Source organism: Cynocephalus volans, chromosome 4, assembly GCF_027409185.1.
Source record: "Cynocephalus volans isolate mCynVol1 chromosome 4, mCynVol1.pri, whole genome shotgun sequence".
Taxonomy (NCBI): domain Eukaryota; kingdom Metazoa; phylum Chordata; class Mammalia; order Dermoptera; family Cynocephalidae; genus Cynocephalus; species Cynocephalus volans.
Genome location: NC_084463.1, coordinates 168,993,367 through 169,043,868, shown reverse-complemented (window position 1 = coordinate 169,043,868; position 50,502 = coordinate 168,993,367). Strand labels below are relative to the sequence as shown.

General features: G+C 40.0%; 2 long non-coding RNA genes across 2 annotated transcripts; both read left to right on the top strand.

Annotated features, from left to right (window-relative positions):
* Positions 1 to 16,625: 16,625 nt before the first annotated feature.
* Positions 16,626 to 35,222, top strand: LOC134377296 (uncharacterized). The gene is made up of 3 exons (XR_010023438.1): positions 16,626 to 17,078; positions 28,509 to 28,631; positions 35,140 to 35,222. It is a non-coding gene; the product is annotated as an uncharacterized LOC134377296 (long non-coding RNA).
* Positions 35,223 to 35,250: 28 nt separating this feature from the next.
* Positions 35,251 to 50,090, top strand: LOC134377297 (uncharacterized). The gene is made up of 4 exons (XR_010023439.1): positions 35,251 to 35,290; positions 37,940 to 38,004; positions 49,490 to 49,603; positions 49,961 to 50,090. It is a non-coding gene; the product is annotated as an uncharacterized LOC134377297 (long non-coding RNA).
* Positions 50,091 to 50,502: the final 412 nt, after the last annotated feature.

Sequence of the window (50,502 nt, the reverse complement as noted above, 5' to 3'; positions counted from 1 at the left end):
CCTCCAATATGAGATTTCCCCCAGTTCACCAAGTCCACCTCAGGAGGAGGCGGACGCACTCTGCACAGCCAGGAGACAACAGCAGCCCATCTGGGGTCGAGGACATGGACACGACTCCTCCTTCCGTGGCTGTAATCTTCACATCTCCCCAATCCTCCAATATGAGATTTCCCCCAGTTCACCAAGTCCACCTCAGGAGGAGGCGGACGCACTCTGCACAGCCAGGAGACAACAGCAGCCCATCTGGGGTCGAGGACATGGACACGACTCCTCCTTCCGTGGCTGTAATTTTCACATCTCCCCAATCCTCCAGTATGAGATTTCCCCCAGTTCACCAAGTCCACCTCAGGAGGAGGCGGACGCACTCTGCACAGCCAGGAGACAACAGCAGCCCATCTGCGGTCGAGGACATGGACACGACTCCTCCTTCCGTGGCTGTAATCTTCACATCTCCCCAATCCTCCAATATGAGATTTCCCCCAGTTCACCAAGTCCACCTCAGGAGGAGGCGGACGCACTCTGCACAGCCAGGAGACAACAGCAGCCCATCTGGGGTCGAGGACATGGACACGACTCCTCCTTCCGTGGCTGTAATCTTCACATCTCCCCAATCCTCCAATATGAGATTTCCCCCAGTTCACCAAGTCCACCTCAGGAGGAGGCGGACGCACTCTGCACAGCCAGGAGACAACAGCAGCCCATCTGCGGTCGAGGACATGGACACGACTCCTCCTTCCGTTGCTGTAATCTTCACATCTCCCCAATCCTCCAATATGAGATTTCCCCCAGTTCACCAAGTCCACCTCAGGAGGAGGCAGACGCACTCTGCACAGCCAGGAGACAACAGCAGCCCATCTGGGGTCGAGGACATGGACACGACCCCTCCTTCCATGACTGTAGTCTGCAGATCTCCCGCACCCTCCATTATGAGCTTTCCCTAAGTTTACCAAGTCCACGTCATGAGGAGCTAAAGAGATTTAGCTAACACAAAGCAAAGGAAACAGTAAGTGTTGCTTTCCATTAATTCTGGAGATGGAAAAGTTAGGACTCGACAACCTTAAGGTAGTCTAAGACCATTATATCTGCATTTTGGTCATGGGGATGTTCATCAAGGCTGCCTTTCTCTGTCATTCCAAAAAATGTCTATAATATATAATTATGCTTATTGAAACAGAAAACGGACATTTCAGGAATTAGAAGTAATTCGGCTTGATTTTCCCACAAATTTTGCCTATAAAATGAAGATAGTTGATCTGGACGGTATCAGCTATAAAAAAAAAAGGTTGTTTAGATCTTAATTTTCATGGTGAGAGAAATGGGCTTCTTTCAGCTCTGCAACCTCCTATATATCTCTGTCCAACCTCTGTTTTGTGTTTGGAAAGAATCGAGTAGATGTTTAAAAGCAACATAAATAAATAACAAATGATACGTGACATATTTTGTGACTTATGAGAATGTGGAATGAAATGGGATCTAGCACAAATGTTTGTTTTATTTCAGTGTTTTACTGAAGAGGACAATGTCCAAGGTACCAGAAAACAAGAATTTCCCGATCCTATTGGGACCTGAACTCCCCTCACACCTTCAGTAAATCACCCTCAGGTGCAACTCTTTTCTCGTACCTGGTATGTATCTTACTCAGTTTTTAGATAAGGGCCTCTGATAAGTACCAAGTAGGGGCCACACTAAAAGATTTGGGGGAGGGTCTCAGACAGGCCAGTGTCAAATGAGGTCCAATTTAAGGGGTGCCCCAGCATACTGAGCTCACTAAGGAGTTATTGCTAAATTTTGCTTTATTTCTTGCTGGGATAATTAGGGTTTGGAGAAGGAAAAACAGGTGAGGAAATTTGGGAGGGAACCGAGAGCCTGAACTTCAGTTGTAGAAACCAGCACCTTGAATAATGACCACGAGAGCCCCAGGATGCTTCTGCTCACGGCCCCTCATGTGCGAGAACAGGCCGGTGAGGACAAGGGACCCCGGGCTCTCGTGCTCCCCGCGCTGGGCCAGGGTGGCTCCCCCTGCTCACCTCTGCCCCCGCCTCTGCTGCCTGGACCTAAAGGCCTACACAGTCAGCGCCTGTCGCCGCTGACCTCATGCCCTCGTCGCCTCTCACCGACTGTACCCTGGTCACTGGGACGCCCGGCCAAGCTCAGGCTCCCGCTGGTCAGGGCGGTCCTCTGAGGACCCCAACTTTGTTCGCTCCCGAGCTCGGCTTCGAGCAGGCCATGGCCCTGGGGACAGGGACGGTCCCCACGTAGCCCCTGGGTGCCTGAGCCAGGTCCCTGCTCCTGCTCCAGCTCCAACACCGAGGAGACTGCACAGCCCGTGCCAAGGCTGGACGAGCTCTGGCCGGTCCGGACCCCGCAGTCCCGAACAGTCCCCACACGCAATGTCATCAGGTGCCAGACACCAGAAGTCCCCAGGCATTGGAAAGTCCGCCTGGGGACTGTGGCGGGACCACGACCTTTGCCCTCGGCGCTTCCACCTGACGCCCCGCGCTGTGTGCAGGCGCCCTCCCTGTTTGAAGGCGTGTTTGAAGTAGGATCAGACACTGCAAGTGGGGAGTCACAAACGATTCGTGGCCTCTTCCTTTCTCATTCCAGTGAATGGAATGTCACCCCTTTCCTATGTGTGTAACATCTATTTCCAAGGCTGATATACTCCTTAGTTTGTCAAGAACTTCACTTGCAATGGCTTGATCATAAATCATTTAATGTCAATTGATAGTGAAGGAAATTGACTTTAAAGTCTGGCGGCCCTGTGTTTGCAGGTGTGGATGAAGCGGCCACCACTGACGTTCTAACTAAGAGAAACGACGCTCAGCGTCAACAGATCAAAGCTCATACCTCCAGGAGAAAGGAAAGGCGGGTTCGAGCGGTCACTGCAGGTATTTAATTGCAGTTGTATTTGAGTTTAAACACGGATTCTGAAGTGTAGTTACCTAGTTCTTGATCTAACCACGGTTGTTCCATTGTTTCCAAGACCGGGGTTGCAGTTTTTATCCACTTTGTTGCAATTGAATCGATTTTATCAAATGCACTGGTTTTGTACATCGGTCATCTTTGTAAGAAAAGGAGCCAAAATGCCGGGTACTGTTCAGGCTTTATTAAAGGAGGAAACACCTGCCGGGCAGCGCTCACAATGGCGGGGCAGGGGCTAGGAGGAGGACAAAACGTTTATATGGGTTGGTGGGCGCCAAAAACGCAGACGTGGAGGGGGCGGGAGTGCTGGTGTGTGGGACCAGGGCGACTGCTGCTGCGGGCCTGGTGGGCAGCGGTGACGGAGTCAAGACGGAGGTACCTCTAGGCGGGAGGGGGAGGGTCCTTTGGGAAACCACGAGGTAAAGGTTTTCTTTGTTTGAAGAAACCACGAGGTTAGAGTAAAAGACTGGTGGCCATATTGCACTCAATCCTATCCAAGGTGATGTGACCGCGTCCAAGAAGGGCCAGTCGCATCCGTGATGACGTCGGTGACGCAACCGTATCCAAGACGGCGCAGGACACGTCCAAGATCTCTCATTCTTACTGTAAGTTCCTTGCATATGTGATGTTCTGAACACAAATCTTTATTCTGAACATCAAGATTACTATTAGTAGTAAGAAATATGTTCTGATTCAAATGTGTCTTCTGTTAAAATTCAGTTTGAGCTGTTTAATGCCTCAATGTAAAATTTATGTAAAACTTTACTTTAAAAGCAAGCTTTATATCTTGTATATCAAATATAGATTTTTTTCCTTTTTTCTTTTAAGCGGTGCAATTAGAAAACTATATGATGGCCATGTCTGATTGTAGTGCTTTTTGAGCAGTGAAAACTGCAAAGGTTGGAAACATTATTGATACATTACTTTTAAAGTATTTTTACTGCTGTTTTCTGCTAACACACAGCCCCTATGTTTTGCACTTTGTGATTTCTCCCCTGTATAAAAGATTAAGAATCCTATCCTTTAAGACGTTATCAAAGAATTCAGTAAATTTTATTCCAATTCCTCTGGGTCTAAAATATGAAGATAACATTCCTAAATATCTTGTATGCTTCTCTATGTGAAAGGAAGTCAACTCTAAAAGATGATTGGGTTCAAAGATAAGTAGTAAGATAACCTAAAGATCAGGAATACCACCATTGTATAACCATTTAAAAGCCCTTATGCTAATCTCTTTTCTACAGCCCCTGGGTGAAGCTCTGAAGAAAGCCCTTACTGGTCACCTTGAGGAAGTTGCCTTGGCTCTACTAAAAACTCCAGCTCAGTGTGATGCTGATGAACTCTGTGCTGCCGTGAAGGTAAACCATCCGATTTAAGCAAAACTCCCTTCCTCAAGAGAATGTATAGGGCAAGTCTGGATATGCTATTGTACTTTAAACATCTAGTACAGTGCTTGTCAACCAGTGGTAATTCAATGAATGAACAAATCAATAATTCAATGAATAAATTAATATATACTTGAAAAAAAGTGTTGGTGCTAACACCCTCACTGTGATGTTATTGCATGAGTCATATATCTGCAGTTTTATTTTTATTTTTTATTTTTTATTTATTTATTTATTTATTTTTTAAAGATGACCGGTAAGGGGATCTTAACCCTTGACTTGGTGTGGTCAGCACCACGCTCACCCAGTGAGCGAACCGGCCATCCGTATATGGGATCCGAACCCGGGGCCTTGGTGTTATTAGCACCGCACTCTCCCGAGTGAGCCACGGGCCGGCCCATATATCTGCAGTTTTAAAAATATCTTTACATCCAAGTATTGGCTACAAACCCATTTTGTTTTAGAGCAATATAATAAATAGATCTTATTGTCATTATTAAATATTGTGAGAAAAATGTACTGATTCAAACAAATTTGGGACACAAAAACTAGTTGATGTTCTAGAATGAAGATTTTTCTACATTTCGCCTTTTCTTCTCTTTCAGTGCAGGGCCTTGGAACTGATGAAGACACTCTGATTGAAATTTTAGCATCAACAAATAACAGAGAAATCAGGGAAATTAACAGAGTCTACAGAGAGGGTAAGTTGTAATGTCCAACAGTACAAGTGCCTTAGTTGGAAAGGAAGTTTGATGTACTTTCTTAAAATTGAATGTGGCTGTTAATTATGGAGGCTTTAGAAACTTTACATTTTAAAATATTTCTTATTGTTTGGCACATGTCTATTGAATGCACACACTGTGATCAGGACACGTTCAAGTTTCTAGGATGCTGACAGGGGAAACAATATCCCAGACCTCATCAAGCTTGCACTTTAACAGAAAATGTACTTATAGGAAAAATGGCCACATATTATTGCAATGGAAAGCTCAATTCAGAGCATTGAATTTAAATAATTTTCTAAAAACATTTTCTATTATTCTGAGATTTATTTTATAACATTTTATAGAAACTTTTTATTGTTTTTATAACAAAAAATCTCTAAACAATATATCCTTCACTTGTCCATGAAGAGGTAAAGAATAATTTTATAATTTTCTGTTGAAAACCTTAACTTTACCGTTATGAACATAAATGATTCAATTACTCTTTATCCCTAGATAAATTCATGGGGATGAAAGACTAGCCATGGCTCATTTTATTTTGTCAATGAAACATCTCATTTAAACGATATGCTCAGCACTAAAAGAGGATAGCTGCAAATTTTTTACTATTTTCTTTCCCTAGTTTCCCTGAGTCTCTGGCTTTTTTGTTTCCCCACCCTAACATGTGGCTCTATAGAGGATCTTCCTGCTTGATTCTCACACCAAGAATAGAGAACACAACAGCTCTTGTATATGATTTTCAGAGCAATTTAATAAAGGAATCAAAAATAAGGAAGTTTTAACCTCATTTTCTAAAATTTTGTCTCACGGCCAGCGTTTTTCTTAGATTCCATATATCAGTGATAATCAAAACAGGCATTATTACTACTTTTTTGTTTGATAAAACATAGTTTACAGAGGTAATTATCCATATTTCTCCATTATATCCAAGATATACTCCAGTGATACCTTATTAAATTGCCCTCTTTCCCAGTCAATCACAAATTTAGTTAATTTTTTGCTATTACAGCATTATTTTGTATAGTTCAGTAGGGGTGTCTAGACAACGAGTTTTATATACACACACATATAATTAGACTATATTTTATAATAGAATTTATAACTTTTAAAGTAAATAAATAGTTTGTGTTCCAACAATTACTCTGTCTTATCCATTTATGTAACTTTCTATTCATCCTATTGCTCAAATTTTGCCATGCTGTATTTTAGAATTAATTATTTGATAAGATGCACTTACTCAACTTATTCTTATTAGCAAAAGCTTTATGACTGTAGCTTTTCATTCACAATATTATCCAAATTGCTTCCACTGCCTATGGGAAATAAATGTGATGATCCAAAATTTCACCTCCTCTAATTTCTCTATTTTTATTAAAAGATGATAATATTTGGAAGTGTCCCAAAAGTCATAGTACATTATGGCATTGTAAATTATAAGCCAATATAGAGATGCCAGATATTATCATATTATTATCATTGTTAACAGTAGTTTACTGCAAAATCTATCTTTCTTATTTCTCAGAACTGAAAAGAGATCTAGCCAAAGACATCAGCTCAGACACCTCTGGAGATTTTCAGAAGGCTTTGCTTTCTCTTGCTAAGGTATAACTCAGATACTTCAGGAAATGCCTCTTCTTTTATGAAGAGTCAAATTTTAGGTTTGTGCTTTCTCACTTTCTCTAGAAATGAGTAACTAACTCTTTTTTTTTGTTTATTTCCTTCTTACTAATATTATTTTTAATTGACACATTGTAATTATGTATATATGTATATGAGGAACAATGTGGAAGGATTAAATCAATCTAATTAACATATCCATCATTTTTTGTGGTGGGACATCTGAAATGTACTTTCTTAAGTTACTTTGAAATATACAACGCATTATTATTGACTATAGTCACCCTGCTGTGCAACAGATCTCGACACTTATTTCTCTGGCGTGTCTGAAACTTTGCACCATTTGGCCAACAACTCCCCGTTTCTGCCCTCCGTTCCCACCCTCTTACCCCCATCATTGTGCGCTCCACTTCTGTAAGTTCAGCTTTTTTTAGATTCCACATATAGGTGAGATTGTGAAGTGTTTGTTTTCCTGTGTCTGGATAATTTCACTTAGCATAAGGTCCCTCAAGTTTATGCATGTTGTCTCAAATGACAAGATTTCCTTAGCTCTCTTTTTTCTCAAAGAATATTATTTATCTGGTTTTAAGAGAATGAAGTAAGCCATGTGATTGCATGTTACAGAAGAGCTCTAATGGGATTGTTTTTTCAGGGTGACTGATGTGAGGATCTCAGTGTAATGAAGACTTGGCTGATACAGACGCCAGGGTGAGCAAGCAGTTATGAAATGCTGCTGGAGTCATTCCCCCTGCCTTAGGTGGGCTTCCCACCAGATGCCTTTCATTTGAAAGGAAATATAAGATCCTCCCAGAGGTCAATGGCTCCTTAATGTTCATTCCCTGAATAAGGGACACCTTCCAAGAGAAAAAAATGTAGTCTTTAACTTTTCAATATTCGTAAAGCCCGAGAGGATTAAAAGACCACAGTGAGAATTTGAGTTTTCATTCCAAAGTAATTGTTTTGTTGAGAAAACTCTGAATTTTCATTTTACCAGGTATAAAAATGGGAAAAGTAATTTTTTATTAAGGGAAGTGAAAAGAGTAAGCACATCTAACATTGTTTTAACAGTGAACGTTGGAATGGATTGTAGATGTTAGTTTCTATTGTAAAACTATTGTAGGATTAATGTAATAATATATACTTTCGAATATATGGTTTTATAGAGTGAGATTGCTGGTTATTTATGTACCAATCCATTGGCAACATTTGAAAAATGCCATTTTAATAAAGCCTGGATTTCTGTTTTAAAAAAACAACTCCTATTTGTATTATGCCTTCCTTGTGGAATTGTATTCACTGTATAAATTCACCACAATGAGTCAATAAGGATAGAAACTTACTTATCTGCCACCACCTCCTTCAATATACCAGGACATTATTTTGCACATAATAGGCACTCATTAACTTTTTGTTGAATAAAGGCATACATATCACATCAGTTTGCTTGAACAGTCCAAAATAACTTTTTAGGTCCTTTGGAAGTTTCATTATTTTAATAGAAATTTTGCAAGCACCTTAAAAAATAAGAGTTAGCATTTGAATAATTGCCCACAATAAAAAGTTGTTCTTATTTGCTGGTGACATTTCTGAATTTACTTTCCATTTTAAGACTATCATTTATGGAGGCTCCACGGATTAGTGTGATCCAGGAGGATGGTAATTAACATTTCAAAGTTAACAGAGAGTGTGCTCCTGACAATAGGGCAGGGATTAGCTTTTTTCACTTACAAAAGGGAAAAATCAGTAGTGTAGTAAGGGTAAATTTTTACAGCTTTTAAATTACAGAGTCAGAATTTGAATTGAGAAATTCTAACATCAAAATGCAAGATCGAGGTTATGGTTGAATTATTGATTTATAAGTACCATTTGCTAACAATTACTTTGGACAATAAAGAGTAAAAAATCTTTTTTAGAGAGTTCCTTAGAGTTATCTTGATATGGAGCATAATCTTAAAGCAAATTAATTCAACAAGCACTTATTCTGCAAACTCGTGTGTGTCTTAGTGTTTACAAGAGATAGAGATATCCCTTTAGAGACAGTGTGGACGATACTTGACAAACAATATAAGGTCCCTATCTTTAAAGAACATGCAGTCTCAGTGTTGCCTACTCTGATTGTATTGGGCACAAAACAGCTGCCTGGGAAATCTTTAAGGAGACCTAACATTCCAGAATTCCGTGAGAAAAGGACAACTGTACTTGGAGCTTCCCCCTCCCTTCTGAAACTCCCCTGTAAAATGCCTTTGCTTGTAGCAAACTTCGGAGCACTTTCCAACTCTCTTGGTTAGTGTTTCCCGTGTGGTAGTGGATTGAATTATGTCTCCCCATAACTCCCTGAAGCTTGAATTGTGTCCCCCAAGTTGTATTACAAACTTGGCTCCCACCGTGACTGTCAAGAGGGTGGGAAATCCAATTATGGTAATTGAAAGGTGGGACCTTGAAGAGGTGACTAGATTGTAGGCCCATGCCACAGTGAATGGATTAAAAATGGTGGTCATGGGCATGGTTTGGAGGGCTTTAAAAGGAGATAGAATGAGCAGGTTAGTCTCTCTCTCTGCTCCATCATTTTCTACTATGTGAGACTTCTGCATTGCTGTAAAGCTGCCACCAAAGAAGGCCCTCACCGTAAGTGTTCCTGGGACTTTGGACTTCCTAGCTTCTGAAACTGTAAGCAATGCATTTCACTTTCTTTATAAATTATCAAGTTGCAAGTATTTTGTTATAAGCAACAGAAATTGACTAATACATGGGTCTGTCCTCACATTTGGCTCCCAATAAACTTCTGTAAAAATCTTTTGCCTCAAGCCTTAATTTCAGTTGACAAATTTCTCTAATAAAAGGATAATTTTTCAGAGCTTCTGTGTCTGCAGTTTCTCAAGATAAGCAGCTCAAATCAATCAGTATGTCAAAGTAGCATATTTTAGGGTGGCATATTCTGGTCTACTACCATCATATTTTGGGGTGGTGTGTCCTGAGCCCCATCACTGCTATCATAGGAGAGTGCTTAAGCCAGAACTGCTAAGCCACATCCTTCAGGAATTTGTGATATGCAGAAATTATGAGAGATAATAAAATGCCCATTATTTCATGCCAGTAGGTTTGGTGTTGTTTATTACGAAGCCGCATGACCCTCAAGGAAGTGCTGAGCTTTGGGTCTGTAGAGCTAAGGAGCAGACTCTGGACAATGGCACCTCCTAAAGTTCTTGGGTAACCAGAGGACTGTCCTCGGTTACATTTATATTTCCTTTCTTTTAACTCTTAAAACAGATAATCGGTAAACCAACATATGGGACAATAAGCAATCTCACCAGTAATTTATGATTATTTCATTATAGGGGTTTTGTTATAGTGGTCTCAGCCATGAACCTTGCAATGGGTGAGAAAAAAATATTACTTTTTCTCCCTTACAGAACAAAGATACTGGTATCTTTCACCTAATAGTCTCGCACCTTAGGATAAACTGTAAGAACCTATTTGCACAAAGATATTTATTGAAGCAATATTTATAAATTGGAAACAAAACACTAACAATTGGGGAATGATTAAGTAAATATGGAACATACTGCTGTGGACTGAGTGTCCCCCCTCCCCCACCAAACTCGTTGAAGCTTAAATTGTGTCTCCTAAAGTTCCAGGTATTGGAAACTTGGTCCCCACCGTAACTGTTGAGGATGGGAAATTCTATTATGGTAATTGAAAGGTGGGGACTTAAAGAGGTGATTGCATTGTAGGACCATGCCACAGTGAATGGATTAATAACAGTAGTCATGGGCATGGTTCTGAGGACTTGAAAATGAGAGAATGTGAGAGTCTCTCTCTGCTCCACTTTCTTGCAATGTGATGCCCTGTGTCGCTGAAGCCACCACCAAAGAAGACCCTCACTAGATCTGGTCCCTGGACTTTGGACTTCCCAGCCTCAGAAACCGTAAGCAATAAATTTTGTTTTATTACAAAGTACCCAGTTCCAAGTATTTTGTTATAAGCAACAGAAACAGACTAATACACATACCTTGAGGGAATGGTATGCGGCCATTTAAAATACTATAAATCCATATCATCACTGACATAAAATATTAAGTAAAAATGTAGAATAATGGAGTATATACATGAGAATAAAAAAAATCTAAAAATTTTGGGTTGGACAGTTAGCTCACTTGGTAGAGTGTGGTGCTGATAACACCAGGGTCAAGGTTATAGATCCCAGTTCCAGCCAACTGCAAAAAAAAAAAAAATCTAAAAATATCGACATATGTGAACAGACTGGAAGACATAATATAAAAAAAAAAATCAATAATTGTTTCAGGGTGGTAGGATTAGGGATATTTGTCTTATATACTTATTTCAAAATAGGGGGGTGGGGAGAGATTGGGTAAGGGACATAAGAATAATTACGATTTATAATGAATACACTAATAATATTGATTTGATCAACACATGTGGTACACAGGTGATAGTAGTCAAGGTTGTACCCCCAAAATATGTGTAATCAATTACACTTCAATAAAAACAAAAACAAAAACAAAAAAAACAAGAGTTGACTATGAAATTTTTTTTTTAAAGAGCCAAAGTGAGTATCTTTTATTTCTACATAAAAGTAATAATACGGACTAGTCACTCAACATTCTGAAGGGTGTTACAGGTAATGGATGTACAAAGACAGGAGGGATAAATATGAAATTTTTAAAATGCCTGCAAATTAGCTAATCTGAGCCCACTGCAGTACTTTTCTAGCTAGGTTGGAAAGCTAAAAATGACGATTTTCTTCCCTGGTAATGGTTAGGAAAAAAAACCCCAAATGACAATTTTCTGACTCCCTTATCGCTCAGGTTCTGCATGTGACCTAGGTGTCATCAAGCACAATGACCCCATAGGCGTAGCAGGTGGCAGCCACACACCAAGGCTGGCTTTCTTGGTGAGCACAGAGGTGGAGGTGTCTGGTTGTTCTGGGCAGCTGAGGTGGTTTCCTGTGTCCATTTCTCACATGATAGGTATTTGGTGGTGGCAGTGACAGCAGCAGCAGCAGCAACAGTGATTTTCCCTAGAACAGTTCCACAGTCTGGCTGGGTGTTTCTCCTGGCCCCAGTGTTCTTGGCTGCAAGGTGTCCATTTCTGGTTTTCTGGGTCTCCGAGAAGATTGATGAACTACCTAAATCCCTACAAGTGAGCTAGTGTTTGCATTTAAACCAGCTAGAGTGGATTCTGTTGTCTGTGATTGAGAACTCTCACCAACAGTGTTTGATGACAAAGTTAGTTTTTAAAAGCAATCTTTTTTGGTGTCCTGATAGTAAAGGAAAAAAACTGGCAGTATATTTCCCTATTCAGAAACACAAGGCGGTTTCCCTCTTACACTCTAGAGCAAACTTCTATAGTATCACACATAGGGAGTTGGGGGTACCGGGAGCCTAAACAGCTCAGGCAGATGAACAGTGGAGTCCCTGGTCCCAGTTTGTGTCTAATCTCCAGCTACTGGTAAGATTCCACATAGTCTGGTCAACTTTTGAGGTGGGCCTTCCTGGATCCTGATTGTATTAGGGCCCGTGGAACCTCCTGAGCAAGAAGCCACCCTAAGGGCAGTGGACATGAGGTACACAAGCTTGGACAGCAACAAAGACTTCCCAGGAGGTGTGGAACAATTCGGGTCTAGTTTAGTTGGTGGGTGCCACTTAAGATTTATCTCTGGCTTGCACCATGGGGTGTTCCAACAATGTGAAGAACTTGGGGACCATCAGAAGCTGTGAGGTTATAAAAGTGGAGAAAAGAGCCTATCTTAACAAAATTTCATTTATTTATTTTCATTTATTCACTGAACAGTAAATGAAACCTGCTATGTGAATGATACTGTTCTAAGTGCAGGGGACAAGCAGTTCTTTGCTTTCATGAAGCTTATGGAAGAAACATGTTGAACCAATAATTACCCACACATTAATGTTTCAATGATGAGTTCTATGAAGTCAATATGGAGTACCCATTCTAGTGGTAGATCAGGAAGTCTTTCCAGGGGAAGGGGCAAATCAGCAGAGGCTTAAAGAATGAACAGAAGCAGGTGGAACAAAGAATAAAGGAAAGTATCTCAGAAGGTGGAACAACTGTTGGCAAAGGGATGTGTGCACAAGAGAAACCGTGAGAGAAAGCCAGTGTGAGGCAGAAGCCTAGGGAGCAAAGGGCAGAGACACCAGGTGAGGCTGGAGAGGCAGATGGGATGAGACTGCTCAGGGTCTTGCAGACCCTGTGAAAAATCTGATCTCAATGCTAAGTAGGGTGAGAAAGAAATAAAGAAAATAAAGTAGAGGAGAGTCATCAGATTTGAATTTTAAGCAGATCTCTCTAGTTACAATATGGTAGCACACTATGTGATGCCACACATATTCCGCAGCTGTTGATGTGCCAAATCTACCTACATGACATTCATTCATTCCACAAATACTTATTGGGACTCATAAATACTATGTTCATGTTTTTCAAACCGTAGATTGAGAGTCACTAGAGGATTGTGAAATCAACTTGGGGAATTGCCAGAAATAATTTTAAAAATGAAATAAAATAAAAGGGAATAGAAAGTAAAAGTGTCAGAGAGCATCACATATAAGTAACATTAGGTATTATTTCTTTCCAAATTAATTTTGTCCTATTGATGTTAGAGGTAGGGTCCAGGGGCCTCATAGTCACCCTCAACCCCGCGCCCATACTTTTATCAGGTTCTTGACTCTGCCACAGGAAAGAATGCAAAAGCAGAGTCACAGTAGAAAACGAGAACAGGTTTAACATAATGAATAAGAGATACAGATTTCACAGAGAGAGTGTGGCCTAGCTCCAGAGACTGAGCTGGGCCCACACCAAGTTTAATACACACGTAAGAACTACATTCTTATTCAGTACAGAGTGCAGGCTGGCCCAAAAGAATGAGCAGCTCCTTGCTGAAAGTAAATCTGATATAAAAAGAAATACAAACTCCACAAGCAGAGTGCCAGCAGGCTCCAGGAGAGTGAGTAGCAACCCCACCTTCTGCTGGGGTTCAGCTTTTATAGTTTTGCTACCTAATGAATATTCAATGAAGGGGGTGGTTCCCAGTTATGTAACATTAGTCTTGCACATGCTCAGTTGGTCTCTTCCTCGAGCACGTTCATTGGTCACACCCTACAGCATGCACCAGTCATATTCAGGAATATTGTGCTCTCTAGCATCTCTAGCAGGTCATTCAACCACCAGGGTTACATAAACCTTCTCTACTGAGCATGCCCAGGCACTGGATTGGCATAAGCCAGCCTCTTGTGGTCTCATTTTCCCCCTGTTGGTGCTGAAAATAGGTCTAACTGGCAACAGTAGCTTTCTTCTAGGGGAAGGCCTAGTGGAGAGGACCTTGGGGAGTGGCTTGAAACTCAGAGGTGTGTCCTGAAACCTGAGCCCAGGGAAACTGAGCATCTCCTATAACACTATGAGTTAGGGCAAAACATTATTGAGATCTGCATTCTGAATAGTAAATGATGTAACATGCTTAGCACAGTGCCTGCCAACACATTACATTTATTGAGCACTTGGCTCAGTAAACAAATGGCCTTGATGTAGGCATGGTCCCTATATATGAGTTAAAAAAAATAACATAGGTTGGGTGGGCAGTTCTGCTCTGGGCTGGCTTGATAGATGTCTGTGGTCAGCCGGTGGCTCTGCCTGCCCTGGTTGCTCTAGGATGGCCTCATTCACATGCCTAGCAGGGCAATGGAGATTACCTGACATTTATCATACAGCATGCTTCCCCAGGATCATTCACAAGGAAGTGGTTGCATACTCCCAAGAACAGCAAGAGCAGGCAAGCCCCAATGCATGGACACTTTTCAAGGTTTTGCTTGTATCATGTTTGCTAATGTTTCATTGGCCAAAGCAAGTCACAGGGACAGATTCAGATTCAAGGGGTGGAGCTGCAAAGATACATTGCAAACAAGAACGGAGAAAAACTACCACCATTTTTGTAAACGACCTTATTCCTTATAGTGGATTGAATTATGTCCCCCTCAAACTCATTGAAGCTTGAATTGTGTTCCCCAAGCTTTACATATCAGAAATTTATCCCCCCTGTGATTGTTAAGAGGGTGGTAAATCCTATTATGGTAATTGAAAGGTGGAGCCTTGAACAGGTGATTGTATTGTAGGGCCCTGCAGTGGTGAATGGATTAAAAATGGTGGTCAGGGGCGTGGTTCTGAGGGCTTTAAAAGGAAAGGAGAGTCTATCTCTCTCTCTGCTCTCTCTGCTTCCGCCATCTTGCATTGTGAGACCCCGGGGTCACTGCTGCCACCACCAGATGGACGTTGGACTTCCCAGCCTCAGAAACTGTAAGCAAAAAATTTCATTTTCTTTATAAACTACCCAGTTCCAAGTATTTTGTTATAAGCAGTGAAAACAAATTAATACACTCCTTAAAGGGAAATGTGGCACCAACTGTTGAAAATAAGCTGTTCAAGCTACAAATGAGAAATCACCTTAGGTTTTTTACCAAATAATGGTCATCACATTATCCCACACTGTCATTGAAATAGGCTAAATCTATCACAGATTTCAGAAACTTTTCTGATTGCAGGAATTTTTTAAAAAAATAAGCAGTTACATTTCTTAGATGGTTGCAACATAAATTAGTAATTCAAGATAATTTTCATACAGTATTACATTCTATTATTTAAAAAAATTTTATTCTAATTACAAAGGTAATACACGGCCAATGCATAAAAACTGAAAAACATGAAAGGAAGGGAAAAATTAAATCATTCCTAAGTCCACTGTTAATATTTTTGTAAAAATTCCTTGCAATATCTTTTCCATATTTTTTAATAAAAATATCAAATGGCATATGGTGTTTTAAAACTTTTCACTTACAAAAAGACTTTTTTTTTTTTTTAATCAAAAAATGTTTCTAACACCAAGATCAAGGTTTTGGATCCCCTTGCTGATCAGCCACCAAAACCAAAACAGACAAACAAAATTTTTCAATAACTCAAATTTTGAGGGCGGAATAGTTTTCTATCAATTTGCTTCAGCTCCTGGTATTGGCAATGCAAGTAATTTCTATTTTTATTCTTTATAACCAGTGTTGTGATGGTTTGATATCGAGGTAGTAAAAAATTTATGGTTTTGATAATTTTACGAAATTCTTTATCTTTAAAAAATGTAATAATTTAGGATTATATTTTCCACTGGGAATGTGGATTGGTGCTGAAAAACAGGAAATTTAAAGCCAATCCGTTGAAACAAGCAAACAACAAAATGAGTATGAAAGGTGAAAAAAGTAAAAAAAAAAAAAAAAAAAAAAAACTGGCAGTATCTTGTAAAGTGCTACACCCACATACCAGGAAATCCCCTCCAAAGTCTATATAAAAGGAACATTCGAGACATCTGCATCAGGAGACGGGTACAGAGAACTCCTCAAAAGCAACGTTTCAAACAGGAAAGAAGGAACGAAAACCCGGAAATCTCCGTGACCTCGCTCCTCCGCCCTGTCCTTCTTTTCCCGGTGACTTTGTACTGGGCCGGCCCCGCCCCCGCCACCAGGGCGCACGCGCTGGCGCTCGCGACCGCGCCCACCCTCGCCACGGCCGCGCGATCCATGGACGGGGCCGCGCACGCCTCCCGCCAGGAAACAACAGGCCACTCGCGGGGGCGCGCCTCGGTGATGCCCGCCCCGCCCTCAGGGAGGCCCCGCCCGCGAGTCCCGGGGGGCGTGGCCCGCGTCCGGAGCCGAGGCGGGAGCGGGGTCTTCGCGGAGCCTGGGTGGGAGGAACGGCTGCGAGGGCAGGGGAGGGAACTGCACTGATTCTCTCTCTGCTGAGGACTAGGCGGTGGTTCAGATGAGCCCCGCACACTAGGATTCCGATCCGAGCGCGGCCCCCTCGGAAATCGCCGCCGCCTTCCTCGGCTCAGCCTCCGTGGACTACAACCCCCAGCAGGCACCGCGGCGCAGCGCTGACTTGCGCAGTAGCGTCCGTTGTAAAGCGCCGTGACAACAGGGCGAGGGTGGCTTGGAGTTAGGCGGGGGCGGAGAGCGGTCCCCTGCGCCGCGTCTGTCCCTTTTTGCTGCACCCCGCTCCCCACCTTCTCCATCAGTTCCTCCTCTGTAAGCCGCTGCACCTGCAGTCCTCGCCTGCCTGGTCTCTTCCGAGGGATACATGCGCTGCCCCTGCTTGTCTCCGGGGTGACGGAAAGGGGCGCCGGCGAGTGTGCTGGGGAGAACGGCTCCAACTCTGGGGAGCCGGCGGGGCTGCCTGGAGGGGCTCTCTCCTGCCCGGGACTTGAAACAACTTAGAGCGGGAGTAGCGAGGCGAAGGGTTGCTCTCCTTTGCACCCTCCACTCCGTCACTGGGAACCTCGTCAGGCGTTCTTAACGGGAAATCTGCGCAAAGAGCGTTCGCAGTGAGGTGGGGCAGGTTGCACCTGCCTTGGCATCAGGTAAGAAAGTGTCAGGAGTTAAACTTCGGGTGCATGAATTGCCCTTTCTGTGTTTTGTGTGCAAGACTCTGATGCCATGCAATGGTTTTGGGGATCTAAGGTGATAGGTGTTTTTAGGAAGGATGTTTGCATTAGGACACACTGCCCAATCATGAGCACAAAGTGTGCGAGATCCTGGGAACATCTTCTAGAAAAGGGTGACAAAAACGTTTGAGGATTCCACTGAGGAATGCCTGTCACGTGGTGAATGAACATTCTCCTGTGACACTTGAACAGGTCTGTTAGCAAATGGTCAGAGCAGTTCTCAGCCTATGACTGATGTAGGGTGCAGGTACTAATACCCCCTAATCTTCCTTGCAGTAGGATTATTGCTTCTCTTTTCTACGTTGCAGACCACAGCAGTTTAGGTGAACTGAGCTGATTTTATCAGCACCTCCTCCTCCCAGTCAAGTCCTGCAATTGACTTGAATATTCTGGAAAACATTAAGGTTTTTGGGGGTATCTCACTTTTATTTTAAAAATCTCACGTATTACATGTACACACACACATGACTTGAAAGATGCTAGAGGGAAAACTATGGCTCTTAGCTGATTTTCAGCCAACATTCAGAAGGAAATATTTTCTAACATAGTAGCAATATGTAAAGAGAATAATTGCTGGGAAATTTTATTTTTTGGTGAATAAACTGAATTTTTAATTTAGAAGAATTAAGAAAAAGAAACTTTGTTTTGAAAATAATTTACAAGTTATTTGTGAGGGTTTAAGGGATTTTTCACTATGTGCAATTTCTGTGCTTAAATTACAACTATACACTTAACGTTTATGGTACAACTTCTGGATGGAAATATTCATTGACGGGAAAAAATTCAGTAATATATAATAATTTAAAAAGTTTTATTGATGTACATATCAAGTCTTATCCCTCTAAATATTTTCAAATATTTTTTGAAATTATTGGAACACATGAAGTTATTGTAAAACATCCCTGCTGATTAATAACATTTCCATTGAAGATTACTATCAGCCTTTTGTGCGGCTCATTTAAAATTTCAGTCCAGAGGGCATTTGTTGTTTCATCTTACTCAGAGCACACTATCACTGCCACCACCACCACCATTGTTACTACTCTTACTACTACTAGGTTACTACTGACATTTATTGAATGCTTACTTTGGGTTTGTGCTGTTTTATCCTGGCACCCACCCCCCGCCCCAAGAACAATTGGGAGACTAGAGGACGAGAGATTTGTCTAAGGTCATACAGATGGAACATGGGGTCAGAAAATGAAGCCAGGTTTGTCTGACTCCAGCTCTTGTGCTTTTCTGACTTTAGTGTCTTTTACTGAAAATCCCAACGCTGAGCCCTTGTAATATTGCCTTCAAAACCAATATTCTTACAACTCTATGTGCATTTATCATCTTTCCCGAACTTCTGCCTTCAAAGCCACACATTCCTCCCGCAGGGTTTTCTGGGGTTATCATGGCTCCAGCCATGCTGTTCACCCTTCCGTATTGCAGCACTAGGTCAATGTGGTGTTAAAACATCCATCTCTTAAAAGAAACCTAAATCTCAGGAAACTTGGTTTGGAAGATAACACATATATAAATAAATTTTAAAAAGGAAGTGTCAAGAAGTAAGTGTGGAAGAGAATTTCTGGAGTTTGGGGTGATAAAGATATCTTCCATTTATTATTCTAATAAGGCATTAGAAACTAATCTTTTGTGCCTATTTATAGGGAAGCACCTGTTAAAACCTTTAAAGTATTGTTTTCTAGTCATCCTTTAACTATTTAAATGTATGAATACTTTTCTGCAGTTTGAGCTTGTGGTGATTAGAATTCATATGAACAGAGCTATTGCTTTTATAGTCTACATGGGGTGGCTGCATAGATCATTTGTTTAGGGTTCTGGAGTAGACAGCCTGGGTTTAGGTGCCACATCCACCAGTATTATTGCGATCATTTGGACAGGCTTCTTAACCTCTCTGTATTCAGGGATACCCGAATAATGGTACCTGTGATTTACTTTGTAGTTCTGTTATGAAGATTGAAAGAGAATACTTGCAAAATATTTAGAACTGCCTGGGATTTATTTTTTTGTTTGGAATACTTTTTATTTGTTTTTGTAAGCCAAAAGCCAGGTTACAGAACTGAAAAATGTCCTATTACTATTGTTCCTTACCTTGCTTCTTCCTAACCTGTCAGTATTGGACCTCCCCCACTGAACTGCTTGCTTTAATATCTCAGCATCAAGGGCTACATCTTTCTCAACTTGGAATACAAATTAGTGTTTTATTTAAGTCTTAATTTATGGCCATTTTTTCTTTTTCTCGAAAGGGCCGAATTTATTTTGCTAACATTCTGCATTTAATTTGCTAACCTATTGTTCTTCTTATGTAGGATAAATGTGGCCAAAATACATAAGCGTCCTCCTTTTAAAAAAGTGAAAAAATTTTTATTTTATTATTTTTTATTATGGGAAAATTTTAAATGTAAACAAAATTATAAAGAAGAGTAAAACAAACCCCATGTATTCATGAGTATTTACTCTCTTTAGAAAAATAACAGCTTTATTGAAATAACTCACATACTATACAATTCATCCATTTAACATATAAAATTCGTTTTTTGTGTGTATTCACAGATATGTGCATCCATCACCATGTTCAATTTAGAATACTTTTATCTTCCCCCAAAGAGACTTCACACCCTTTAGCGCTCACCCTCGAACTCTTTTACCCATCCCCACTTCCCCCACTTCTAATCTACTTTCTCTCTCTATGGATTTGCCTGTTCTGGACATTTCATATAAATGAAATCAGATATGTGGTCTTTAAGTGGCTTAATTAGGATAGTGTTTTTAAGGTTCATTCATATTGTAGCATATATCAGTATTTCATTCTTTCCTTTTTTTATGGCCAAATAACATTCTATTTTATGGATATACCACCTTTTATTTATATATTAATCAGTTGATGGGCATTTGTTTCTACATTTTGGCTAATATTAATAATGCCACTGTATCAGTCTGTTTTTGTGTTGCTACAACAGAGTACTTGTGTCGGGGTAATTTATAAAGAAAAGAGGTTTATTTGGCTTACAATTCTGGGACAGCTGCATTTGGTGTGGACCTCAGGTTGTTTCTACTCACAGCAGAAAACTGCAGACAGCCAGCGGGTCCAAGCAGATCACAGGGTGAGAGGGCGTGCTTGACAGGGTCTTTAGCACTTAAACATAGAATTAACGTGTGATCCAGCAATTCCACCCCAAGGCATTATCTAAGAGAAATGAAAACATATGTTCGCCCCACGGCATTATCTAAGAGAAATGAGAACATAAGAGAAATGAAAAATTATATGTGAATATTTGTAGTGGCTGATAGAGTTTGGATGTGTTGTTCTCCTAAAACTTGTGTGGAAACCTAATCCCTAATGTGGCAGTGCTGGGAGCTGTTTGAGTCATGGGGGTGGATCCCTCGTGAATGGATTAATGTTTATTGCATTGAATCTGTAGAGTGATTTGGGAAGTATTGCCATCTTAAGAACAATAAGTCTTCAGATCCATAAACATGGGATGATTTCCCTTTTATTTAGAACTTCTTTAATTTCTTTCAGCAATGTTTTATAGTTTTTTCAATGTTTTATCGAGTGTAAGTTTTACACTTTTTTTTTTGCGGCTGGCAGGTATGGAGATGTGAACCATAGACCTTGGTGTTATGAGCACAGCACTCTAACCAAAGTGAGCTAACTGACTAGCCCTAGTTTTACACTTCTTTTGTTAGATTTATTTCTAAGTATTTTATTCTTTTGAGTGTTATTGTAAATGGAATTGTTTTCTTAATTTCATTTTAGGATTATTCATTGCAAGTGTGTAGAAATACAATTGATTTCTGTATGTTTTTCTTGTATCCTCCAACTTTGCAGAACTCAGTTATTAGCTCTAATAGGTTTTTAGTGAATTCCTTAGGATTTTCTATATGCAAGATCATTTCATTTGTGAGTAAAGACAGTTTTATTTTTTCTTTTCCTATCCAATCTAGAAGCTTTTGTTTATTTTTTTCTTTTCTAATTGTCCTAGTTAGAATTTCCAGTACAGTGTTCAATAGAAGTGGCGAATGTACACATCCTTGTTCTGTGCCTGATCTTAGGGGGAAAGCATCTAGTTAATCACCATTAAGCATGATGTAAACTGTGGATTTTGTGTAGATAGATATCTTTTATCAGTTCGAGTAACTTTCCTTCTATTCCAAGTGTGTTGAGTGTTTGTATAATGGAAGAGTTGGATTTTGTCAAATTCTTTTTCTGAGTCGATTGAGATGATGAGGTGGTTTTTCATTTTTATTTTATTGATACAGTATATTACATTGATTCATTTTTGGATGTTAAACCACCTTGCATTCTTGGGGTAAATCCATTTGGTCATGGCATATAATTCTTTTTGTATGAATATTTTATTGGATTCAATTTGCCAATAGTATTTTGTTGAGGATTTTTGCATCTGTATTCATAAGAGATATTGGTTTATAGTTTTCTTGTGATGTCTTTGGTTTTGGCTCAGGTAACATTAGCCTCATAGAATGAGTTGGAAAGTGTTCCCTTCTTTTATTTTTTGGAGCAGTTTATGAAGAATTGGTAGTTTGGTAGAATTCACCAGTGAATCCATCTGGGTTTGGCCTTTTCTTTGTGGATAGTTTTTTGATTACTAATTCAGTCTCTTCATTTGTTGAGGTCTGTTTAGATTTACTGTTTCTTGTTGAGTCAGCAACAGATACCTGGGCTAGAGTGAGAAGTGCTGATATCCTGCCCCTCGGGGGAAGATATTTCTCTGGCTGGGAGCTGGAGGAAGAGGGTGCACTCTCTTCTTGGCTATCCCAGTCTGCAGTGGAGTTTCCATTTTGCTGAGCTGGGAGTAAGTAGAGAGAGGGTATGAGTATTAGTTGAAATACCATGGACTCTTGCTGTTCTTTTTTTGGGGGGGTTCAAATACTAGCTTTGTTATCTACCTATTTTTTTTTTTAAATCTGCAAAGCTGTATTTTTATTTTTTTTTAAGTTTATTTGTTTATATATATATTTTTTACATTCTATGATGTTGTGGAGCAGTTGGGGGAGAAGGGGGAGAGGGGAGGGGAAAGAGGAATGAAATAGGGTGGGAAGGAGGAAGGAGGAGGGGCAGGGTTGAGGCCTGTGGCACCCCCTTCATTGCTGCAGGGGATGCCAGGGGGCATCCAGCAGTGGCTTGGTCATTGCTGGGCTGGGTGCAGATGTCAGGGGGATGTGGCTGAAGCCCTCACCCCCCACTGCCCCAGTTTGGGAACCTGGGGTGCTTCTTGTGGCAGCTCAGTGGTTGTTGCTGGGCTGGTGCGGCTGTCGGGGGGAGTGGCTGAGGCCCTTGGCCCCCCCACTGCCCCAGTTCAGGAGCCTGGAGCTCTTACTGTGGTGACTTGGTGGTGTCGCTGGGCTGGTTGTGGGTGTCGGGGGGTGTGGCTGAGGTCCTCAGCCCTTCCCACTCGCTGCTTGGTAACCCATGGGACTTCTGGTCCTTCTAGGTTTTATAGGTGTTCTTTGATGATGTGAGATCTTTACTAGTTAATATCAAACTTTGCCTCTGGTGTGTGGGTATTTTGTTTTATCTTTCAGTCTGTGTTGGATTATTTGCTGTTCCCACCACTTAAACTCTGCACTGGAACTAATTTGTAGTCCTTTGCTTACTTCTAAAATGGGGGAACTTCCTGTGGGGACCAGTACTTGAGCTCTCTGGTTAATCTTAAATTGCTGCTTTGCTACTGATTCCCTGGGGAAGGCTTTTTGTGCAGCTCAAGTTTTAATGGTTGACTTTATAGGTACTTCTGGGTCTCATGAGATCTGGTACACCTGGGTTGTGTAGAAACTCTGGTCTGGGCCTGAGTCTTTTGAGCAAACAGCATCTGCTGTGGTTCTGTATTCCTGACAAGTCTCCCCTGAGTGGTCTTGCACTGATTGGGGGGCAGAACAGCTGTCCTTACTGTGCCCCAGTGTTCCCCCAGTGAGTCTGTCTCCCCCACCTCCTGTGCTCCAAACATGTCCCATGGGATGGGCCATGTGCCAGATCCTTGTGATGACTCACCAGCATCTGAGTGGCTCCTTTTTTTCAGTTGTTGTGGCTCCGTGCTCCTATGTGGGTCCACAGGAACCCTGTTAGTGGTCTTGCTGGCCTGGGGGTTCCCAAGGCCCTCTTCTCTTCTGCAGCCTCCAAGCAACTTCATCTGAAGGGCACAGCTGCAGCTTTTGCCACCTCCTGCTCTGTGTGCTCATCAGGGCCAGCCTTGAAGCAGCCAGGGCTCTAAATGGTTGGAATGCTTCTTTCTCTCATCGTGGCTTCTCCTGCCTTCATGTACTCTGTAGGTCTCTCCTCCTCTTCCCCTGATCTCTAGCAGTCCAGCTTGGCTGTCATTGCTTTTTGATAGGTGTAAATTGGTTGATTGTGGGAGAGGGTGGCACTGGATACCGTCTATTCCACCATCTTGACTGGAAGCCAAAGTTTTTTTAAAAAAATAAATTTTGCCATGTGAATTTAAAATATATGATATGACTTCTGTGGATTGTGTATTGGGTTATTTTCTCTAAATCTCAGTTTCCCAACCTTCAGTGATGGAGTGCTTATTGTCAGGTAGCCAGGTGAAGATCTATCTTCTAATCAAATCTTTAGTGTTCTTCTCAAGGTGCCACTTTTGATAGCACAACAGATATAAAGCCAGAGTCAGGGATTCAGGTGTACAAGATTAATTGAGTATTTATTATCAGGAAAACGATTCTGGGATAACTGCATCTGGTGTGGGCCGCAGGCTGCTTCTACTCATGGCATAAAGCAGCAGGCAGCCGGAGGGTACAAGCAGATCACGTGGTGACAGGAAGCAAGAGAGCTATTGCTGTTCTTATAGAAGATTTTTTTGAATAAATGTCTTCATTTGCTATATGCCCTTAAGGCCATTTTCAGAGACTTTATATGGTTGTTTTTAAAAATAATTTTCACCTGTTTCACTGGGGAGCAGGTACATGGAATTTCTCACGTGTTATGCCGAAAGTGGACCCTTCTGAAAGTTTAAATTGCAAAACATACTAGTTATTATTTAACTTAGATTTCCATTAGATATCAAGGTACTCTAGTGTTTGTAAGGCTATTCAAGATTAAGTAAAAAACGGATTATATACATGCTTATTAGGAACACAACTGCTGTGTGCAAAGAGAAAATTTTTGTAGGTGTGTTTGCTTGGTTTGAGCCAAAGAATTAAGCCTTTTGTGCATAAGCAGGGATGTTCAGCAACCATACATCATTCAGACTCACTATCAGATCCATCTTTGAAGCCAAAGTAGAAAGGAACTTTCCTTTGAAATCTGTTGTACTGCTGCCTAAGTTGCTTTTTAAAATCCACCAATTTTTAGCAAAGGAAATTAATGGTATGGCAACTTTGCATAGATGAGAGTTTGTGGTTTCTTCATTTCTTGGGAGTGGGCAGTGCATCTTCCTCTGCTTCTGCCTCTGAAACTGGAGAGAGAGGCACTTGGGAAACATACGGTGGCTACTGATCATCAGCCCCAATTTTTGTTTTTTCTGTTGTTCTTTAACTCTTTAAAAATGTAAGTCCTTATTGATCAATAAATTATTGCCAGCAATGATACATGATACCACTTGGGACATGGGGGAACCAACATACAGGATTATGATGTAATGGAATTTATGAAATTCTGCTATGCATTACCTTATGTCTTGCCCTGGTATGAAAGTCAGCGTTAGTGTTGGTCTGAAATAATTAAGGTAGTTGTGGAAGACCCATTTGTTGGACCTGGGTTTAAAATTAGCCCTCCCTCAACACTCTTTTTGAAAATTAAAACAAAACAAAAATACCTCTACTGACACATGCTTTTTCAATTTTTCAGATATTAGTTGCAGGGCATTGGCAGCTTGAGACAAAGTTCTAGAGATTATACAAGCAAGGTTCTGCCATTAGCTGAGTGATTTAGGGGAATCATATAACTTCTGTGGGCTTCTCCTATAAAGTGGGAGGACTGGGTGAATGATGGATAACTTCCAGCTGCTTAAGTTCTTTGATTTGAAAAATAATTCTCTTTTCAAGCCCTGGAAAGGCAACTAGTGGCAGGAAAAAGAAGGGAGGGCTGGCCAAGCTCCGTTGGTTAGAGCATGGTGCTGATAAGACCGAGGTCAGAGGTTCAGATCCCTAGGATTCCTGTACCAGCCAACTGCCAAAAAGAAAAAAAAAAAAAATTGCCATAAGCAGGGGAGGTGGGGAAAGGTAGAACTCCACTGTAAGAAAATACCCACTTATGCCTTTACGTATTAGTTAAATCAGTGCTTCTCAAGCTTTAAGGTGTGAGTGAATCACCTGGGGATATTGTTTGAGGAGGCCAAGATTTTACCAAGCTTTTGTGTGATGCCGATACTGCTCGTCCAGGGATTTTACCTTGAATAGCAAGGCACTAAACTGTCTGGGAAAAGAGGGCTTTCAGGAACTAGCAAAGTGGTAGGTGAGTAAGGAGAAAGGGATAGTGCAGGAGAGAAACAAGAAGGATTTAAATGTTGCCTGTATTATTTTGTCAACAGAAATAGATCTTCAATTTTGTGTTAGAAGTCCATGAGAAATTAGTGTTTGGTGTAGACATTTCTATTTATAGACAATGTTGGAAAGTTAGCTTTTCACATTGGAGAATTTATTTCCTATATTTTAACAAGCTGAAAAAATTTGTTCACTAGCAAAGGTTTTCAAGGCCGTTTTCACGTGGCAGCTGTTTTCACTTGATATAGTCATGTGTGTTTATAATTCAAACTCCAGCTATGTCTCTTGTGGCCACTTATCTAAGGTGTACAAAAATCTCTTCAAGACCCTAATTTCAGTTCTTTCGGATGTACATCCAGAAGTGGAATTTCTGGATCATATGATGTTTCTATTTTTAATTTTTTGAGGAACCTCCATACTGTTTTCCATAGTGCTTGCACCATTTTACATTCCCATCAACAATGCACAAGGGTTTCAATTTTTCTGCATCCTTGTCAACACTTGTTATTTTCTGTTTTGTTGATAGTAGCCGTTCTAATGAATGTGAGGCATTACCTCATTGTAGCTTTGATTTCCATTTCCCTGATGATTAGTGGTACTGAGCATCTTTTTGTGTATTTGCTAGCCATTTGTATATTTTCTTTGGAGAAATGTCTGTTCATTTCCCTTGCCCATTTTTAAATCAGGTTGTTTGCTTTTTTATTTTTGAATTGTAGGAATTTTTTATATATTCTGGATATTAACTCCTTGTCAGATATATGATTTGAAAATATTTTCTCCAATTCTGGACGTTGCTTCTACTGCATTCTTACTTAATTCTCACAACACCACTCTTATCTTTATTTTGTAGATGAGGAAGCTGAAGTGTAGAGAGGTTCAGTAACTTACAGTAACCTGCTCCTAGTTGCATGGTTAGTATGTGGTGAAACAGGAATTCAAACTCACACAGGCTGCCTCCAGTCTACACTTTTTACCACCACATTATTCTCAGCCAATTTCTTGGCCAACTTTAAATGAACACAAATGGTCTTGGTTTCTATGATCAGCTTATGTGGGAGGCCTATTTTAAGAAGCAGATTGATCTACATTTAAAAAAGTACAGTTGATCCTCATTATTTGAGATTCTGTATTTGCGAATTTGCCTACTCGCTAAAATTTATTTGTGACCCCCAAATCAGGGCTTGTGATGCTTTTGCAGTCACTCATGGTCATGTGCAAAGCAGCAAAAAATTTGAGTCTCCTGATGCACATGTTCTCAGCTGTCATAAAACAGTGACTCTCTGCTTTCCTGTTTCAGCTCTCCTACTGTAAACGAGTGTCTTTTCATGGTCTACAGTACTTTATGCCACATTTTTGTGCTGATGGGGTAATTTCAGTGTTTAAAATGGCCCTAAAATGTACTGCTGAAGGGCTGTCTCATGTTTCTAAGTACAAGAAGGCTGTAATAGACTGGAGAAAATACAGATGGTCCCTGACTTACGACGGTCCGAAGATTTTTCAGCTTTACGAAAGTGATGCGTATTCAGCAGAAACCATACTTCGAATTTTGAATTTTGATCTTTTCCCAGGTGTATTAAATGCATTTTCAACTTATGGTATTTTTAACTTATGATGGGTTTATTGAGAAGTAATCCTATTGTAAGTCGAGGAGCAGACGTGTGTGCAATTAGATAAGCTCTCTTCAGACAGAATTATAGCACTGTTGGCCCTGAGTTCAGTGGTCATGAATCAACAATAAATAAGGTGTCCTTAAACTGAAACACACATAAAACAACATCAGGTGTTGATTGGTTGACAAAACGTGACTAGAGGCTTGCAGGAACCTAAACCTGTGTTTTGCCTATGAGCAATGGCTTAGTATTTGCTAATTCAGTATTTGTGGTGACCTTATAGAAAACTTTTGCGAATAAGAATTGACTGCATACCCAAACTACTATTTAAATCAGCGTAGCATGAAGGAAAGCCTCATTTATATTAGATAAATGAACTGTTTTAGAGTCCCGGGGTATGCGATGCTGTGTTGTAATGTGCTTTCACATCCACCATATTAGTAACTCAGTGGTAGGTAGGGCTGGTAGATGCTCACTGTAGATGAGAAATCAAAGTACAGAGAGGTTCTGTGGGTTGCCTGAGGACACACAGGGAGTTAGTGGTATAAATGAACCTGTGCCCCAGTTTTCCTGGTTCTTTTTTGGTGTGATTTTCCCTCTTCCATCTTGCCTTTCTACAGTGTGAATGGCGAGAGGGATTGGATGCTTTCTGAGTACTCGTAATGTGCCTATTCTGGGTTCAGTCGTTTGACCCATTTGATCTCATTTGTTCTTCTAGGCTATTCGTTGTAATGGGAGATACTGAAGTCTCTGTGAAGACCAAACTATGAAAAGAAGTTAGGTATTTCGCTGAAGACTTATGTGCTAAATAGTGTTGGTAGATTTGAATCTTGCTTCCGAAGAATGTCTTCTTTTTTTTTGTTACTTTTGTGCCATTTACTCCTAAATGTCTCAGAAGAGAGAATTAGCCCAACAAAGATGTATAATTTCTCAGCCCAACAAGATTGCAAAATATCTGATTAATGTTTCTTACTGTTTGGATTTGTGGTTTCATATTTGTGTTCAAAATACAAAAAATTAAAAAAGTTTTGGCAAAAAAATTAAAGGTTTCTGTTTTGGCAGCTGTCTCATACAGGGATCCAAACCCTTGACCCTGGTGTTTATAACACTGTGTTCTAAGGAACTGAACTAACTGGCCAGAACCCCAAATTAAATTTAATACAGAAATGTTCTTCTCAAAGGTGTCCAAGTTTAATTTGCTATGCCTTAAGAGAGAATTAATTTGTGGTGTGAAGTGGATTTTTATTATAAATAAATGTTTTCTTTTTAGAGTGAAAGAAAATGTCTTTGTTTAAAGCCCGTGATTGGTGGTCTACTGTTCTGGGAGAAAAAGAAGAATTTGATCAAGGCTGTTTGTGTTTGGCTGATGTTGACAATAGTGGAAATGGCCAAGGTAAGCAACTTATGACCATGCACCTTGGAACTAAGCTTTAAAGAGATCAAATAAAACAACTTGCCTTTGTAAATATGAGGATACTTCAGAAAGTTCATGGAAAAGTAGAATTAAAAGGTAATATGAATCTTTCCATGAACTTTTTGAAGACCCCTCATATGTACTTTGTAGAACTTAATTGCACTGTCATAATTATGCCCTAATTTTGAAAGTAGTTTTTCTTATAAGTATTATTTAGGTAGCAAGCTGATAAATATAGTTTTTTTGTTGTTTATGTTGTTCTGATTTGTGTTGGTTCTGTCATATTACTTGCTGGAATTCATAAAAAATTACATGGCATCATTCATTTGTTTTCTTTTGTTGCAAAATTAGGTCTTGTAGGGTAATTTGTCAAAATTTTGAATTCATTGATGAGAAAAAAATTTTTTTTGGATCTGAAAGTCATTCATGTCATAATGAAATTATGCTAGCTCTATTAGTAGAAAATAATTATTAAATCATTGCTTTCATTATTATAATACTGAAATCCACATATTATCTTATTCCTGTATTATTTACTCCTCTTTGCACCTTCATATTTTTTAAATGGTCTTTAAAACAGGTTAGTTTCATATCATTGCTATTTGAAATTTGTATTTGGCTTAAATAATTTATAGTCATGAACTTTTTTTTTGCAATCCAAATAGTCATTGTCCTCTTAAAAGAAAACATAACCATTCTTTTGTTCAGCGTATATAAATCATTTTTCTTTAACCGATTTCTCTTGCCTATAATAAAAACAGTAGGATCTATGGAAAACAGTGTAAGGGGAAAATTACATTATCAAAGAAGAAGAGTGGAAGGTACTAAACTGCACTGAACACCTTCTGAATTGTTTCTAAGGAAAATCTGGGTCCTTCACTCCCATGTATAGGAGACAGGAAGGCCTTTGATTCAGAGGGTGTCTTTGGTAGGTTCCTTAACCTGGATTAACCCTGGCTCAGCCCAAGTGTTTGTTAAAGCTTATGATTCCCCTATTATTTGGCAACATAAGAGAGTCATGCCACAAAAATACCTGCCAGAGAGATCAATTTCAAATCCATTTCTGCCCAAATTATCTAAAGCTCAGCTTGGTTGGAAACTGTACTTACTGATTTTCTGAATAACATACTGTTCAGTCATCCATTTCTATTGTAGTTCCTCACTGGGGTGCCTGTGAGCAGCTTCCTCTGTTTTCCCAAGTATGCTCTACAAAAGTCATTACGTGTGTGTGTCCCACATAGATAAAAACACTGTTCATTACTTCCCAAAGCCTGGTCACCTGTGTTATTTCCTGGGGCAATTATTACTTATAAAGATTTTCTATCCCAGACATACAAGATCCTATGAGACTGTATTGTGGGGTGGTATCTGTGAGCTTAGGTATCTGCGTTTTTATTTTTGTTTCTAAATGAACCATTTTTTCTTTCTTTTTTTGTTTGGCAGCTGGCCAGTATGGGGAACTGAACCTTTGACCTTAGTGTTAATGTCTAGTGTGCAGAACAGAGATAGAGATTTGGGAGTGAGCAGTTTGCTGGTTGAATTTTAAGCCCTGAGAATGGATGAAAATGAACAGGGAGAGAAGTTGGAATAAGAGGGGAGGAAGTGTAGGACTGTAAGTTGGAGACTGTGAGCATTAAAGGGGGAAGTTTGGGAAGAGAAGCCATTGAAAGATTCTAAGAAGGGCAGGCAGAGAGGCAGGAAAACAAGCTGGGCTGGTACTTGGGAGGCAAGATATAGTGATAGGAGGACTAAACGTCTCCACGCCATTTAGCAGCAAGCAGTTCATTCGTGTCCTTGATGCGAGTGGATGAGTGGGCACAGTGGTAACAAGAGGTAGATTTGCAGTCAGTGAAGGAGTGGGAGGTGAAGAGATTGAGTTTTTATGGCGCTTTAAAGAAACTTAGCTGTAAAGGGAAAAAGGGAAGATGATGATTTGGGGACAGTGTAGAGTCAAGGGAAGTGGAAAAATTCAGTTTGTAGTAGGATAGAAGATATAATTGATAGAGCAGGGATCCAGAGAAGACAGTCACAGAGGGGATCTGGTGCACAGGTGGAAGGGTTAACCTTGAAGAGGCATGGGAACTTTTGTTCAGCTTGATGAGGGCAAGAAGGTGAGAATAGATACAGATGTAGAGAGGTTTGCAGGTCAAGTTGGGAAGCTGAGACAGTATTGTCCGTGGAACCTTACCAGAGGTGACCAGAGGGTTCCAGGAGGATAGTAGGGACCTTGAAATTGTTTCAGGGGAAGCTGACTTGACATACAGGAGAAGGGTTCCTTGCTAATCTTGAGAGTCCAGTTGAAATTGGACACCATGTGTTTGAAGTGGTATCTGCTTTCCTAATTCTCTCAACTTAAGATTCAGACACTTGAGAGAGATGGTGAGAATGAGGGAGGGGAGAGAGAACCTGAATAATCCAGTTTAGCTTACATTTCAACCTGTGTGCCGGAGGGAGAGTTTATTACTAGAATTGGAGCAGAAAACACATGAGACTAACTGAAAAATAGCTTCTGCATTTATCGTTTAGCTACTCGATATTTATATTGCACATAGGGCAACTATCCCTTGTACAACTGCACATACATGTGTTCTTAACTTATCTGCAATGGGAGAAAACCATGTATACCTGCTTCTTGAGAAGCAGTTTCAGGCAGCCCCTGCCCTTCAAATTGAGGATGTCTAGGTGACGTCCCTTTCTCTTGTTATTCTGTCATGATCCTGTTCCAATATTCTGCTGCCTCACATACATAAGTGGTATGTACAGTGTCCATAACTATATAACAGTTGAGGGAAAGAAGAGAGAAGGAAAATTTAAAATGTTAACATGAAGGAGCAGTAAAGATTGTGTGGTAACTTAAGGAAGACGTGTTGGGGGCTACATTCCGCAGTTTTGCAACTGGTCAACCAGGCAACTTCTTTTTTTTTTTTTTTTTAACCTTTGACCGGCCTTCTGTCTGGTTGGAGCTCTTGGTCTTGGGTGCTAGGGGAAGGGACTAGGGAAATGGTTTAGGCCTTCATTTGTGAGGGGTCTGGAACACTGATGCTTGCTTGAGGGAGACTGCACTAGTTTCATTTACTGCTGGTCCAGGCAGCAGGGATCCCTGAGTTTCACTCACAGTTCTTCCAACCCCAGCAAACCTTTCTGAGATGAAGTTCCTGGTTCCTGCAGCCCCTGCCAGGTGAAAGCAAACTGTTTCGTTGGTCCCTTTGTATTGGAAGGGAGAAAAGTGCATTACTCAGATCAAGAACTGTGTACTAGCAGATGAGTTAAATTAGGTGGCTCCAAGAAGACACTAGAGAAGTGGAAGAATTTGTAGTTGCTCTTTAAGGTTTACTGATCAACCGGAACTCTGTGAGACCTGTTACCCTATAATGGCAAATTTGGTTATTAATCAGGGATGCAATAGGAATCACCACATCTGCATATTTAAGTGTCTTGTTGAATTTTGGAAACCACCCAAAATCTGGCCTTGGAGTATCATTGATTTTTATCTTCTTCTTGGTGGGGAGATAGAGTTCCATGAGCTTTTATGTAGCTCTCCCAATATAACACCCCCCACTGTACCTGTTAGAGAACCCAACAGGTGTTCTATCATTTTCTAAGAAAACATGTTTCCTTTAAACTCTCAGAAGCTGGTGAAAAACTATGGGTTGGCTTTGTTCTCCCACTGGGTGAACTATGTTAAACATGTATTTATCCCGGGCCTCCATAACTGGCAAGGACAGTGTCTTTCTGGGCTTTCAGAATTAGAAGTAACTGAGAGCCAACGTTCAGTATTGTCACAAAAAGCTTGGGTATTTCTCTTTCCTCAGTACACCTGGGAAAATGACTGCCAGTCCCGTACGGCAGGATCTGAGCAAAATTCATTGACCGTACACAGCTTTGTCATTGTTCATGGGGCTCTGACTCTAATTTGACTTCAGTGCGGGAATGGGTGAGAAGCCATGACTGTCTAATACGGTGGCTTAAGTTGTCCTCTTTTTCATTGACCTGGAATATTTTTGGTTATAGACTTCAAAAAGAGGCCCTAATGAGATAAACATATAGTAGAATGCACTACTCAGTAGTATTAATAGTTGAATACTATTTAGAAAAAGAAAAAAATGAACCACTTAAAAAAAAAAAAGACATTAATGGCTTTTTCTTTAATGCCTGCCTGTTTATTTAATCCCTGAGGAATCCCATATTAATTAACCGTAGTTTGAAGATCTGGTCACTGTAATGGCCATCCGGACTTCCTCTATCCCTGAAGAGAGGGCTATTTTGAAGTCAAATCTTGGTTGTTTAGTAAGTAAAAATGGAGCTTAGGGCTTGACAGAATACATAGGAAGCTCAGTGGGGAGTGTTGTAGAAATGTTTCGAGGTTGAAGAGTTCTGTAAGCCTTCTAGACTCTTCTAGTAACTCCATCATAACAGTATAATCTTTCTTTCTGATCATGGCTTTTACTTAAGAAACCTGGAGGTATTTGTCAACTTATTTGTTATGTAATTTAAAACCCAAAGAATCAGTCTCTGAATTGGATTCTCAGTGGTTAAGTCCCACTTACACAAGTGGTAAGAAATTCTTTCTGCAGAGTCCCAAAGACCCTGAGTTTTATTTTTTACCCTGAGATGAGAATTTTGAGGTTTAAACCTATTGTTCTCTGATTTTAAATTATCCAGTGCCCTTAGAAAAAGCCATCTTACATATGGTTTGGAATTTTTCCTTCCTGTTTATTTAGCCTGCGGCAGCAGCTGTCCAGTCCACTAGAGTTTCACCTGCAGTGGGCACAGGGTCCCAGATGACCAGAGGTGCTGACTTGATTAACTGTTCATTCGCTGTGTATAAAGCTGCTTAACTGTACCTAGAACATGAACGGAAGTCTTACTGCTTTGTGTCCCAACTCAGCTCAAGAGCCAATTCCAAATATCCCTGCAGGTTTTGGATCCAGCAGTTTATTCTCTGGTGCTCATTTCTTTCTTTCTTTTTTTTATTTTAAAGATGACCGGTAAGGGGATCTTAACCCTTGACTTGGTGTTGTCAGCACCACGCTCTCCCAATTGAGCTAACCCGCCATCCCTATGTGGGATCTGAACCCGTGGCCTTGGTGTTATCAGCACCGCACTCTGGTGCTCATTTCTACATTGATTATCTTTTTTTTTTTCTTTTGCCACGAGTGACAGGAAACTATGATAAATTTAAGTAAAAAAGATGGAATGAGAGTGAGATATCTCCCCCAAATGCAGGCAGAGGTTGAACTGGCTGAACCTTAGTGGGGCCTGGAGTGAGCACAGCTCCAGAGACCTTGTAGACCTTAAGGGAGCTGCAATCAGATCATCTAGCACCAGATTCCTAATGACCCATGTGTCTCCATTCCGGATTGAAGTTCCCAAGATAGTACCTCTCTCATAGGGTTATTATGAGGATTTATGAGTTAGTACATGTAAACTACCTAGACCATTGCCTGGCACATAGTAAGCTCTCAATAAAGATGTAGAACTTGTACATTTAAGTAGATGGAAATAAGTTTCCTAAGGCTACTATAACTACCACAAATCGGGTAGCTTAAAACAACAGAAATTGATTCTCTCGCAGTTCTGGAGGCTAGAAGTCTGAGATCACAGTGTTGGCAGGGCCGTGCTCCCTCTGAAGCCTCTAGGATCCTTCCTTGTTTCTTCCAGCTTCTGGTAGCCCCAGGCACTCTTAGGTTTGTAGATGCATCACTGCAGTCTCTGCATCCATTGTCACGTGGCTATCTTTTCCCTTTATGTCTCTGTGTCTTCACATGTCATTCTCCTCCCCATGTGTCTTTTATTAAAGGACACTAGTCAAGTCCTATCACATACACCTAATTGACTGTCACCTCATTTTAACTTGATTACACCTGCAAAGACCCTGTTTTATATAAAGTCACATTGATAGGTACCTGGGGTTAGTACTTCACCGTATCTTTTTGGGGGACATAATTTAGCCCACAACACCTATCCTACCTTTTCCCCCTCATGTACACAAGACAAGACATTGTTAATTAGGGCAGTTCATCTAGCGAGACCTCAGAATCCTTTTTATTCTTTTGGCAGCTGGCCAGTACAAGGATCTGAACCCTCAGAATCCTTTTTAATACAGTGCTTTTGACAGCCACAATCAGTTGTAGAGTTGATACCCTATGATGAAATCAGTTTACAACCTTATACTAGTCCTTTGAAAAAGGGTTTGCTTTAACTTAAGTTACGATTTTGGTACCAAATCAAGGCTAACGAAAAAATGCAGTATGTTAATACATTGAATAACGGTGATGTAAAGCTATTTTTGAAAAACTGTATGCTATTAAAATAAGTTCCCTTTACTTATACCTTCTATGAGCAGAGTGGCCTTTGTATATGAAGCAGAATTGGATTCTTTTAAATTTTAGATTTCTCTTTTAGATATTAGAAAATTTATTTCCAAAGATATTTGCTAATGTTTGTTTCTTCAACAAACATCTTTTTTTAAAAAATCTCTCTACAGATAAAATAATTGTGGGTAGCTTTATGGGATACCTAAGAATCTTTAACCCCCATCCTGTAAAAACAGGAGATGGATCTCAAGCTGAAGATTTGCTTCTAGAAGTGCATCTATGAGATCCAATACTTCAAGTGGAAGTAGGAAAATTTCTTTCGTAAGTAAAGTCCACTAATTCTGGTATTTCATTTTACATAGAGGATGTCAATCCCTTACTGTGTCTCTTTTGTAGATTCTTCAAAGAAGACTGTCCATGAATTCCACACATTTTCTGCATAATATCGCCTAGACATTCCTCAAATACTGAAAGCTTTTTATGTGGAAACCTGTACATTTAAGATAGAATAATTTAGGTTCTTTTTATAGTATTAGACCTAAGATGCTAGACATATCAGAAGCTTAAAGGAAAAGAAATAAGGTTTTGAAAACAACCAAATGAAGAAATAGAAGTATTTACTTACTTAAAGAACAAATCATCCAAGTTATGTAAGTGTTTAAATCATTAGACAAAGTAGCAGATAGCCATTACTTTTTGGCTCATAACCTTGAAAATCTAAAACAAATCACTTATTTGGAGTAGAGAGGTCCCATAGTTTCTTGAAAAAAGTCAGCTCAACCCACAAAGTAAGTCTTTGCCATACAAGAGTTTTGTTTCAACATAGTTTACTTTTAAGACTAATTTATTTTAGAAAACTTTGTTTTAGAAAACTGTTCAGTGTGAACTTTGTGTAATATGTCTGCTTTTTCTTTATTGATGATATTGCTGATTTTATCTTATTTTCATACCGGAATTTTCTTAAAATTAAGCCTGTATTTCTAAATCATTTAGAAGTATTGTGAAAAGTTATCATGTAGGCAGAACCTCTTTTTGAGCCCTCCTTTGCCATCTTAATTCTGGACAGTGCACTGAGCTCTGGATTTTGGCTCACTCCATTTGCCCATCATTATTTATTGGCCCCACATGCCATGCCATTTTTTCGGGCCCTGACTCCTGCTGGAAAACCAGTCACTCACTCATGAGTGTGAACCTTCTTCCAGTGATAGGTTTCATTCTGTTGGGAAGCTGCAGCATGGATATATGACAGGCTGTATCAGATTTTGTGATTAATGTGGTTGGAAATATCTACACCATCTAAAAGCAGATGAGGATTTGATGTCCATCTGTACCTAGCACGTATTAGACGTATAGATTTATAAAGTAAGGAGATTCTTGCTTCTAAAAATCATTTTTATGTTTACATTAAAAAAAAAATGAAATGTGCAGCTGCTGGTTAGCTCAATTGGTTAGAGTGTGGTGTTGGTAAGACCAAGGTCCAGGGTTTGATCCCTGTACTGGCCAGCTGCCAAAAAAAAGTAAAATGCCATCAACAGTCATTCTTGACAGTAGTCCTTAAGTGTAGCTCTCATCTATATGATTATTTGTTGGAAGAGGAGGAGATTAACATTAATGAGTGGATACTGTATTACGCCTATATAAATATTGTCTCAACATTCGTATCTGTAAGGCAGATATGATCTGCAGTTAGAGAGAAGGAAAACTAAAGCTCAGAAAGTGAGGTCACACAGATCAGATTCAGACCCAGGTCTCTCTGACTCCATACTTCACTATCTTTCCATGACATCATGCCCTTTTCCTGAAAAATTGTTTTGAGTGTCTAGGGTACATATGAAAAAAATTTGAAGGTGATATCAGTTATGTGATTGTTGTGTATATTTGCATTTTCTGGTAGCAGAATGAGTGATGAGTATTTATATATCGCTTGTACCAATGTTTTGCAGATATTATCTAATACAATTCTTATTTTGTAATGAGTTACTAACACACTGAATGATGAAATGATTATACGTTTAATAAGATGCAGAATCAGAACCCCAGTCCAGGTCTCAGACTTCAGTTACAGTCCTTGTCGTTTAGAACAGAGTTTGTGTCACAGGTTGTACACTGGATTCCTGCTTGCACATGTGGGCCTGCAGTGTTTTAAATTTAGAAAAGCTGCCAACGTTTAAGAAACAGGAGGTTTCACATAAAATCCCTGCTTTCTGGTTTTTCTTCAAAAGTGTGGATATCTGGCCACAGGCCCAGAACCAAGTAGTAGCCACCTCCCTTATCCAGCCCCAATCTCCAGTTAATCACAGCCATATACACCCTTTGCTCATTAACATCTACTGGCTTGGCTCTTAAAGACTGAATTTAGGATTTTTAGACTGTGCTATGTTGTTGTGTCTGGAAACCACTTGTTATGGACTGGGAAGTATAGTGATGACACTGGTAGTTTATTTCCATTTGAGGTTTAGTCCAAACTGAAGTATTTTCAATACCTTTAATAAAATTTTAGAGCTGGAAGTTATATATGCCATTTACTACTAATGATTAGCATTTATGGTGCTTTATATCCTACAAGGGGCTTTCACGTGATTTTATTTCATTTAATTGAAACCTCCTATATTCCAGAAGGGGAAACGGGCTCAGGGAGATTAAGCAACATGCCCAAAGTCACAGGTGAATTAGTTCAAATAACCGGAACCAGAACTTGGATCTCTTTATTGCAGGAGAGCACTCATGAAGGGGCCTGAGATCTGACTCTTTCTTGGAGGCTCAATCTGAAGGCAGCTCCTCGAGGCAGAATACTTGAATCTCTGGGATTGTCAAATTGGCTGTTTATTGTTACATTTATTTTTCAGTTTAGAATGTTATCTAATGATTTTTTTTGTTTACTCAATGGCTGCAATTATGCAATCTTTTTGAAATTATTTTGTTACATCTGAAACTAATTTAAAAAATTTTAAAACTTTTCCCATTTTTCAGAGGTACTGAAATGCTTTATTTGGCTGTGTTGCATTCTAGAAAACTTTGTGTCTACTCTGTCTCAGGTAAGAAACGTTTGTTTTCTAATGTAGAATTTATATTACAAACTGAGTTTCTTAATATTATAAAAGAGTAGATCTTCCCTAGCACTGAAGTGGTAGTGAACACAAACATTCGTGAAGATTTCCTTGTCTTGGTTAGCATTTCCCATTGTTTGTTTATTCTTTCAGATACTTACGCAATTTACATTTTCCTGCTCTATTGTTTCTGTGTGTACTTATATTTCTAGCAGACGGTACCGTATAATCTTCCTCCCAGGAATTGTGTCCAGGATTGCCTATGACTAATAGAGGTCAATCCTGGGTACTTAGGACATTTGAGACTTAAATGTTCAACAGTAACAACAAAATTCACTAGATGCTGAGTCATAATGGTTTGCAATACATTTTCTTTGGTGAACCTAAAGTGTTTTCTCTTTACAGTTCCAATTTCTTGGCTTTTGGTTGTCTTCACTCAACCAGACTTCAAGGCACTTACTTTGAGGTTTAATCAGATTTCATTTAGTGACGTGGTTCAAGTATAGTAGTTAATTAAGGTTTGGTCTCAGCATTTTGGCCCTTATTAAGTTTAAAAGGTAACTTAAATTTTTTTATTTCTGTTGTTAGATAAATTTTAGTTCAAGTTGAGACATTTTTATGGATGTCAGTATTGGGGAAATTTTTAATGGTGTGATATAGCCAAGTGTCCGTGGGGTAATTCCTTATACAAAAGATGCTCTCTTTTGGAGTTTGCTCTTAATATTAGCTTCTAGGGTTTGGATTTCTCAGACTCATTCTCTTGATTTGGGCTTTCTTTGTGTTTTGCTTTCAATGTGAGTAATGATTCATACTTACTATCACTGAGCTGGGTATTCTTGGGCAATCTCTTTTTGGGGTAAAGATCTGTTAGATTTCTAAGGCAGGCTTGGTAACCTGGCATATGGTACATGGTAGACCTCCAGTAAGTACTTGTTGAATGAATGAGTGAACACATTTCTGGGCAGTGTTGAGGCTCTTTATTACTCATCACCATGTGCTGTTTTCTTCTCCTTCTCTGTTACAACTGTCGTTTTCTTTTCTACTTTTTATATCGGAGGCCCGATAGAGTGCATTCTAATTGGTTTCATGGTAAAAGATGTTGTTCCTTGTAGTGACAGGGCATATACTTGGTATTCCAGAATAATGGAGAAGGTATGATATAGGCTACTTTATTGCATGGATCTAGTTGTTGCTCTGTTTTGATCGCAAGCCTGTTTGTTAACTGCCACTGATATTTTACTGAGTTACACAGGCCAGGGAGGAGGTCTGTAAATGCCCACAGTTACAGTCATCCTGAATACTTCCTGGGGAAATTAGTCCCTTCTGGTGGCTCCATGGGGGCTCTAAGCAGGGCAGAGGGGAGGGGCATTTTAGGAACTCTTAGCCTTCCCTGGTTTGAACTATGGCCCACAAGACAGACTTTGTAGAGTTCCCTTGGGGCTTAGGGCATAGACTAGGGATAAGATGTGTGCTTATCAAAAAAGCCTACTGAAAGAAGCTGGCGTGTTTAGTGACAATGTGTTTATGGGACATTGGTATCTTCCTTCAAATAAGTGTTGAAATGAAAGTTATTTGCCATGGGAATGGTGGTTTTATTGCTCTTTTATTTTTTGCATTCATTTAAAAAGCTTTGCATTCTCTGGGGACGAGAGTTGTCCAAACCGCGTTCTCTTATGCCCCACCTCCTTTCCATTCTGTCTTTGATTTCTTCAGCCTCTTATGATATGTAGGCTGACAATGTGTACATTTTTTCTGGTTTGGCTTAAATTGAAAAGCATAGGACGTTAGTGCTTTTGTTCTCTTGAGTATGTTTCTTGAGGTTCTAGACTGAACTTTTACCTTGCTTTTACTGTAATAGGGGAAGCACATTTTCTAGTTTAAGTAAAACCACTGGTATCAGCAGATGAAAGTGTTAGCCGAACTTGACATCCTTCCCCCCAACTACCCCCCTCCCAAATACTTTTTTTTCTTATATTATTTGTTTTATTATCTGTGTGCTTCTAACAAGATTTGAGGCAAACTAGAGGAGACCTTCTAAAGTCAGACTCCTGGACATACCAAACAACCCTTAATTGTCAGAGGCTAGTGTGCTGACTTATTTTTGGTGGGTGATATGTCGTCAAATGTATGCTTGATATAGAGAAGCAACAGGGTCTTACTGACCTGTAGTTAGGTCACTTTATCCTCTGTTGAAGGAAAGCATCACATGGCATCTCAGATTCCTTTTTGATGGGCTTCAGTGTTTACAGATGTGTGAGCTTAAGCCATATTGATTATGTTCTCTTAAATGTTCTCTTCCAAAAATTATGTACTTCTCAACAAATATTATTAAGTATCTTGCATAGTTATAGAATTTTAATGGTGGCCATGAGAAGGGCAAAAAAGATGTGTTTTTACTTTTGACAGGCTTATGTAATCTAATTTGGTTATTTAACACAATGAACCTTTATTTACTCTGTAATGGCTTTGAGTTCATTTAACATCCTTAGATTGCTCAGCTGTTATCTAAAATTGCACTGGAAACTGATTTTCCAGAAAATTTTTTTGTTTAAATTAGATCTGGAAGTGAGGTCCAGAAACAGCTGGATTGGTTACAGCTGGGCGTTTGCCTTATTTGAACATGGTCTGACCAGTTGGCCACCTGTGATTGGCTGAGGTTCTAAGGTTTGGCTTCTGTGATGGGCTGAGATTACTCCTGTTAGGCTTTGCTTGTTTATGTACTAAGTTAGGTTGCTGTTTTTTTGTTTGTTTGTTTATGTAGGGACTCAGGGTACAGGAGCATCTTCAGAACAAACATAGTTTAACTTCACACAACCCTTCACCTTGTAGAGGGAGAGGGAAGGCCAGGCTGAGAAAGGTACAAGTGGTGTAGGGAGGAAACAGATCTTTTCCTCTACCTATCTTAAGTTCTCCAGCCAGAGCCTATAAACTAAACTGGCTAAAGACAAAGCAGAAAAACAAGCAGAAGTTTATTAATGTGTGCGTTGCACGTGGACACTGGCAGTGTCCAGCGATGAGTGCATTAGCTCTTGGGCTTAAGTACCATTTTAGGCTAAACAAAAGAAAGTGGGTTTGGGGTTTCTGGATGGGGAAGGCAAGTTATGGGAAGGGGACCAGGAAAAGCATAGTAAACAAGGGTTGTTTAGTTAGTTTTATTTTGTAGATTTAAGTCAGAGCCTTCTTCACTGATGAGGGTTGAGTCCTCTTCTTCCTGTACTGCAGAGGGAGACTCTGTATACATGGAAATTACCTTTATAAATCTAAATTTCCTTTATAAAAGGAAAACTTGTACCCTGTTTTCAGGGTGTTTTCTTTCTCAATAGCCTTTAGCTCAAAATAATCCACAGGCTAAAAAGGCCTATTTTGGGGTGGCATCTTCTGGCACCCTTCACTGAAAATTTTATGTTATTGATGCTACTTTCTTTTGGGAAATTGTTATTGGCAATACCCGCAGAAGGTATAACCTTTACTGGGTGGAGGACCAAGTTCCCTGAAAGTTGTTAAATGGGGGACACCCAGGCACCAGGATATGTCGTGCCTGCTTCTAAATCTGCTTTGAGTGTTGTGTCCTTTATCAGCTCTGTGATTTGGGGGAAATTTCTTAAAAATTTTTTTGAACTTAACATGCTTCAATTCTAAAATGGAGATAAAATATTTTTACAGCCTCATTGTATGTTAGAAAATCCTTGAGTTTCAAGATGGCGGCGGCTGCGGCGGCTGGCGCGGAGTAGCTGAGGTGGAAAAGGTGGCCACTGGGCCTCAGGCAGCCGGGAAACTTGTGGACCTTCCTCTGGCCATCTCTTAAGGAAGGACTGCTGCTGCTGGCCGGTCGTGGGGGCTCAACGCCACTTTGCCCCCGGCAGGAGAGGCTGCCTCATTTACCGGCAACAGCTTTGAAGTGTGGAGCAGGAAAAGAACTGATTCTTAGCTGCAAAAGCGAGTCTTGAAACAGGGAACACGGCGCCAGGGCTGCTGTGGATGCAGCCAGGATCCCGGAGGCTGGGGCCGCACTGAAGGCGGCCAGCTGCCCTATTCAGGATTCGAGGTTTCAGGCCGGCATTAAAGAAGATTCCTGGGAGTGCCCGAGCGGCGCCGCGACTGAACAGCCCGAGGCGGCAGCGCCGAGAACACGGAAGGCAACAAACCAGAGACAGAGCGAGCGCCCGACCTGGCACAGCACTGTGAGTGATCCCTGGCATAGCTCTGTTCGGGGGGTGGTTGCCCACCCGGCTCCCGCCTGCACCACCAGGCCACTCATTGCCCCAGTGCTGCCTCCATTTTCCCAGGTGCGGGCAGCTCCGCCCTGATCGGCCATCACTGAGCCCATTTGCTTGGCCTGGCGCGGGGCTTTCCGGACCCTGCGGGCCGGCCTCCTCTCCCACTCCCTCCGCGGTTCTCTGGCGGGGCTGGGGGTGTGGGGCGTCCCGACCAGTGTTGGGAGGGCTAGGAAATACGGGCGGGCCGACTGTCACTCCACCACACCCTGGTCTCCGGCCCGGTAAACTTCCTGTTACTGGGAGGCAGATACCATCTCTGCGACCACCAGTTTGGAAAAAAGCCTAACGAATTTCTGGTTGGGAATAGTGTGGTAGGAGAGTTCCCAGGTCCGCTAGAACCTACCGGAGAGCAGGCTGCAGGCGGGCACTAGACTCGGTTTATACCGGCGGGATACAAAGGTGAACAAGACCCGAGAAAGATCTACACAGTGCTACAAAGGCACCCAGAGAGACCGGTCGTCTGTGCCTAGCAGAAACCTGGTAGACTTCCTGGGCGAGGCGGTGCTGAGCAGGGTCTTGAAGGCCCAGCTGATAGACGAGGGGTGCAGAAGACACACCCCAGCCCAGCACAGTGTGCACAGAGGGGGGAGACGTGCGGCCAGGGAGGCGGAGACTCGACAGAAACCACACACCCGGTGGGGTCGCCACTGCACGATCTAACAGCCTGGGCCAGAGCACACGGAACGGGGAGAAGTCCTGTACAGAAAGTGAAAGCTCAACAGAGATCACACACCCTGTGGTGCGTGATCCACCAGCCCAGCAGAGTACAAGCTGACCAGAAAGGTGGATCCCCGGAGAAGCCCAAGACCCGAGGCAACCACACACACAAGACACTAGAGGCCAACTGAGCAGTCACGGCGGGAGCCATACCAAATTGGCAACCACAGCAACATCCTAGTTAGTCATTAGTCTCAAACCGGTGGACTGTGAAACCCCCTGTCACAATGAATAAACACCAAAAAAAAGACACCAGAAATACAAAAAATCAAGAAAGTACACCACCAAAAGTTAATAAATCTCATACTCTAGATCCTATAGAACAAGAAGCCCTTGAAATAACTGACAAGGAATTTCGAGTGATAATTCTAAGGAAACTGAATGAGATACAAGAAAACTCAGCTAGACATCATGATGAAATGAGGAAAAGTATACAGGATCTGAAAGAGGAAATATACAAGGAAATCAATGTCCTGAAAAAAAATGTAGCAGAACTTGCTGAACTGAAGAAGTTATTCAGCGAAATAAAAAACACAACGGAGAGTTTAACCAGCAGGCTTGTCGAAGTTGAAGAGAGAACCTCTGAACTTGAAGATGGGCTGTTTGAAATAACACAAGCAGACAAAAAGAAAGAAAAAAGAATCAAGGACATGGAAGAAAATCTGAGAGAGATATCAGACAACCTCAAGCGCTCAAATATCCGAGTCATGGGTTTTCCAGAAGGGGAGGAAAATGGAGATTCCATTGAAAACATATTCAACAAAATAGTGGCAGAAAACTTCCCAGGTATAGGAAAAATCACAGATCTTCAGATCCAGGAAGCTCAACGATCTCCAAATGTATTCAACCCAAAAAGGCCTTCTCCAAGACATGTCATAGTCAAATTGGCAAAACTCAGAGACAAAGAGAGAATCTTAAAAGCTGCAAGAGAGAAGCGTCAAATCACCTATAAGGGAGCCCCAATCAGGTTAACATCAGACTTTTCATCACAAACCCTAAAAGCTAGAAAGGAATGGGATGATATTTTCAAAATACTAAAAGACAAAGATTGCCAGCCAAGAATACTCTACCCTGCAAGGCTATCCTTCCGAAATGAGGGGCAAATAGTATATTTCTCAGACAAACAAAAACTGCGGGAGTTCACTACCACAAGACCACCCTTACAAGAAATCCTCAAGGGAGTACTGGGTTTGGTTCCTGAAAAATAACTACCACTGCCATAAAAACCTAAGAAAAATCTAAACCCGCTAGTACAATAAAAATGGCATTCATGAAGAGAAAACAAGCTAACAAAAACACTATCTACAACCTAAGGAACCAACAAACAAAGAAACCAAACAGTAAATCAGAAAGCAAGGACCTAAGACAACCAAACAACCAATAAAATGCTAGGAATAAATCAACACCTTTCAATAACAACTCTTAATGTTAAAGGCTTAAATTCCCCAATTAAAAGACACAGACTGGCTGACTGGATCAAAAAGCAGGACCCAACTATATGCTGCCTACAAGAGACCCACCTCACCCATAAAGATTCACACAGACTAAGAGTGAAAGGATGGAAAAAGATTTACCATGCAAACAGAAAAGAAAAACGAGCTGGAGTGGCTATTCTTATATCTGACAAAATAGACTTTAAACTAAAAACCATAAAAAGAGACAATGAGGGACACTACTTAATGATAAAAGGACTGATCCATCAAGAAGACATAACAATCATAAATATGTACGCACCCAATGTTGGAGCAGCCAGATTTATAAAACAAACTCTATTAGACCTAAAGAAGGAAATAGACACTAATACCATAATAGCAGGGGACCTGAACACTCCACTGTCAATATTAGACAGATCATCTAGGCAAAGAATCAGTAGAGAAACACAAGATCTAAACAAGACTCTAGACCAATTGGAATTGGCAGATATCTACAGAACATTCCACCCAACAACCTCAGAATATTCATTCTTCTCATCAGCACATGGATCATTCTCCAGGATAGATCACATATTAGGTCACAAATCAAGTCTCAATAAATTCAAAAAAATTGGAATTATCCCATGTATCTTCTCAGACCACAATGGATTAAAACTAGAAATTAATAACAAACAAAACTCTGGAAACTATACAAACACATGGAAATTAAACAGCATTCTACTTAATGACATATGGGTCCAAGAAGAAATCAAGCAGGAAATCAAAAAGTTTATTGAAACTAATGAAAACAATGATACATCATACCAAAACCTGTGGGATACTGCAAAAGCAGTATTGAGGGGAAAATTTATTGCATTAAATGCTCACTTCAGAAGAATGGAAAGATGGCAAGTGAACAACCTAACACTTCACCTTAAAGAACTAGAAAAACAAGAACAATCCAATCCTAAAGTTAGCAGATGGAAAGAAATCATTAAGATCAGAGCAGAACTGAATGAAATTGAAAACCAAAAAACAATTCAAAAGATCAACGAATCAAAAAGTTGGTTTTTTGAAAAGATAAATAAAATTGACAAACCATTAGCATGGCTAACAAAAAAAAGAAGAGAGAAGACTCAAATAACAAAAATTAGAAATGAAAAAGGCGATATTACAACTGATTCATCTGAAATACAAGGAATCATTCGAGACTACTATAAACAACTATACGCCAACAAATTTGAAAATCTGGAGGAAATGGATAAATTTCTGGACACACACAAGCTCCCAAAACTGAACCGTGAAGACGTAGAAAATTTGAACAGACCAATAACAATAAAGGAGATTGAAGCTGTTATCAGAAGGCTCCCAACAAAGAAAAGCCCAGGACCAGATGGATTCACAGCAGAATTTTACCAAACATTCAAAGAGGAATTGACACCGATTCTTTACAAACTATTCCAAAAGATTGAAACGGACGCAAATCTCCCAAACTCATTCTATGAAGCAAACATCATCCTGATACCAAAACCAGGTAAAGATATAACCAAAAAAGAAAACTACAGGCCGATATCCTTGATGAATATAGATGCAAAAATCCTCACTAAAATACTAGCAAACAGAATACAGCAACACATACGAAAAATTATTCATCACGATCAAGTGGGATTCATCCCAGGGATGCAAGGTTGGTTCAACATACGCAAATCAATAAATGTGATACACCATATTAATAAACTCAAACACAAGGACCATATGATCATCTCTATAGATGCTGAAAAAGCATTTGATAAAGTTCAGCACTCATTCATGACAAAGACCCTCTATAAGTTAGGTATAGAGGGAAAGTATCTCAACATAATTAAAGCCATATATGACAAACCCACTGCCAATATCATCCTGAATGGGGAAAAGCTGAAAGCTTTTCCTTTAAGAACAGGCACTAGACAAGGATGCCCACTCTCACCACTCCTATTCAACATAGTGTTGGAAGTACTAGCCAGAGCAATCAGAGAAGAGAAGGAAATAAAGGGCATCCAGATTGGAAAAGATGAAGTCAAACTGTCCCTGTTTGCAGATGACATGATCCTATATATCGGACAGCCTAAAACCTCTACAAAAAAACTGTTGGAATTGATAAATGATTTCAGCACAGTAGCAGGATACAAAATCAACACACAAAAATCAGTAGCATTTCTTTTCTCCAATAGTGAACATGCAGAAGGAGAAATCAAGAAAGCCTGCCCATTTACAATAGCCACCAAAACAATAAAATACTTAGGAATTGAGTTAACCAAGGAGGTGAAAAATCTCTATAATGAGAACTACAAACCACTGCTGAGAGAAATTAGAGAGGATACAAGAAGATGGAAAGATATTCCATGCTCTTGGATTGGAAGAATCAACATAGTGAAAATGTCCATACTACCCAAAGTGATATACAAATTCAATGCAATCCCCATCAAAATTCCAAAGACATTTTTCTCAGAAATGGAAAAAACTATTCAGACATTTATATGGAACAATAAAAGACCACGAATAGCCAAAGCAATGCTCAGCAAAAAAAATAAAGCTGGAGGCATAACACTACCTGACTTTAAGCTATACTACAAAGCTATAATAACCAAAACAGTATGGTACTGGCATAAAAACAGACACACTGACCAATGGAATAGAATAGAGAATCCAGAAATCAACCCACACACTTACTGCCATCTGATCTTTGACAAAGGCACCAAGCCTATTCAGTGGCGAAGGGACTGCCTCTTCAGCAAGTGGAGCTGGGATAACTGGATATCGATATGCAGGAGAATGAAACTAGATCCATACCTCTCACCGTATACTAAAATCAACTCAAAATGGATTAAGGATTTAAATATACACCCTGAAACAATAAAACTTCTTAAAGAAAACATAGGAGAAACACTTCAGGAAATAGGACTGGGCACAGACTTCATGAATACGACCCCAAAAGCACGGGCAACCAAAGGAAAAATAAACAAATGGGATTATATCAAACTAAAAAGCTTCTGCACAGCAAAAGAAACAATTAAAAGAGTTAAAAGACAACCAACAGAGTGGGAGAAAATATTTGCAAAATATACATCTGACAAAGGATTAATATCCAGAATATATAAGGAACTCAAACAACTTTACAAGAAGAAAACAAGCAACCCAATTAAAAAATGGGCAAAAGAGCTAAGTAGGCATTTCTCTAAGGAAGATATCCAAATGGCCAACAGACATATGAAAAAATGCTCAACATCACTCAGCATCCGGGAAATGCAAATCAAAACCACATTGAGATACCATCTAACCCCAGTTAGGATGGCTAAAATCCAAAAGACTCTGAACGATAAATGCTGGCGAGGCTGCGGAGAAAAAGGAACTCTCATACATTGTTGGTGGGACTGCAAAATGGTGCAGCCTCTATGGAAAATGGTATGGAGGTTCCTTAAACAATTGCAAATAGATCTACCATACGACCCAGCCATCCCACTGTTGGGAATATACCCAGAGGAATGGAAATCATCAAGTCGAAGGTATACCTGTTCCCCAATGTTCATCGCAGCACTCTTTACAATAGCCAAGAGCTGGAACCAGCCCAAATGCCCATCATCAGATGAGTGGATACGGAAAATGTGGTACATCTACACAATGGAATACTACTCAGCTATAAAAACGAATGAAATACTGCCATTTGCAACAACATGGATGGACCTTGAGAGAATTATATTAAGTGAAACAAGTCAGGCACAGAAAGAGAAATACCACATGTTCTCACTTATTGGAGGGAGCTAAAAATTAATATATAAATTCACACACACACATACACACACACACACAAACCGGGGGGGGGTGGGGGAAGAAGATATAACAACCACAATTATTTGAAGTTGATACAACAAGCAAACAGAAAGGACATTGTCGGGGGGGAGGGGGGGAGGGAGAAGGGAGGGAGGTTTTGGTGATGGGAAGCAATAATCAGCTACAATGTATATCGACAAAATAAAATTTAAAAAAAAAAAAAAAAAAAAAAAAGAAAATCCTTCTGGACAAAAACAAACAAACCCTAATTAAATAAATGCTCATATAAAAATATGTATATACATTATACACACACATATATACACATATACATGTAAATACATTTAGATTGTTTTAATGATCAAATATTACCCTTTTGGAGACTATTTCCTTTGACTTATGAAAGTTAAAAATTTTCTTTAACTTTTGCATTTTGAATGAATGAATGGCAAAGATGCTTCTTTATGGAAAAAATTGCTTTCTGGATCCTTTTTTCTTTCTAACACCTCTTTTACTCAATGTTCTTGCCTCATCACTGAACTATGCTGTAATTATAAGTACTCTCTTACAAAAGCTTAATACCAGAGGTTAAAATACAGATAAAGAATTTTTTTTAATTTGGAAAGAACTAGAAAGTGATTGTAGCACTTATATTCTGTTAAATGCAGCGAGAGTATTTTTCTTTGTTTTGAAGGGGATTCTTCTTGGCAGACTTCAGATAAAACACATTGTCCTGTTTACTTGCTGAGGGAAACTTAGAAGATCTCTCCATTAAATTAGAATATAAAATATTAGGGGCTTGAGTATTTTGAAAGTTGAGGCAGGAAAATGAATTGTTTGTAAGTGTTCGGAATTTTTTCCTTAGACACTTTGAGTCATTTCTTTGCTCTATTAGTATTTATAAATGCAAGGAACTTAACCTCATTTATTTCATAATTGAAATTGGAAGGTTTTGTTGTTATTTAAACAATTACACTTTACTCAGATGTAGTCTGTCTAATGGAAATAGGTTATAAAGTGTCCCCCAGGGTAGAATTTCTTCTAATGGTATAATCTAGCTGAGACTTAAATTGTTTTAACTGTGCTGGCTTTCTGTGTCATCAGTATGCTAATTGTTCATAATACATAATATTTTTAGTGCTTTGTCATTTTAAATTTTACTGAAATTTAATTACTTAGAATTGGTGTAGAGGATGAGAAGAAATTAATATTTTTTAATGTAAACAAATACAAAGTAATCCTTTTATTTTTTCCCCTTAGGAACTTTGGGTAATGTGGAACATGGGAACCAATATCAGATCAAATTGATGTATGAACATAATCTTCAGAGAACAGCCTGCAATATGACTTATGGATCATTTGGTGGTGTAAAAGGTAATTTACTTTTAGTCATGGGCGTACTATTTCAAGTGACAGATTTAGAATATTTGGTTATATAAAAATGGAGGATTATGTGGTTTGAATCTCAGAATTAAAATAGATAGTTTATTGAAAGATTTGTATCCAAGTACTCAAGCAAAATAATAAAAAAAGAAAACTTTAAACATTGGATGTGTCTGGTTTTCACATAACCAGCACTTTTATATTATATGCAGAAATATTTCTAAAACTGCCTTTTTTCCCACAGATTTTGTCTTTTATAAATAAATTGACTGAAATTGAACTTTTTTTGTGGTGGAACTGTGGGCCTGGCTCTGTCACTGGAATGATGGCTGCCTTTCTCATTGACAGGGGTCCCTGCTACACCTGCTGCAGTCAGGGTGAAGCTGCAAACGCCTTTCTTCACCCTCCCTACCTCCAAGGCTGCTGCACAGAGTCGTGCGAGTTGTTTCTGCACAAGGGCAGCTGGGAGTGGGGACAAGTGGGGTAGTACTGCACCATGACAGGGTAGTAGAGGTGCTGGTTTGAGGACAGGAAGATAGGTACTGGCACTTACTTGTGTGATTTTGTGACTGGTGTGTGTGTGTGTGTGTGTGTGTGTGTGTGTGTGTACTTGTGTGATTTTGTGACTGGTGTGTGTGTGTGTGTGTGTGTGTGTGTACGTACGTACATGCACACCAGCAGAGCATTTGTTAGGGATTTTATAATATTTTAGCTCTTTTTGGGATGATGTTTTTATAAGTTTATTGCTTTCTATTGCATTAAAGAGGCTACCTATATTATATTTTTCTTTCACGACATGGGAAAATGGCTTTATTTTGAAAATATCCTTCATTTGTGTGAACTCAGTTTTTTATACATAGTTAAAGACAAGGCATAGATGAATTTGGGCA